General features: G+C 35.8%; 2 protein-coding genes and 1 non-coding gene across 7 annotated transcripts; 2 read left to right on the top strand and 1 right to left on the bottom strand.

Moving 5' to 3' along the window:
* The first annotated feature begins 8,289 nt into the window (after positions 1-8,289).
* On the top strand, positions 8,290-8,395 carry LOC136228202 (small nucleolar RNA R71). Its single transcript, XR_010688535.1, has one exon. It is a non-coding gene; the product is annotated as a small nucleolar RNA R71 (small nucleolar RNA).
* Positions 8,396-52,344: 43,949 nt separating this feature from the next.
* Positions 52,345-54,195, top strand: LOC136227193 (anaphase-promoting complex subunit 11; the record flags this gene model as incomplete). The annotated part of the gene is made up of 3 exons (XM_066015872.1): positions 52,345-52,367; positions 52,582-52,700; positions 53,974-54,195. Coding segments are annotated over 3 exons (258 nt in total), but the record flags the coding sequence as incomplete, so codon positions are not given.
* Positions 54,196-57,078: 2,883 nt separating this feature from the next.
* Positions 57,079-69,147, bottom strand: LOC136226340 (kinesin-like protein KIN-UC). 5 transcript variants are annotated; one of them, XM_066014784.1, is made up of 22 exons: positions 68,745-69,147; positions 67,956-68,056; positions 67,617-67,739; positions 67,199-67,384; positions 66,726-66,947; positions 66,477-66,633; positions 66,120-66,269; positions 65,915-66,003; positions 64,504-64,716; positions 64,207-64,329; positions 63,528-63,710; positions 63,072-63,251; positions 62,630-62,779; positions 60,914-61,033; positions 60,621-60,749; positions 60,445-60,553; positions 60,256-60,348; positions 59,008-59,133; positions 58,267-58,392; positions 57,856-57,999; positions 57,645-57,773; positions 57,079-57,390 (listed from the first exon to the last, which is right to left on the bottom strand). In XM_066014784.1, the coding sequence occupies exons 1-22, from the start codon at positions 68,968-68,970 to the stop codon at positions 57,245-57,247; spliced, it is 3,225 nt and encodes a 1,074-aa protein (XP_065870856.1). In that variant the 5' UTR covers positions 68,971-69,147; the 3' UTR covers positions 57,079-57,244. The 5 variants fall into 5 exon arrangements, with proteins under 5 accessions (XP_065870856.1, XP_065870854.1, XP_065870855.1 ...); XM_066014782.1 differs by having other exon boundaries at positions 64,207-64,341; positions 68,745-69,146; XM_066014783.1 differs by having other exon boundaries at positions 63,528-63,707; positions 64,207-64,341; positions 68,745-69,146.
* Positions 69,148-72,089: the final 2,942 nt, after the last annotated feature.

Genomic DNA, 72,089 nt, shown 5'->3' with positions numbered 1-72,089 from the left:
AGCTTTTGGTGCTTACTTGTCAAGGCCTTTGGCTTATTTCGGGTGCGACTTGATTTTGTTGGTATTTAATCTAGAGGAAAAAGGGTTAAATGTTAAATAGGGTGTTAACAACAAAAAGTTGGTTAATAGGCTCGAGGGGGTTTCCTAAAGGTTAATGAAAACGGGAAAAATAATTTAAGAAAAGGATTAGACTAAGTGGATTCGTTTTATCATCTATTGCCATTTTAACCAAAATAAGTGTACTAAACCCGGTATTAGGTGCAAACTCTATGATTCGAGTGAAGTCAAAGCTCTCAAAAAATTATGAAGGACATAGAGTTCTCCTACGAACTCTTTTAGGCTCAAAAATATCTCACAAAGATTCGGGTTAAATTTTGTACTATCGAGTCTTCGCTAAATTTTCAAACATCCCGTTTTTATTGCCTTTTTAAGTTTCATTATGGAGATGACATGTGGGTTAGGACTCAATGTTTTTGTTTAGTATCACCTAAGCTTTGCATAAATTCTAGAACTTCAAAATTAAGACTAAAATTTCTTACTAAAACCGATCCTTTGTGTCGACGTCTTTTTATTTAAGGACAAATAACGGAACATTTAATTGATTTCCAAGGGGGGTAGTGTGTCGGAAGAATTTTAGGGATCAATAAATTAGTTTAATTATTTTGTTGTTTATTTGATTTTGATTTTGATTTTTGTTTTTGTTAGTGCAAAACAAACTGAAGATGCGGGGTTGCACGGCCCTCCGCGTTATTAAAATGACGTCTATTCCCAGGACGTCGCAAAAGAAAAGAAAACAAAAACAAAAAGAAAGATAGAATTTAAATTGAAAGATAGAGGGTTATCTACCCTATCCCTCCTCACACTTAAAAACGCAATAAGTTCCAACATTGCGAAATAAATTTGAAGCACAAAGTGTAAAGAAAAAGAGTAAGGTAGAGAAGACTCCCTCAAACATCTTCCGATGGTGGTAGATATGACATGTTCCGCTCCCGATAGTAATGACGTGTGAAGTGTTCGAGGCATCAACTCTCGAACTCGGTTGGCATTTATTTAAAATATGAAATTTAAAATTTAAATTGGGTGTAAGATTATTAATGTAAATATTTTTATTGATTTATTAATTTTTATATATATATATATATATTTTTTTTTTATATATATATTTTTGTTTTTTTTATTAAGAAAAAAAAAACTAGAAATTTCAACTCGTTGCGGCCGGCGGGCGTGGCAATTTGAAAGGTACAAAGAAGAAGCAAAGGGCACAGCGGCGGTGCCCAGCGCTGCCTGCCAGCGCTGGGCAGCGCTGCGCGCGCCCCGCGTGCCGCAGCGCTTGCGCGCGGAGCGTGCTGCCGCACGCCCCGAGTGCCGCAGCGGCCAGCATCACCTTTTTAAAAAAAAAAAAATCAACACAGATATATTATATATAAAAAAATAAAAATAAAATAAAATAAAATAATTTTTTCATTTTTTCCATTTTTGCTTTATTTTTGCCAACGTCAATACTTACGATTCTCTTTCAGATCATCCCACCGAATTTACACGAACACCTAATAAAATGTAAGAAAAAAAATAATCAAGCACACAATAATAACTTAAATGTAAAAACTTAAAAGTAAATTAAAGACATAAAATTAAACTTTATTCGAGCTTGGGTTGCCTCCCAAGAAGCGCTACTTTATAGTCGGTGAGCTCAACTTAGGATTTCCTCTTAGGTGTATGCTTCCATTCGCGTTAGAAATGCAAATTCTTGAATAAACAATCCGTACCTACAAAACGGGTTGTTAGTTTCAAAGAAATTTAACGAAAACCAAAAGCTATATTTAAAGAAATTATTGAAGAGTTTAGTTTGCTCCCTTTTTGACTCTTTTGGCAGTTCAAAAAGAGTGAAATATTCCGAGTTAGAATAAACCTCAAACTCTTCTAGTTTTGGATTCTTTTCCATGGGTTCACACGCAACCGGTGCATCGATTAGGATCTCCGGCTCCTTGCAGTTGAGACAACCTTCGGTATTTGGAGAGTTTTCTTGAGAAGGCTCAATTAACTCGAGCTTTACATTTTGACCAACCAGATTGGCGTCTCTAATTGATTCGTCCGCGGTTGAATCGATACGAGACTTCAATCTAGCGATTTGATTTCCCAAATCCCTACAAAATGCCTCAGTGTTAGATAATCTCACATGAATATCTTTAAGCATAGAGAGTACCACATCGAGTTGCGAGGTTGATTGTTGGTGTGAACATCCGTCATCCTTGTGGTCGTCCCACAGATGACGACTATAAGGCATCACACAATGAAAAAGATCATTACTAACAACAAAATAAATTATTCACAAAAAGAGAATAATATTTACGAATGCTCAAAAGAAGTCGATATAAACAATTTATACAAAAAGAATGCTTAAACTAACAATAAAACGTTTTTGTCTAATATTGCAAGAAATTATAAATCCCCGGCAACGGCGCCAAAAACTTGATAGCGCGATGTCTAGTGGTGTAAATATGAAATGTATGTTATGATAAGTGCGCTAAGACTATGGATGTGGTCTTTCTAAGTGCTTTGTATCTACTAGACGTCACTACTTAGGGACAAGTGTATCCCATCGTATCAAGTAATAATCCGGTTAAGACCGGGTATCGAATCCGCGGGATTTATAACTGCAAGTATTAAACGACTCGGTTTTATACGTTATTTAAGCTGTGAATACTTTGAGGTTGATATGGGAACCAACTACAAACTACTCCTAACTACGGGTGAGGCAAATTTATATGACGAAACTCTTAAGAAGTGATACGGTTGGCGATAAGTTATAACTATGACAAATAACGACTCCTAATACATATACGGTTAATGTTTTGCTCTTGCAAAGATTGACCAACCCGTGAAGTACTTAGACTACGTGGTTCCTAGTCAAGGCATATCTAATGCTTGGGACCAGAAATTAGGGCCCGTAAGTTCCGTGGCTTGTCAATTCCTACGGTTTCCGGAGCGTCATTTCCGGTAAGGCAACACCTATATGAGTCCCTAAAGATAGCTCGAATGGCGTCGAAAATCGCGTTCCCCTACACAATAGTCAATTACGAGTATCAAAACAAGCAACAAACATCAACACATATATAGAAAAAGAGGTTATGAATCATAAATTATAAATATGGAAAGTGTAAATATGGATTACAAACAAGCCTAGTACATAGGATGAGATCAAGCTAATTAGCAAGTGTAAAGGGAAGAATCCACCCTCGGAACTAGCTAACCGGACTCAAAAGCCGTCTCTAAGGACTTGAATGGTGGAGCTCTCGAGCTTGGTGTGCGAAGATGGAGCGGGCCTTTGATGAAATGCCGGGAGCAACGGACAAGCTCTCGAGATGGAAGAGTTTAGTTACACAAAGCCTAAAAACAAATCTAAAACTACAACAATCAAAACAAGTATAGTTTGCTCTCTCTAAAGGTGTATTCAAAATGTATCAAGAGCTGCCTATTTATACATATCAAGCTAGTGCAAAATTGTAACTTTGCAAGGTACAAGTATGGAGCAACATTATTTGTACAGAAATCCCATAATATGCCCCGCGTATGGTGTGGTACGCCTCCCGTAGATGCCCATTCTGTCAGAAATCTTCTGCATGTGGACCAATTCTAGATTTGTCGTCTCAAATACGCCCTGCGTAGACTGGGATACGCATGGCGTGTTTGAGATTCTGACCTTTTATCGCTTGCTTTGGTCTCCGTACGCCATGTGTAGCTTGAGGCACGCCCCGCGTAGATGAGTCTCTGGACTTTTTGCACTGAAGAATTCCCTTACACGCCCCGCGTGTAAGGTGGTACGCCCTGCGTATAGGTCGTTGACTCGGGGGGACCATGCAGTCTGACTTTTCAGGATTAGGCAATCATTTCTGACATTTGATTATACGCCTCACGTAGGTTGGCATACGCCTCGCGTATGCTGACTCGATCCCACGTGGTGTCTGTGGATAGGGCAATCATTTCTGACTTGATGTTTCACGCCCCGCGTATGGGATGATACGCCCCGCGTATTGGCATGAATTTTGCTTCTTCCTTGTACCTGAAATACAATTCTTGAGAGCCGAGTTAGCTTGACGTTTTTATTTTCTAAATACATCAAAAACAAGGGAAATTATTATTATTTCGTTATTTTATTCAAAACACTCTATTTTTTGCAATTAAACTTATTTATTTCTTCTAAAATTAACCCGTAAATCACGCTAAAAGATAGGGGTAAAATACCCCTATCACTTGCCCATCAGCTTCTCAAATTTGGCATTGCAAAAGTGGGTTCCTTGATCACTAATGATCGCTCGTGGGACACCGAATCTGGCAAACAGCCTTTTCAGGAATTTTACAACCACACGGGCGTCATTGGTGGGACTAGCCATTGCTTCAACCCACTTGCTCACATAATCAATAGCTACTAAGATATATTTATGCCCAAAATATGTAGGGAATGGACCCATAAAATCTATGCCCCATATATCAAAAAATTCACAAACAACTATGTTGTTGAGGGGCATGGCATTTCTAGCTGAGATATTGCCTGTTCGTTGGCACTCATTGCAAGTGTGAACGAACAGATTGGCATCTTTAAAGAGTGTTGGCCAGAAAAAACCTGATTGAAGTACTTTTGCTGCAGTTCTGCTAGCGTTATGGTGTCCTCCAGCTTCTCGGTCATGACAATGACTTAGAACAGCTTGTCCCTCCTCTTGAGATATACATCTTCGAATAATTTGGTCGACGCACAACCTGAAAAGATAGGGGTCTTCCTAAAAATAATATTTAATTTCAGCATAGAACTTCCTCCTTTGATTAGTGGACAGCTTGTGAGGCTTAAGTGAACTGGCTAGATAATTGGCAATGTCAGCAAACCACGGAGCAAGCTGTGCAATACAGAGACGTTCGTCTGGAAAACTCTCCAAAATCTCAGGTTGTTCTTGGTTGCGTTGGTGAGGAATTCTTGACAAATGATCCGCTGCTACATTGTTCGTTCCCTTCTTATTCTTAATTTCGAGATCGAACTTTTGAAGTAAAAGCAACCACCGTATTAGCCTTGGTTTTGCATCCTTCTTGGCGAACAGGTAGCGCAGTGCAGCATGGTCTGTGTGAACAATGACTTTTGATAGCACCAAGTAAGGGCAAAATTTGTCGAAAGCATACACAACTGCGAGGAGCTCTTTTTCCGTCGTGGTGTAATTCTGCTGGGTCTCGGTTAATGTTTTGCTTGCATAATAGATAGGCCGAAATTTCTTCTCAACCCTCTGCCCCAGAACAGCTCCCACACATGTATCGCTTGCGTCACACATCATCTCAAAAAGCTGTTCCTAGTCGAGTCCTGCCAGTATAGGCGAGTTGATCAGCTTGCCTTTCAACAGTTCGAACGCCTTTAAACAGCTTGCATCAAAAGAAAATTCTGCATCCTTGTGAAGTAATGCTGACAAGGGCAGCGCAATCTTTGAAAAATCTTTGATAAACCTGCGGTAAAACCCTGCGTGCCCCAGAAAACTTCGCACATCTTTTACATTGGCCGGAACAGCCAGCTTTTCTATAACTTCCACCTTAGCTTTGTCCACTTCCATCCCCTTTTCTGAAATTTTATGCCCGAGAACAACTCCACCCGTAACCATGAAGTGGCATTTTTCCCAATTCAAGACCAAGTGGGTCTCCTTGCATCGCACAAGCACGGCTTCGAGGTTGTTTAAACAGCTCTCAAAAGAGTTTCCATAAACAGAGAAGTCGTCCATGAATATTTCTACAGTTCGCTCCACCATGTCATGAAATATAGACATCATGCATCTTTGAAATGTGGCTGGAGCGTTGCACAGTCCGAAGGGCATGCGCCTGTATGCATAGGTCCCGTATGGACATGTGAACATTGTCTTTTCCTGATCTTCACAGTGAATTGCAATCTGATTGTACCCCGAGTAACCGTCAAAGAAACAATAGAATGCATACCCCGCTAACCGTTCTAACATCTGGTCAATAAAGGGCAAAGGAAAGTGATCCTTCATTGTGGCTTCGTTGAGCTTTCTGTAATCCACACAAACTCGCCATCCCATTATTGTTCTCGTGGGAACCAACTTGTCTTTCTCGTTGAGTACTACGATTGTTCCTCCCTTCTTTGGTACAACGTGAACAGGGGTGGTCCACACACTATCAGAAATTGGGGAAATAATGCCAACATCCAGAAGCTTGATCACCTTTTTTCGCACAACCTCCTTCATATGGGGGTTCAGTCTACGCTGCGACTGGACAGACGGCTTGTGCTCCTTCTCCATCAAGATTCTGTGGACACAGACTGCCGGACTGATACCTTTTATATCATCAATTTTCCATGCGATTGCATCCTTGTTTCTTCGCAGAACTTCCATGAGTTGCGCTTTCTGATCAAGAGTTAACTTTGAGGATATAATAACTGGACTCCCGCTGGGTGGTTCCAGGAAGGCATACTCGAGGTGTGCAGGTAACGGTTTCAATTCTGGTTTAGATACTGGCATAGTTGGTATCTCCGGTGGTTCTTGATGAGTAGGAACAGGAGGATCGAGAGGAGGTGTAGGTAAGTTGGATTCAATGGAACAACCTGTTCCTTCACATAAGTTCACTTCTTCTCCCAATAGAGTCTCCAGAGTGTCCTGTTCCTGCAAAGTAGAAAGACTTTGAAACTCATCCAAGAAACAACATGTGTCATCATTATTGTTAGCTCGTCTCATTGCCTCGTTCATTTTGAAAATGACTTCCTCCCCATAATCCTCAAGAATAATTGTCCCTCTCCCACATCTATCAATGCTCTACCCGTGGCTAAAAATGGTCGACCTAGGATAATAGGAACATGCAGGTCTTCGTCTATGTCCATTATGATAAAATCAACAGGCAATATGAATTTTCCTACTTTGTTCCAACACATCCTCCACCACTCCCCTAGGGTAACAAACCGATCGATCGACCAACTGAATTGATATACGAGTAGGCTGGGGTTCTCCTAATCCAAGTTTAGCATATACAGAATAAGGCATTAGGTTTATGCTAGCTCCTAGGTCACATAGTGCATTTTCAATATTTAGCTTTCCAATTGAACAAGGAATAGAAAAACTCCCTGGATCTTTTAGCTTTTTCGGTAGCTGCTGCTTGTTTTGGAGTATTGAAGAACAATCTCTGTTGAGTTGGATCATGGATATGTTTTCCAGCTTTTTCTTGTTCGACAGAAGATCTTTCAAGAATTTTGCATATGACGGCATTTGTGCAAGTGCTCCGACGAACGGAATGTTGATGTGCAACTTCCTTAAGGTGTCTAACACCTTAGAATTCTGTTCTTCCAGCTTTTTGTTGATCAACCGTGTTGGGTATGGCACAGGCGGAACATATAGCGGAGGTGGCTTGTACATCTTTCCGCTTTCCTCCTGATTCTGCTCACTGGTGGATTTTCTCTTCCTGGTTTCTTCTTGAATAGGAACAGTCTGTTCCTTCTCTCCTTCATTTTCTTCGGATGTTTCTGCGCATTCAGCATTTTCATCAGTCGATATAATGGGTTGAGTTTGCTTACCAGATCTCAGGGTGATTTCTATGACATCGCCCTTTGGATTTGGCTCTGTGTTGCTTGGCATGATTCCCTTCCCTTTTGACGTAGATGCAGCTAACTGGTGGACTTGTGTTTCTAGATTTTTAATTGATGCTTGTGTCTGTTTCATCATCGTCTTCATATCTGGCTCTATATCTTCCTTTGGTGGAACAAGTTGTTTATAATGCTGCTGAGGTTGCCTCTGGTAATGTCCTCCTAGCTGTTGTTGATATCTCGGTTGTTCCTGCTGGTTGGGCTGGCCTGTCCATCCAAAATTCGGATGATTTCTTGTGGCAGGATTATACGTGTTAGAATATGGGTTAGGTGGATTCCTCTGATTATACCATGCATAATCACATTCTGACTGTGCACCCTTTCCCTGCTTAACCCCGGGACAGTTGATGCTAAAATGAAGGCCTCCACAAAAATCACAAATATCATTGAATGGTGGTTCGTTGTGGATCGAGGACACATTTATCTTGCCGAGCTGTCTAGTAAGCTGTTCTACCTGGCTTGTCAATTTTGACACAACATCTTCATTTCCCGCTCTTTTTCCCTCACTTCTGGCAGAGTGCCAGTTATAACTTATGCTCACTACTCTCTCAATAAGGTCGTACAAGGCTTGTGGCTCCAGATCTTCGGGGTTTCCATTGGCTATAGACTCGATCTGGATCTTACAAATGTTGGTTACCCTATTGTAAAAGTTCTGCATTTGCATCCACATAGGGATGCCATGATTGGGAACTCTCCTTAGTAATTCCTTGTACCTTTCCCATGCCTCGGCTAAGGATTCATCCTCTTTTTCACGAAATGGGAAACCTCGTTTCTGAGCTTGATGGCTTGCCTTGGTGGGAAATATTTCATTAAGAAGGCGCTGGCCATTTCTTCCCAAGTGGTAATCGTTCCTGGTTGCAAGTTTTTCAACCAATTTTTCGCTTTATCTCTTAGAGAAAAAGGAAACAGCTTTAGTCGGATTATGTCGTCAGCAACGCCTCTGTTTGATCTGAAAGTGTTGCACAACGTGATAAACTCAAGAATATGCCCATTTGGATCTTCCGACTGGTATCCATTGAACTGTACGGCTGCCTGCAACATTTGTATCATAGATGCTTTCACCTCGAACATGTTGTTCTCTTCGTTGGGCAAAACGATGCATGATGAATGTCCTTCAGTAGTTGGTCTCGAATAATCTCTGATTCGCATGACAGGAGGGTTATTATTTTCTCCCTCTTCTTCCTGGTTTGGTTGAACTAGTTGTTCGGGTGGTACCCTTCTAGCCATTCTTCTCTCTCTTTATCGTTCTCTTTGTCTTGCACATCGAGCTCCCGCTCTGTTTCGTCTACACGTTCTCTCCAATTCGAGATCGATAGGAAAAACAGGAGGTCCAGCTCTGCGCATAAACCAATAAAGATTCCTTCTGGCTGCACTATTTAGCAAACAGATTAAAAACACCTTGTTTCACAGATAAGTTCGTATAAACTTTGTTGCTTTCAATCCCCGGCAACGACGCCAAAAACTTGTTGTCTCCAGAATGGACTCTAGCAAGTGTACTAGATACAAGTAATAAAGTGATAAGTCAAGTATCGTATCCACAGGGATTGAGGACCAAAGTTTATGAGAAATACTTTGTAGAACAGGGTGTTCGTGGTGTGTGTATTCTGTAAATTGAGAGATGTTGGTCAAACAGTAACAGAGTCAATGATTTTAGTTGATGAAAAGAAGTACTTAATGATGGTAAAAGGCAGAATAGGTCAAGCACAGCGGAACAGGTTACTTTCAGTCTCTAAACACCCTATTTATTCATGAATGACGTAAAGTGAAGTCAAGGTCTCTGCTTTAATGCTCACTTAAGTCAACTCTCGTGTGTTCTTAAGATTCTAAGACGTACTACAACCTTAAGCGTCCCTAAAGTTGGTTCTTTCTTGCATTACGATCGAAACAGCATTTCTATTAAGAAAACCCTTGATACAACCTCCTGACATCTCTGTTTCGGGGTTGAATGCTTGACAAATAGTTCCGTGAAGATGAAAGCAGTTTCCTATCATGCATCTAACACTAACATACATGCCTTAAGCAATGGAGTTAAAGATTCATCAAGCACAACATAATATATCACCATTCATTCATAAATAAGATAATTGAAGGCTTACATAACCGACCCTAACTGGCTAAACCCATTCAAAATGACTACTCACTCATGGTATAGAGTGAACAGCCTGAGTTAGTTCCACAAACCTCCATAGATGGAGTCATCTTCCTTAGAGAGCTTCCTCCCTCTCAAAGAAAACCAAAAATTCTAGTTAAAAGATTATCCGAAGTCAAAAGGTGTACTTTCTCCTTCCTTCCACTACGTCTATTTAAAGGAAGAAATCTGAGCCGTACCACCAAAATATTACAAAAGATTGTTTTCTATAGCTAAGATACTAGGAAATGATTAATTCTAATTTGACCCTTGAACACTCAAGGGGGTGATCCATCTTTTCATCATGTTGCTTTCTGCCTTTCCTTCGCCTACTGCCACTGCCACGCCTGCCACTTGTCCAGTCGCTATCCGTCATCAGGTACGCAGCGGAAATCCGCTGGATCAAAAGTTGCTCTTCTCCTCATGGTTTGTTACAAAACAGGCTGTGTGGTAGCCCTTTGACTTAATCAATACAAATCTGCATAAAACACTTATAAGTTCTCTTTATTTAGGAATATTTCGCCTAAAACACTCACAAATTGTTATTAACATGCTATTTAATTGTAGTCATATTCATGCCTAACAATTTATGAGACCACCATTAAGATCGTTACAAGTCGTTTCAGATTTACAATGGATTTTCTCCAAACTTACCATGTTCTAGTTCTGCGCAGAAAATGATGTCTCTTTAACAACTCATCTCTCTCCATACATGATTATGGAAATGCTCCAGCTAGACCAGAATTCAAGAGAAGATTTGTGCACAAAACTTCTCAATGGTCCTCCGAGTCAAATGTCTAGTTTCTAGATATGGCGATTCATTAGACAAATCACAATCCAAGAGAAGAATTGAGACGAAACTTCTCAACGGACATCTTCTGAATTCAAACGTCTAGTTTGAAGAATTGCCTACATAAAGCAAGCTCCAACTCAAATTCAACTAAAACGAATATAAGCAAAAAGAGATATACGAGAATAAAAAAGTAATTTCAAAACACATCAAAACACCATACTTGTGTAATCGTTAGAGAGAGATTAGTTCATATAATTTTCTATCTGAAGTGCTTTGTAATCTTTCGATTGTTTTTAGTAGTGTTGTTACTTCGGTTTTAAGTAGCAAAGTGAGAAATATGGCAAGCGTTGAGTGAAGAAGGGTACTTCAATCAAGCTTAGATGTGTCTATAAAAGGTTTGTTCTCTACCTATGAAAAAGATCAATAGTGGATTAAGGCTCAAGATAAGGTATCTTAAGGACTGAACGTAGGCAAGAGTTCGAACCATTATAAATCTACTGAGTATTTTTTTCATTACTATTTCCTTTTACTTCTATTGATCTATATGCTCTGAATTTATATTTCGTCTCAGTACTCTGAACTTATTATCTATAATTTGCATAACATCACTTCAGAACCTCTAATAGGAGTCATCCTCTGAGAAGGAAATTCTCAGAAGCTGGAAGAGTTTTAATAGACTAAATTGCCGACCAGTTCAGTAGATTGTTATTGCTTTTGACTCTGAAGATATCCTCTGTTCTATATTGACTTATAACGAAAAAGTTTTTTTAAAGTCTTAAAATTACTCAATAGTTCTATTCACCCCTCCTTTAGAACTATTGTGCCTTATCAGGGACCAACACTATAGTCGGTGATTTATGCAATAACTCTTTCAAGACCCTAATGCAAGGAATAAGTACCACCAGAATCCCAGATATAAACATGGTGCCCTTCACCTTCATTCCAGGTAGTACCCCGGAGGAGGAAACTAGTTTTCCTATATCCTCAACAACAAAGTATGTTTCTTTAGGCCCAAACTAGAGCAATATCCTCTATATAGATCTCTTCAATAGCCAACAGGGTCATCCCAAGAATTACTCGATAACAAGGTATTTTTAAGCCAGGATATATGGCCTTATAATACTAACCAAGAGTGGGGTATGTGAGAGGTTTGGCCCCTCCCCCCGAGTAAGGAGTAGGGTCTCAATTTCGAGGCAGACCTTAATTCGAGAAAGTAGTGAAATACATACTAGAGAAATACGATGTCCTTACTCATCAGCCTCTATTGGAAAGGACATACTATCATTTTTCTCTACACATCCTCAACTAGCCTATAGATAATAATTTTCATATACATATCTATCAATGAGCTTCATATCTCTCCATTCATATAAGGAATTATAAGGTTAGAATAGAGATAACCGAAGCTTATGAATCTTTTTTTGCAGGATGTTCTCAACAACTCTAATAGGCTCGGCCTCGTATTGGTTTGAAAGTTTGGAAGCGGGTTCCATTCACAATTGGGAGTATATAAGGAACTTTTATGTACCAAGTTCCTAGCATCAATACCACCTGCCACGACGTACAGAATGCTTTAGACCTTCCAACAAAACTTAGGAAAAATTTTTAGAGCCTATATGGATAGGTTTAACAGGGTGTGCTTGAATATACACAAATTTGTTTTTAATACGGCCACATAAGCCGTGATTTCTAACACATAAATGATCATTTATGAATGGACATGATCTTGCACAGACCCCAAGAAATGTCACAATTGATGGAAAAGAAAAAAAAGCTTATTAGAATTGGATGAAATCAACCATGTCTCCAAGATAGATAAACATTTGAGGGTAGATAAAGAGTACGAGTCTTGAACCCATTTGGGAAGGCAAAGTAAGAAAGCAGAAAAGGAGCCACGATCCAACTAGACAATAGACCTGGCCATGGGTGGGGTTGGGCCGGGCTCGGGTTGGGCCAATCGGGCTTTTGTATAAAAGTCCTCAGCCCAAGCCCAGTCCAGCCCACTAGTAATTTAGGCGGGCTCGGGCCGGGCTCGGCTCGGGCTTAAAAATCAAATCCCAAGCCCAGCCCCTGTAAACCCATCTAAACATATATATATATATATAATTTTTTAATTATAAAAAATAAATTTTAATACTTAAAAATAAATATTTAATATATAAATATATAAATATAAAAAATTTATTAATTAATATTAGTAGGCGGGCCGGGCCGGGCCGGGCTGGGCCGACCCGTGCTATTTGTATTAATCCCAAGCCCGCCCAAAAAATAGGCGGGCTTTAGCGGGCCTGGGCCGGCCTGGACCTAACATCAATTATCATTATCCAAGCCCGGCCCAAGGGACACGGGCCTGGGCAGACCGGACGGGTACCCGGGCCCGTGGACAGATCTACTAGACAACCCTCAATGCTCTCAAAAAAGAGGTGTTGATGTGGATTAAAAAACATGAAAAAGAGAGATATTTGACATCCAATAAAGAAAAAGGGATAAAGATATGGAAGCGGTCTAAAAGCCTACTGATGGTTCCACTAAATCAACAACCATGATCATTGGTTCGATTTGGGGAAGAAAATGAAAATGTTGATTGAAAGGGGAAAGCAAGACTATTTTATAAAGAAAGATGAAAAGTTGAATAAGTCCAATAATGAAAAAGAGCATGAGTGTAAAAAATAAAGGGGTGATCCACATCATTGCTGGCGGACCAACCTTCGAGAATGCCTATTTTTTTTGGGGGAGAGAATTTCAAATGCCTACAGGCATAATATCTTGATCTATTTCTTCTCATCCATTAGTCTCATTGTTAGCCATACTTTTGAAATATGCGTATTTCAACTTGGCGCGAGTGGATTTTGTGCGGGCATACCAAAAAAATTAATTTCCAATTAATATTAGGGATAAAGTACCAAAATAGGTCTAAGGTTTTTGGGAAAGTATCAATTTAGGCTCAACGTTCAAAATAGCACTAATATAGGCTTAACGTTTACAATATAATATCAATTTAGGCTTAATGTTTACAATATAGCATCAATTTAGGCCTCACGTACAAAATAACACCAATATAGGCTTAACGTTTACAACAGAATACGGATTTAAGCTTAACGTTTACAAAATATATACAATTTAAGCTAAACATCATAATTAAATTAAGGGAAAAGTACAAAAATAAACCTTGTAGTTACGCCCATTTTCGAACAACACCCATGTGGTTTAAAAGTTTGCAAAGTGGTACCATGTACTTCATTCCGTTAGCAAACACATACCAAATTGACTAACGGTGTTAAAAGTCAAAGAAAAAAGAGTTAGTTTGGTCCTTATATTTATTTATTTTATAAATTGACCTGCTTATTTGATAAGTGTCCAATTCAATGTTCAAATGTCCACTTTAGTGCTAGGTTATTTAATTAATTTAGTGTTATTTCGGATATTATTGCTTGTTTTGGTATGATTTGCCTCCACAGGACTCAAATGATTAAAAGGAGCGGAATTGGACTTAACTTGAAACAAATTTGGACTAAAAGGGAATTTGGAGCTGAAACGAAAATAGAGTTAGTCTTGCCCAAGACTAAGGATTTCGGGAATCGCAGACTCCAGAATTGATCAGGACTCTCCCTTATTCTATCAAGAATGAACCTGGACAGTTGGGAATGACTAAGCATGCACGAAATTAGGAGATATGGAAGATTAGAAAAGATTTGTGATTGGGAAAAATATTATTTTGTTAGCTAATTTTTAGGGATATATTTTTCTCTACAAAACATTAGGTTTTAGATTAGATTATCTCTCTCTTCTTTCTTAAACCTTTTTTACACTTTGCAGAGAACGTATCGTTCTTGAGACTGGAAAAAAACTACAAACACTTATTTTGTTCTTTATGGCTATTCATAGCTAAACCCTTTATTTCGGTTAAGGGATAATTCAAAGGCAGGAATCTTCAAGTATTGTGAGATCGTTTCTCTTCTAGTATTTTCTCTTTATTCATATCATTTGTTTATTCACTGTGTTTAGGGATTTTATCTCAATTGTTAGTTTGCTTTTGAATGATACGACCGATTGTTCATTTGATTAAACTGGCATATAGCTGTCTGATTAAACTAGATAATCAACGAGTCATTATTTAGTTGAATCTGAGTTAGTAGCAATTGATGCTATAAAGTTGAAATCTAGATTGTATTTGGGGATAATCATATTGACAATTGAGAACTCTCCATGTGACATTAATACATCTATTTTCGACTTTATCACATCAAGTGAATGAGTAATTAAGTTTCTGAATCGATATCGCTGAGAATCGGTTGGCTTAGATTAGGTTCTTCTAATCCCTAACGCTGTTAACGGGTTGAATCTTAGCCGCTGAGGTAAGGTTATTCGTTAATTAGGAGTTAACTACAGTCTTACTTGGTTAATTCATTATTTAGGAAGAATATACCAAACTAGTCTGATATGCAATTTAGAAGAAATATCATTTCTGTCAATGATCAAGATTAACTAAATTCCTTGCCTGAGAATCCCTTAGCTGAAATTCTAATTAATCATTTTATTCAATTTCAACTCAACTTCATTACTTTTGTTAATTTAGCAATCATCTATTCCAATCCCCCCCTTTTTTACTTTTTATTTATTTGCTTGGTTATATTTACAATTAGATCAATATTAGTCCTTTGGGTACGACCTTTGCTTACCCTTGTGCAAGCCTGAGGGCTGTGAAGTTATATTTTATTTTTGGTGGATTCGACAACCGTCAAATTTTGGCGCCGTTGCCGGGGACAAATCTAACTTGATTTAAAGCCATTTATGACCAGGTCTGAAACTTCAAAACAACTGCTTTTTGAATCAGAAATTGAATTGCTAGCAAGAAGACTCCGTAAAGAAGCGAGGTTGCAGAAATTACAAAGTGCTGAAACTTCCAGTTCTAGTGAAGAAGAGGAAATTTCCAGCGAGGAAAGTGAACCATCTGAAGTAGAAACGATGGCGGAACGAACATTGAGGCAACTTCATGCACCTCAAGCTGATCAGCAACCCTTGTGCGTCACATATCCAAACCTGGATGCGGCATTCGAGCTTAAGTCAGGGCTGATCCATTACTTGCCTAAATTCCATGGGATGGAGAGTGAAAACCCGCACAATCATCTAAAAGAGTTTCATGCTATCTGTTCAGGTATGAGCCCACAAGGAATTACTGAGGAACAAGTGAAATTGAGAGCTTTTCCTTTTTCTTTGCAGGATGCAGCTAAGGACTGGTTTCTCAACCTACCCTCCGGATCGATCACAACATGGGTCGGCATGACTCAAGTATTCCTGGAGAAATATTTTCCAGCCTCACGTGCAGCGATGATCCGTAAAGAGATCAGCGGCATCAAGCAGAAGGATATTGAAACACTTCATGATTATTGGGAAAGGTTTACAAGACTATGTGCGAGCTGCCCCCAACACGGGATAACTGAACATTCTCTTGTTCAATATTTCTATGAAGGAATGTTAAGCATGGAAAGGAGGATGGTGGATGCTGCAAGTGGGGGGAGCCTCATTGACAAAACACCAGCTGCAGCTAAAGAGCTAATTAGGAGTATGGCAGCCACATCCCAACAGTTTGGGAAACAGCAAGAGCCTCCACGAAAAGCATATGAGGTAAGCACCTCATCCATTGAGGAGAAACTTAATGCACTGACATCTCTTGTTCAAAATCTGGTTGTAGGAACATTAGTTCAAGCTAAGGCGTGTGGGATTTGCACATTTATTGGTCATGCCACAGATGAATGTCCCACATTGCACGAAGGTACACCGGAACAGATCAATGCCGTCCTCGGATATTAGGGACATCCCCCAAGGAAGTATGATCCATACTCGAATACATATAATCCTGGATTGCGGGATCATCCGTACCTCAGCTACAAGCCGCAAAGTAATGTGGTTCAACCGAATATTCCCCAACAGTACCAAAGACCTCAACAATATAGTCCCGTTCATACGGATCCAAATTCAGGTATGACGTCTAGTTTTATTAATCAGTCTGTTGTGTCTAACTTGCTGAAATTTCAGGAAGAACAAGGCAAGGTCAATGCCAATGTTCAAGCAAACTTCCAAAACTTGGAAAAATAAATGAGTCAGATAGCAACCACTATGAGTGCAATACAGTCCCAGGGGAAGTTACCTTCGCAAACTAGGGCGAATCCGAGGCAAAATGTGATTGCAATCTCACTTCGCAGCAGAAAAGATTTAGTCTTGCCCAGCACTAAATCTGCTTCCGAACTAGAACAACCCGTGTCAGAGAAATCTGCAAGCAAAGAGGAGGTATTCGAAAATGAGATAGAAGGTTCAGCTGGTAAGTCATCTGGAGAAAAAGCCACAAATCAACACACACCTTTGGTAATTAGACCACCTTTCCCTGATCGTTTAGCCAAGTCAAAGAAAGAAAATGAGGAGAAAGACATCTTTGAGATGTTCCGCAAGGTTGAGGTAAATATTCCATTGCTTGATGTTATTAGACAAATCCCTCGATATGCTAAATTTCTCAAAGAATTGTGTGCTAACAAGATAAAACAAATTGGGTATGAAAAGATTACCATGACTGAGAATGTGTCTGATGTACTCCAAGGGAAAATGCCCCAAAAAAGTAAGGATAAAGGTATGTTTGCAATTTCTTGTCAAATTGGGAATACTAGTATTAAGAGGGCATTGTGTGATTTAGGAGCATCTATAAATATCATGCCTATGTCTATTTATTTGTCTTTAAATGCTGGACCTCTTGAGGAAACGGGAGTAGTGCTTCAACTTGCTAACCGATCTATTGTTTATCCAGAAGGTTTGTTGGAAGATGTTCTAGTTCAGGTTAATGGTTTAATTTTGCCAGCTGATTTTTATGTCATAGACATGGAAGATGAAGATCACCCTTCAGATTCATCAGAAATCCTGTTAGGTAGACCATTCCTAACAACAGCTCGGACAAAAATTGATGTTCACAAAGGAACACTGACTATGGAGTTTGATGGTAAAATTGTTCAATTTGATGTTTATGATACCAAGAAAATTCCTAATGAAGTGCATTCTGTTTGTGGTATAGATGTTGTCGAACTAATAACACAACAAGCTTTTGAAGTATGTAGGGAAGACAAGTTGCCGGTAGTGATAGAAGAAAGCTTAGATATGAACAGCAAAATAAAGGAGAAGGGCGTGGAGCTTAGAGAAGATGTGCAGGAAGTTATGCAAGAGATGACAGCTCTGAAATTGAAACTGAAGAATTCTAATGTTAAGACAATTTCACGCACCACTCAACGCCTTTCACCTTCCATTTTGCAGGCACCAAAACCAGAACACAGAGCCTTATGGGCGATTAAGTAGTGTGACATGAATATTGATGGTGCGGTGGAAACTCAGAGCTCGGAGAATGTGAATGTGCAAAAAGTAAACGGCCATCGACTTAAGCCGTTTTATGAGAATATCCCAATTGGAGTCCTCGAAGAAGTGCAATATCTTGACCAAGGAGACTATCCTTAGAGCTCAAGAACGTCTGGCCATAGACGCTAACTAGAGGCGCTATTGGGAGGCAGCCCAGTTTTAGTCTTGCCCAAGACTAATGTTCATAATTTCATTTTTATTTGATTTATTTGATTTGATTTTTTTATTTGCAATAACTAACTTAACTAACACCATCTTCTCCAAAGGCTTCAATTGTTTTAGTTTTGATTTTCAGGTGTGAAGGAAAGAAAAGAATGGAGGAATAAAGGCCCAAGAGAAAGAGTTATGGAGTTAATGGAAGCCCAAAAGTGTTTAGGATGAAAACTAGAGAAGTGAGGGGTAAAAAAGAAAGAAACCCACAATTTCACCGCCTCACTCCCTCATTCCTAATTGCGCTACCCACCGCCACCTTCCTTTTATTCGATCCGTCTACGGCACTATATTCCCACCACCGCCACTTCCAATTCCTCTTCCATTCTCCAATTCCAAAACCTGAGCATCACCATCTCAACCTCCACTTTCCTGGATTTTTGTTTGTTTTATTCCATTTCTTTTCTCTTTCCTTTTGATTCCTCACATCACCGCCACCCAACCCTCACCACTCAATACCCACTCTCTTTTCTATTTCTTTTCTATACACCCTCACAACATCACCAACTCTCACTTCCTTCAATCTTTAATTTTTTATTTATTTATTTATTTGATTTTTATTTTCTTTTCCTTTCCTTCAATTTCTCACTTCAATTTTTTCCCTTCAAATTCTAACACACAGCACCGCCATCTCTTTTCCCTTGATTTTTCACGATCCCGCCATCTTCTTCTAATCTCGATCATAAACTCCAGTTCTTCTAATTTCAACCCGCAACCAGTGATAGCCGAAACTTCTTCTGACACAGGGCAACTGTTAATCAAACAAGCAGTCACCCACGAATTTAGTTGTACCCACACGCTGCGGGTCAGGACCAATCTACAATTTGCAGACTCACTCCACCAAGTCAGGAACGTTAAATGAGATCGAGGAAATACGTGCAAATCAATAGGCTTACTTTGAACAAACATTTCCACAGAAAGATTGAGGCACGAGGCCCCCTCCTCCAAAAAGGGCAGTATGCTTTTCCACAACTCGTTTATATATTGTTTTTAGTTTGAATTTTATCTTTTTCGTTGTGGTGTTTGCTGCCCTTTGCCCCTAATTTTGCAAATTCCGCACTGAGACAGTGCGAGGAGAAAGTGGGGGAGGGGTTTTTGATATAGAAGTGTGTTTTGTTTGTTTGTTTTGATTTTGTCTAACTTTCATGGAGATATACTGTTTCATTGCCTCATTTTATGCCTGTTCTTTCCAGATTTTCTGTCTATTTTTGTCTGCAATAGTGTGGGGTGTCCACCCTTTGTTTTGTCCCTAGAAATAATAATGCTAGCTCTCAGTTTTGCACTCGGTTGAAACTAGGTTGCCAACTTAGTACTGAAACCCCTAAATCTTGTTTTGAGTAAAGCTGTCGACTTCAAAAGGCCAGGGTTGCACAATTGTCTTGAGCATGCATATGAACCACTTGATTAATTTCCCATTACATGACAGACGTTTTGAATGAAACAACACCAATTTACCCAATTTTTGGAAAGTTTTTGAGCCTAAATGCAAGAACAAAAACATTACACTTTGTTCTATTCTTTCTGAGAGTTATCCAATTCTAGTTTGAAATTCTAGAACTTGCCATGTTATGCATTTCGAGACCACATTGATTTATTCGAGTATTAAAAATGATAAGGGCAGTAGGTTTTTTTTTCTGTTAGCCATTTCAAAATAAACTTTGCACCCTTAGTCTTGTCCAGGACTAACAAAAAAATAACAGTACCAACCCTTAGTTAGCCACATTTGAGCCTTTCCCCATTCTTGACATACCCCTGTTCAAATCCCTTGGCCAGGGACGTTCTAGCCGTCAGAGTCTATACATTCTCTTACTTATTTCTGTGTTTAGTTGTTGCTTTAAGCAATCTCCATATTCGAATTAACCACAAGCTCATCAAAGTATGAGGATTTAGCATAAGCCTTTTGCTTATACGTGGTTGTGCTTCAAAAGGTGTCTAAATGGACATTAGCTTGGAAAGTAGTAGCTTTCTTATTCTAGTTTGAAATATTATCTTGTGAAGAAAAAAAAAGCCTCAAAGAAAAAAAAAGAAAAAAAAAACAAAAAAAAAAGAAAAAAAAAAGAAAAAAAATGTTTCGTTAACTTACTCATTTCAGTATGTCTATAGTTGTTTAAGTTTGTCTTAAACATTCATTCATTCTGAAGTTTAAGAATTGTGAGTCGTTTGTAAATAATCGTGTCTTGATTTCCATTTTGGCCATTTCCAGAGTAAATGTACATTTTTATTACTCTCGATTTCCCTTTCTTCCTCATTTCCTTTCCAAACCTTAACCCCAGCCTACGCTACACCCTGTTTTAAGTCCCTTTGATTTAGTGTCTTGAATTCATACTAAGTGGTGGAGATTTGATATATTAGCAAGCTTATGGTAATTTCATTCTAGGTTGTGACTTGAGTGATTTCTTGAAATTAATTATAGTCTAAACACTTGAGTGTAATGAGCGATTTCCGTGAGGGTGTTGTTGATTTTAATTCATACCTTATGTACATGGTCAAAAGCTTGTTTGCTGAGATTTTTCAAGTGGTTACATTGTATGTTTAAACATGAATAATGTCTTGGCTTTAAGAGTTGATGACTGATAATCTTTACATTATGAGGGGGGATCAGGAAAGGTTGGTAAACACGAAATCATAAGAGTAAAGAGTTGTTGACATGATCTGATATGCTTAGGGACAAGCATTGGGTAAGTGTGGGGTATTTTGATAAGTGTCCAATTCAACGTTCAAATGTCCACTTTAGTGCTAGGTTATTTAATTAATTTAGTGTTATTTCGGATATTATTGCTTGTTTTGGTATGATTTGCCTCCACAGGACTCAAATGATTAAAAGGAGCGGAATTGGACTTAACTTGAAACAAATTTGGACTAAAAGGGAATTTAGAGCTGATTCAAAGGAGCTGAAACGAAAATGGAGTTAGTCTTGCCCAAGACTAAGGATTTCGGGAATCGCAGACTCTAGAATTGATCAGGACTCTCCCTTATTCTATCAAGAATGAACCTGGACAGTTGGGAATGACTAAGCATGCACGAAATTAGGAGATATGGAAGATTAGAAAAGATTTGTGATTGGGAAAAATATTATTTTGTTAGCTAATTTTTAGGGATATATTTTTCTCTACAAAACATTAGGTTTTAGATTAGATTATCTCTCTCTTCTTTCTTAAACCTTTTTTACACTTTGCAGAGAACGTATCGTTCTTGAGACTGGAAAAAAACTACAAACACTTATTTTGTTCTTTATGGCTATTCATAGCTAAACCCTTTATTTCGGTTAAGGGATAATTCAAAGGCAGGAATCTTCAAGTATTGTGAGATCGTTTCTCTTCTAGTATTTTCTCTTTATTCATATCATTTGTTTATTCACTGTGTTTAGGATTTTATCTCAATTGTTAGTTTGCTTTTGAATGATACGGCCGATTGTTCATTTGATTAAACTGGCATATAGCTGTCTGATTAAACTAGATAATCAACGAGTCATTATTTAGTTGAATCTGAGTTAGTAGCAATTGATGCTATAAAGTTGAAATCTAGATTGTATTTGGGGATAATCATATTGACAATTGAGAACTCTCCATGTGACATTAATACATCTATTTTCGACTTTATCACATCAAGTGAATGAGTAATTAAGTTTCTGAATCGATATCGCTGAGAATCGGTTGGCTTAGATTAGGTTCTTCTAATCCCTAACGTTGTTAACGGGTTGAATCTTAGCCGCTGAGGTAAGGTTATTCGTTAATTAGGAGTTAACTACAGTCTTACTTGGTTAATTCATTATTTAGGAAGAATATACCAAACTAGTCTGATATGCAATTTAGAAGAAATATCATTTCTGTCAATGATCAAGATTAACTAAATTCCTTGCCTGAGAATCCCTTAGCTGAAATTCTAATTAATCATTTTATTCAATTCCAACTCAACTTCATTACTTTTGTTAATTTAGCAATCATCTATTCCAATCCCCCCCTTTTTTACTTTTTATTTATTTGCTTGGTTATATTTACAATTAGATCAGTATTAGTCCTTTGGGTACGACTTTTGCTTACCCTTGTGCAAGCCTGAGGGCTGTGAAGTTATATTTTATTTTTGGTGGATTCGACAACCGTCATTATTATCTAATTATCACAAACAAACCCCAAAATAAAAAATAAAAATCAAATATACCATCTTCTCCATCTCTCTTTAATTTTTTATTTTTTTTCTTCTTTCTCTCTCCTCTCTCTTAATTTCTCTCTCTAAAATTCAATGTGTTGATCAATAATCTATGATTTTCTGATTAAAAGAAAAACATCATTGTTCCCAAATCGCATTCTGCAGATCCATACATTTGTTGTTGCAGCATGTGTAGTTTTTCCCTTCTAAAATGCAGCACAATACGCTGTCTTTGTTGCAGTGATCAGCTGCTCTTGGGTTTGGTTCGTCTGTCAGGAAACGACTCAGCCTTTTCGACGGCAGTTCAAGCACCTGCTGCTGCTGCTCATCTTTTGTGGTTTCGGAATCGTTGGTAGGGATTTGGGGGTTTTGATGTTCCACTTTGGCGATGCCTCTCATGGTTAGGGTGATTGATGAACCTAATGTTATAGCAATGATAAGTACAACTTTGATTAGCTCCATTGTTATAATTATGGGTGCTGAAGTGAAGTTTTAGGAGATTTGACGATGAGAGAGAGAGAGAGAGAGTTGGGGAAGATGAAGAGTGGAGGAGTTGGGGTTCATACTCTTTAAAGAGGAGAGTTGACGCGCCAAATGAGGTAAAAGTTCTCTTTTGGAATTTGCTACGATTACCAAGAGTACGGTTTCATTCATGCGTTTACTTCTTAAGTTTCTTTTGGCTACTCACATTCTGGAAAAGACTATGTTAAACTTCCAAACCTTGAATTTCAATTCATCTGAAAATTTATCAGTCCATTCTTTAAGCAAGGAGATCGAGTAAGGTCCTGCTTTGAACCCATGTGAACTCAAACAGTACCATATGGATTAATTTCTATTGGAAGTGTTAAATAACCGAATGGGATTTGGGAATAATGGTATTTTTCTTTTAATCAGAAAATCATAGATTATTGATCAACACATTGAATTTTAGAGAGAGAAATTAAGAGGGAGGAGAGAGAAAGAAGAAAAAATAAGAAATTAAAGAGAGATGGAGAAGATGGTTATATTTGATTTTTATTTTTTATTTTGGGGTTTGTTTGTGATAATTAGATAATAAGGAGGTCAATTTATAAAAATAAAAAAATATAAGAACCAAACTAACTCTTTTTCTTTTGACTTTTAACACCGTTAGTCAATTTGGTATGTGTTTGCTAACGGAATGAAGTACATGGTACCACTTTGCAAACTTTTAAACCACATGGGTGTTGTTCGAAAATGGGCGTAACCACAAGGTTTATTTTTGTACTTTTCCCTTAAATTAATCATATTACATTATTTCCCTATTAACTTTATATGTTATCTTTTTATCTAGTTCTATATTCTTATTTATTATAATAAAATTAATTAGTATTTTTGCCATTAAGATCTTATATTTGTTATCAATGATTCAATGACTGTTAAATTTCATTGCTCATGTAATATATGAAAACTAAAAGTAATTGAATATCCACAATATTTCGAACACTGATGTGTTCGAAATATTGTGGATATTCAATTACTTTTAGTTTGCATATATTATATGAGCCATGGAATTTAGGAGTCATGGAATGGTTGATGAAAAACAAATATAAGACTTTAATGAGCAAGAATACTAATTAATTGTATTATAATAAATAAGAAAATAGAACTAAATAAAAAAGATAATATATAAAGTTAATAGGAAAATAATATAATATGGTTAATTTAATTGTGACGTTTAACTATATTTTGTAAGCGTTAAGTTTAAATTCGTATTATTTTGTAAACGTTAAGTCTATATTGGTGCTATTTTGTACGTATGGCCTAAATTGATGCTATATTGTAAACGTTGAGCCTAAATTGATATTATGTTGTAAACGTTAAGCCTATATTGATAATATTTTGAACGTTGAGCCTAAATTAGTACTTCCCCAAAAACCTTAGGCATATTTTAGTACCTTATCCCTTAATATTATGATTTTTCGGTGGTATATACGTCTTTTAACCTTAACTTTTATAAAATGAAGCAACAGGACATAGGATTCCAGGATTAAAAAATAAAGACCTTCTTGGTTCCTAGTTCCGTTGTAAAAGCTTAACTAACTATAATATGGTACTAAGAAAAAAAATGAAATCAACACCGAGATTTGAGATTTTTTTTTCTTTTTTTTTATTGATTTCTTAAAGAAAATTGGATTACAAATGTTTAATTGGAAAGGAAAAGCAGGGAATCACAACTGAAATTTGAGTTAATTTCATGAAGAAATTATATTCAACCCAATGTGACTTAAAATTATGAAAAATGAAATTAACTGCAATGAACAGTATTAAAAACAACAAACTTGTAGCAAAAAATAAATGGCGATCTCCGCATTTCTGAAGTTTTGAATAATGTTGAACATGGGGGATAATTGATGGAAAATGTTGGTTGGAAACTCTTGCTGGAATAATAGTAACTTGGTAGAATTGAATAACGTAGCAGTATGCCATAACGTTTAGTAGAAATATAAGGATTGAAACTTTGAAAAACAACTCAAATTTTGTAGTTCAAGAACTCGGGATAATTGTGAAAATGATGGGATGGAATTGGGTAAAGTTCGAATATGGACAGTGTTGTGCGGAATTAATGAAAGATAAAATAATAAAGCAATCGAAAAACACAGATTTACGTGGTTCACCAACGTTGTGTTGGCTAGTCCACGGGCAGAAGGAGAATAGTATTTATTAGGAGGCGAAAATCAGATTACAATAATCAGGTTACATAATGGGGTATTTATAATACCCAATCTAACCTAATCCCACTAGGAACCTATGATCCTAATCCCACTAGGAACCCATGATCCTAATCCCAATCCAACTAGGAACCCATGATCCCAATCCAACTAGGAACCCATGATCCTAATCCAACTAGGAATCCGAAACCCAATACTACTCCGAATAGGAAACATGATATACTGATTCAAGGCATTACGACAAATCTCCACCTTGACTTGAATCCTCCTGAAAACATAACAGATGCACCCATTACAGTGCCAGATGAACAGATTTCTCCCTCTGCCTCAGAGTCTCCCCCACCGGGCAACTAATAATCTCTGACGTTTAGCAAGTCCAAACAATGTTGAAACTTGCTCTGTGGAACAGGCTTGGTAAACATATCAGCCGGATTGTCAGCGGTGCCTACCTTCTTCACCTTGACCCTCTTCTCACTTCTCAGAAAATGATACCTCACATCTATATGCTTGGTCCTCTCATGATGAACCTGATCCTTGGCTAAACAGATTGCACTCAAGCTGTCACAATACACTGTAGCCTGATCATGATGTAGACCAAGATCACTAACCAGTCCTTTAAGCCAAATCCCATCCTTAGCAGCTTCAATTAGTGCCATATACTCTGCTTTTGTAGTAGACAAAGTTACTGTAGGCTGCAAAGTAGCTTTCCAACTGACAACTGAACCGCCAAGAGTGAAAACATAACTAGTCATAGATCTTCTATTGTCAACATCTCCAGCATAATCAGAGTCTGAAAAACCTATCACCAAACACTCTGTATCACCTCCATAAATGAGACCAACGTCAGATGTACCTTTTAGGTACCGAAAAATCCTCTTCACAGCTTGCCAATGCTCCTTGCCAGGTTCACCTATAAACCTGCTAACAACACTAACAGAGTGTGCAAGATCAGGTCTAGTGCAGACCATTGCATACATCAAGCTTCCTAATGCACTAGCATAGGGAACTCGAGACATGTACTCCTTCTCTTCAGCAGACTTAGGTGCAAAAGCAATAGACAGATGTGCACTTGCAGCAATAGGAGTATCTATGGGCTTTGCGGTAGACATGCCAAATCTTGACAAAATCTTCTGAATATAGCCCTTCTGTGATAGAAAAAGTTTCCTTTTGCTTCTGTCCCTATAAATCTCTATTCCCAGAATTTTCCGAGCTGCACCCAAATCCTTCATCTCGAACTCTGTGCTAAGAAGACCCTTCAACTTCTGAATGTCGTGCTTCTATCAACATGTCATCTACATATAACACCAGATAGATAAAGGACTCATCTTCTAGTTTATTGTAATAGACACAACAATTATATGGGCTTCTAATGTAGCCCAGATGCATCATGTAGCTGTCAAACCTCTTATACCACTGTCTGGGAGACTGCTTAAGTCCATACAAGGACTTCTTCAACTTGCAAACATAATTCTCCTTTCCAGGAATCTGGAAACCATCTAGTTGGGTCATGTAGATCTCTTCCTCCAAATCTCCATGCAGAAAGGCAGTCTTTAAATCAAGTTGCTCAAGCTCCAAATCCTGATGTGTAACTATAGCTAGCAACACTCTAATAGAGGTGTGTCTGACTACTGGTGAGAATATCTCATTATAATCCACTCCCTCTCTTTGATTAAAACCTTTAGCAACAACTCTAGCCTTATACTTGATTCCCTCTGCAGGTGATATCCCTTCCTTTATCTTGAGAACCCACTTGCAAGTAATAATCTTTTCTCCCTGGAGGTGGTATGACTAAATCCTATATTTGATTCTTATGAAGGGATTCCATCTCATATCCCATAGCAGCAAGCCATTTCTCAGAATCGGTGCCTGAAACAGCTTCTTGGTAAGTTGATGGTTCACGAGTGTCCACCTCTTCAGCAACCTGTAGTGCATAGGCCACCATGTCCTCATACCTCTTAGGTGGCCTAACTCTAACCCTCCTTGGTCGATCTTGAGCTAAGCTACGACGTGTAGCTTCAGATGGTTGAGAAACTGATGGTGTAGACTCTGGTATCTCTATTTCTGCTTCTAACTCTTGTTCCTTCAAGCCACTTTCACTCTGTATGACCTGAAACTCCACCTGTTTATCAATGCTATCAGTTTCTGTTGCAGTTGTAGGCTTCACAATGGGTCTAAGCACAGATTTTTCGTCAAAGACTACATTTCTGCTCAAAATGACCATTTTCTTTGATGGAGACCAGATCCTGAAGCCTTTAACTCCATCTCCATAGCCTACAAACACTCCCTTCTTGGCTCTTGGCTCTAGCTTACCCTCATTAACATGATAGTAAACTGTGCACCCAAAAGCTTTCAAATTTGAGTAATCAGCAACCTTTCTTGACCACATTTCTGTAGGCGTCTTGAGTTGTATGCCGGTGTGTGGTCCGCGGTTAATCAAATAACATGCTGTGTTCACCGCTTCAGCCCAAAATCTTCTTTCTAACCCAGCATTAGAGAGCATGCACCTCACCCTCTCTAGTAATGTCTGGTTCATTCGTTCAGCTACACCATTCTGTTGCGGTGTATTCCTGACTGTGTGATGCCGAGCAATCCCTTCATCCTTACAGAACTGATCAAACTCAGACGAACAGAATTCCAGACCATTATCAGTTCGCAGCCTCTTTATCTTCTTTCCTATTTGGTTTTCCACCAATGCTTTCCACTGCTTGAAATTCTTGAAAGCTTCACTTTTATGCTTCATCATGATGACCCAAGTCATCCTTGAATAATCATCAATCAGAGACATAAAATATTTGTGACCTCCTAAAGACTCAACTCGAGATGGACCCCAACAATTAGAGTGGATGTAATCAAGTGTGTCTTTTTTTATATGAATAGCTTTGGGAAACTTGCTGCGATGTAGTTTCCCAAAGACACAGTGTTCACAAAGCTCCAGACTCTTGACCTTATGACCATCAAGAAGATCATCCTTTTATAGAATCTGCATCCCTCTTTCGCCCATATGACCAAGTCTCATATGTCATATCTTTGTCATATCCTCCTGGTCAATCTCTGATGATACAGCATTAGCTGAACCTGTAACAGTGGAACCTTGCAAGAAATACAAAGCACCATGCTTCACACCTTTCAGAATCACATCAGAACCTTTATAGACATGAAGAACTCCATCTTTTCCTGACCAGCTGAGACCTCTGTTGTCTAACAGACTCAGAGATATTAGATTCTTCATCATCAATGGAACATGCCTGACTTCGTTCAACGTGTAGAACTTACCATCATATGTCCTCAACTTGATCGAGCCTATTCCAACTGCTTTGCAGACATGACTATTAGCCATTGAAATGGTACCTCCATCTACCTGCTTATAAGTTGAAAACCACTCTCTCCTTGGACAAATATGGTAAGATGCTCCAGAATCAAGAACCCACACATCAGAGTGATGAGTGTGTCCATCAGCAACTAGAGCAATATCATTTTCAGAGCTGCTGTCGCCATCTGCTACAGCAGCAGAACCTGGTTGATTTTCTGATTTCTTCTTCTTCTTTGGACAATCAGTTTTCTAATGTCCTTTCTCCTTACAGTAATTACAGGTGTCGTCTGGCTTGGGACCCTTTGAGAACGACTTCTTAGACTTCTTCTTTCCACCGTTTCCCTTTCCCTTACTGCCACTGGCAACTAGTCCAGAGGCCTGATTACCTGCACCTGTATTGCTCGCCTTATGGCGCAACTCCCTGCTATGAATAGATGACCTAACTTCTTCCAGAGTCACATAATCTTTACCAACAATAAATGATTGAACAAAATTCTCATATGAAAGCGGTAAAGATACCAACAGAATCAAAGCTTCAATTTTCACATCAATATTACGTAATTCTAGTAATAATGTATTCAATTGATCTAAATGATCTCTGAGTTGCATACCTTCCTGCATTCGCAGGCCAAACAGACGTTGTTTCAGAAGAAGTTTGTTCGTTAGAGATTTCATCATGTATAAGCTCTCTAACTTCATCCACAGACCGGCAGCAGTCTCTTCGTCTGAGACCTCAGTGATGATGTCATCTGCGAGGCACAACATAATTGTTGAATGTGCCTTTTCTTCCAGAATCGTCATCTCAGCAGTGACTTCTCCCGTTGCCTTCTTCAACGGCGTCCATAGACCTTGTTATTTTAACAAAGCCCGCATCTTGATCTGCCATAGACTGAAACTATTTCTCCCAGTAAACTTTTCGATTTTCACGTTCATCGCAGACATCTTTCTCTCTAGAAAACAAAACCCCGATCGGAATCCGAAAGCTCTGATACCAGTTTGTTGTGCAGAATTAATGAAAGATAAAATAATAGAGAAATCGAAAAACACAGATTTACGTGGTTCACCAACGTTGTGTTGGCTAATCCACGGGCAGAAGGAGAATAGTATTTATTAGGAGGCGAAAATCAGATTACAATAATCAGGTTACATAATGGTCTAACCTAATCCCACTAGGAATCCATGATCCTAATCTCAATCCAACTAGGAACCCATAATCCCAATCCAACTAGGAACCCATGATTCTAATCCAACTAGGAATCCGAAACCCAATACTACTTCGAATAGGAAACAAGATATACTGATTCAAGGCATTACAACAGACAGAGACGGTAACAAATCAGATTAGAAAAAAAATTGGAATATGGCATAGGCAAATTTAAAATAGCAAAAAAGGAGCTTGAAGGCTTGGGGAAAGAATGAAAATGGCGAAAGTAGTGAACTTGAAAAACAGAGGAATCGAGTTTATCAGGGTCAGGGGTTATATTGTGTACATGGTTTGAAAGTTTCAAGAAATGGGGGCTATGGATTGGTTAATTAAATGGATTTGGCAAGAAAATCTTTTAAACTTTTAAGGAAGACAACAATGGTGGATTGTTGCAACTAGTGTGAAAAATGAATTGATGGGTTTGAGAATGAAATCAAGAGCTTGGGGATTAGAATTGAAGCTTGAAAAATTAACTATGTTGGCTGAAAATAAGAAAATTAGATTCAAGAATTTAGAGAGAAGTTTTTGTATTGAGTTGGTTAAGGTTTGGAATGAAGGTTTAGTGCTCTATTTATAGCTGAATTTCAAGGATTCCACCATCCATGACTTCCTTGTTTTATTCTCCACTATTCGTACTCATTTTTTCTATAGATTTGAGGTCAAAATCGTGGATTGAAGATGAAGAATAGAGTTGTACAAATGCCAGACAAATAGCAACCAGTTTCGGAATATTGGTTTTTACTGATTTTTGCTATTTTTGAAAATTCATATCTCTTAATACGAATCCGTTTGAGCCACATGAATAGCCATTGGCTTCATTTTGATATGTGTTTAATGCCTTTGTTGATTCATGTGCGAGCGTGCTAGAGATTTTGTAGAAAAACTCCAAAATGTGTGTCAAATCTAACTTCTAATCAAATGATTGTGTGAAAAACTTAAAGGACATGAAAAAATCTTAAAGTTCGTAGTTAAATCTAGAAGACTGATCTTAATAAATTGAAAAATTGCCAAGAATTGTAAATGGACTTGAATTGAATTGAGTAAGTTTGAAATTGAGTAATTGAAATAACTAGAAAGCTAGAACTTACAATTAAAAGATGAACAAAATAGTAAATTAACTAAGATTGCAGATTTATCTAAAGTCCATTGAAGACTTATTGGAATTCTGTAGAGTTTTTGTGTGTTGAGTTGTGTGTTTTTTTTCCAAGAAATCTCCTTTTAATACCAACTTCCAAGAGCATATAACTGCTCCATCCCTACTACTCCTGATTTTAATCCACTTCCAACTGTTGGATGTTCCTTGATTTCACGTGTTTTCCATTTTTAGCAAGAAAGTTTCAACTTTCCGTAAGGAAGATTCTAGATTCGCTAAGGTTGCTCCATAACTGAAAAATAAGAAAGTTTCCAACTGCTCAGCAAGGAAGTTTCATAACTGCCCAGTAAGGAAGTTCTATAACTGCCCAGCAAGGAAGTTCCCAACTGTTTTCTCTCCCACTAACCCACATTCCACTCCACTAATTTTATGCCTACCACTTCCACGATTTTGCTGCTTTACTTTTTGATTTAAGTAGACAATTACACATTTCATCCAGAACTTTGATAAATTACCAAATCGGCCTGAAACTTCATATTTTGCTTAATTTTTGATGGAAAAATAATTAATAAAATAATTACAAATTCATGCTAGAATAATTGGTAAAATTATTCGGCTCGAATCTCGTCAATTACATAATTCAGGTCGAACTAAGTAATTAATTACAAAATTAGCCCAAATTAAAATATGGGTTAAACAATTGCCCCCACTCCCCACGTATTAGTTTATGAAATAAATTGATACATGGAGAAGATTTGTTATTAATTGCCATATAGTTCTTGCACCATATCTCCCACAACATCCATATTTATTACCGGACATCCAATCTGGTTCTGATGTATATTCATCTGCGGAACAAAAGAACCACCACAAGGACTGCTCCCACCTCCTCTAAATTTCACCGTGCCCTCCGAGTCATGAACTGTTTCTTCTTCACGGGCATAAACATGAGGAGCAACTTGCATATCAGTATAAACCTGTAAATGAACAGCTGGAACAACAGGCTGAATAGGCCTACCACCAGTTGGATTTTGGCTTACAATATTGAGGCATTTAGAACTATTATCATCTCTCAATGGTGGAATTTGGCATTTTTAGGCTAACCTCTAATTTCCTCTGGTACAACCATAACTTCCTTCCCCTTTGTAGGAGAAATAGTCGTATTTGGCTCAACTTGATCCTTCTTGGTTTCTGCCATAGCATCAATTTCCCAAGAAATCTCCTTTTAAATAGTATCGATATGCAAGAAGGAACATAAATGGAAGGAGACTTGGAATAGAGGCAGATTTTCCATCGATGTTGCCGTTGCCGCGATTGCTAGAAAATGGTTTGCCAATGAAATTGTAAATAGATATGCGAGGAGGAACATAAATAGAGGGAGACTTGGAACAGAGATTGGATAGTAGACAGAAATGGAAAATTTTGGGAAGGAAACCTGAAATCATTTCTGGAAAATAGAAGCAAATACTGAGAAAATGGGTTAACACTGCAGCTCTGTATCAGTGACAACCAAAGAGAAACATATTATTAAAATTTGACATAATCGGAATTTCTTTTTCAAATATGAAATATTTGTAATAATTTAAGTTATTTACATGTAACTAACCCATATAGTTTCTTATGTTTTGCATATTAATAGAACAATATGAAATTTAGGGTTCAAGTCTGTCGACTACATGTTTGTTTTATTGCCACAGAGAAGATACCACGGAAGAAGATTCCATAGAAACAAAATATGGCAATATTTTTTGGAAATAGTTGTCATTGATTTCTATGTCGTGTGTTAAGTTTATTGATATGGTTCGGTTTCTCCAAAATGTAGCGGCTACTACTTCAAATGTTGAGCAGTTTTGGGAGAAATGGAGAGATGGAAGAGTTAGAGAGAGAAAGGGAAAATTAGAGAGATGGAAGAGTTAGAGAGAGAATGAGAGAGATGAGAGTTAGAGAGAGAAACAATTTTTGAAAATGGAGTAAAAGAAAATAAGGATGGAGGTTGAAGAAGATGATATTATAAAGGGTATAAAAGTAATTTTATATTAATTGGATTAATTTTTTATTTTTAGAAAAATTAAATTGCTGAGGTGGCGCGTTGACTTCGGGTTGACCGGTCACAATTACCTGTTGTACACTTTAGTGTGAGGTCACCAAAAGGTTGTACACTTTAGTGTGCAAAATTGAAGGTTGTACACCAAAGTGTGAAAATGGGTAAAGGTTGTATACCACGTATGTAATTTACCCCATGAAAAAGGCTTAAAGTTCGTAGTTAAATCTAGAAGACTGATCTTAACTAAATTGAAAATTTTCCAAGAATTGTAAATAAACTTGAATTGAATTGAATAAGCTTAATTGAAACAACTAGAAAGCTAGAAATTACAATTGAAAGATGAACGAAATAGTAAATTAACTAAGATTGCAGACTATCTAAAGTCCATTGAAGAATTGTTGGAATTCTATCTGGTTTGTGTGTTGAGTTGTGTGTCTCTTCTTTTCGAAGTTTCCTTCTTATACCGCTTCTCTCTCTTGAACACCTAACTGCCACCTCCCACTATCTCTAAGCCATAACTGCCCCACATTTCCTATAAGTTATAGTTAGCAAGAAAGTTTTGATATACCTCAAGGAAGTTCTGTAAGCGTTTAAGGTTGATCTAATTACCAGCCCAGTAAGATCCTCAATCGATCCTTCCCCCACTACGCCACTTTTTCTGCCACTTTCTTTCTCTTTCATTTTGGCAGCGCATTTTCATATTTCAAGGGCAAATAACATATTTCCCCCCATTCTTACTGGATTTATCTAATTGATCCATTGTCTCTTGAATTAAAACAATTTAGGCCGAACTATTCACGTAATTAATTATGATATCGACCCTTAAACAAACTCTAAAGTAGCTCTTGCAACTCCCATCTTCCTTAACTTCTCCAATTCGGACCAAATTAGATGAATTAATTACTTAATTGGTCCTTACCAAAAAAAAAATTACTTAATTGGTCCAAATCTAATTACGGGTGAAACATGTAAACGCAGGATTCCATGTTGCATTATCCAAATTCGTTCATCGTGTGCTCCAAATAAATAGGAAGTGCTGGGATGCTAGAAAATAGGAAGTAGTTTTTAAGTTGAAAATAGCCATTTTCGACTATCCATAACTCCCTCAATATATGTTCGTTTAAGATCCACAAATATTTTCTGGCTTCATTTTGATCTGTAGATGCAGAATTGCACAAAGTTACAACAAGATTTCTTCAATTTCATCTCCGAAAAAATAGGCTTTTGATGCTGCCTAATGTTGAAATTTAGGAGCATATTTCATTTTTTTATCATATCACACTTATTTTCTCTTTAAACTTTATTTTATATTTTTATACCAAGTTTTTTATTTTACAAAAATGAATTATTTTTTTTGTCCCCAACACTCCTATACAAGCCAAGCTCGAATCCATTTGGTGAGAATTTTCACCCACATTATCATATAGTTATGATTTTTATTTTATTTTTAATTATATGATTTGCATCCAATCATAAACCGTCCGTTAAGTTTGTCTCCATCATGTTTTTTAATTTATTTGATTAATCGTTTTGATACGCATCCGATATCATTTAAGTGAATCTTCTCTCAATTAAAGTTTATTATACTAAAACTAAAACTTAAGATCTCTAACTTAGACAAACTCTTAACCATCCTAGTCAATCTTAATTGGTTGGTCTCCTAGTTTTCAATTCCTAATTTTAAATTCCAAAGGAATCTTTTACTAACCAACTATATATAATGAAGTAGTGGATACATTGGCTAGCTTTTGTGCCAAATGACAAAAGGAACTTGAGCTACACCATATTATTATAATTATACTTATCAGTTAGACGACAACTGAACCACTTGACTACATTTAGTTTATATATACTGCCTCCGACCTTCCTATCCTAACACTATGATTTTATCACCAATTGTTGCCAAATGAAACTTAAGGATGAAACAAGAAAGTTCATTGTATATGTGAGATATTAATTATACACGATAAACTAAAAATGCCACTTACATACAGCTTATATATGTTACTAAACAAATAAGGATAATTTGTTAATTAAATTTCAATACACAGCAGGGCATAGACAAGAGGGCCTAGACGGGGCTAGACCTCTATGATGATTTCCGCCTCGGCTATTGGAACTATTCCTGTTATGGATGGTTTCGGTCTTCCAATTTAGTACAAAAATCCAACTTGATTAATATATATGATAGGTGATAACTTTTTCTAAGTTTGCTCAAAACGACTCAATCTTATTTTTGTAGTTTAAATCTAATTTGATTTTGAGAAGTTTTACATTGGTACGTAAAAATTGGTTATGGATCACTCAGATGATAATACATATATATATATATATATACGGGAAAAAAAATTGAGCAAATTTTCTTTTTACTAATGCACGTGTAAAATTGGTCCCCCTATGGACCAATCTTGTATTCGCCGCAGAGTTTGTGTTGTACACACTTCAAGCTGAGATGCGTTGTACATGGTACAAAGGATTTTAAAAAGTAAAGTTTTGAATTTGATGATATGAATGCACATTTTTTTATAACATGGGAAGGCTACAAGTTCGAACAAAAAAGAAAAACAGTAAAAGAAAGAAAAGAAATTTAAGAACGAACTACTCTGTTGAGGGTAGATCCACGACAATATCTACGTATACCAAACTCATGGTAACTTAAAAAAATAAGAATCTGCGAAGTTCGTGAATCAGTCAGTAGCTTTATTATCTTCTTTGTAAGAATGTAGAAAATGCACGTCAATGCACGTCCTAATTGTCATGGAACCGATTGAACTAAAAGCTCGAGCTCATAGTTAAAGGTCCACTTCATATTAATAGCTGACACTAATGAGTTTTGAATTTGATGATATGCAGTAGCGAATATATGATTGTTCGGTTGGACGCTCGGAATTTTTTTTTTTGCTAAATCGAACTTGTTCAATTTTTTTCCGTATATATACGTTTTATAATCTTAGTGGTGTTAAGAACCAATTTTTAAGTACTAATGTAGAACTTCTCAAAATTAATCTATATTGTGTTGAAGATTCTTAACATGTAAAAAAAATTGTGTCTAATAGAAAAAATCGGATTTAGGGAGGGCTTAATAGGCCAAAAAATTTAGAAATTTAGATTTAAGAAAAAATTAGAATTTTGGATTTAGTAGAAGGCCTAACAGAAAAAAGAAAAAAAAAAAAGAAGAAGAAGGAATTTTGGATTTAGAGATAGCCTAACAAGACATGAGTCAATTTTCGGATACTAATTCAGCAGCCGATCTAAATTTCTTCAAAACAGTGGCCGAAATTACTCGTCGGTTTGGTGGTTCCGGCGACCGGAGGGTCCAGTCCCCTGTCTCCGCCCCTGATGATATGCATGCATATTGAAATGATGATAACTAAGCTAGATGTCAAAAGCAAAGGAATAAAAGTTGTAAAACAACTATCCTTAAACGTTTCCTCTTGGTGTATCCGTCTTTGTAGTGTATATATTAGTAACCTAATCTACCATTATTCCTCATCATCTTATCAATCTCTTTCTGGCCTTGTTTAATGGATTGGAGTTCAAGTAAAAAAACATCAAATATTATTGAATTTCTAAAACCGGAATGTGCGAAACCAAAGATGATTACGAAGAAGAAGAAGATGGAAAGGACTTTAGAAGATTGGCTCTTAGCTTCCCCTTCAAGGAACCCTAATTTCATTTTTGAAGGTCAACTTTTTGTTTTTAAATCTACTTGTTCTTCTTCTCTGCAGACTCACGATGATTCCTCCTCCGAAACGACGACCACGCATGGGTTCTCCTTGGAGAGACTTGTGATGATTGATAGAGAAGCTGATCAAGAATCCATCAGTTTTTCTTCAATTACCAGAACTAGATCAATAAGCCAATCTCAAAAATCTAAGAAAAGGGTCAGGTTTAGATTGCCTCAGGAGGCTGATATTTTCATCTTTTACTCGCCAACAATCGCTTAATTAATACAGAGACATTGAATTATTTTCTTGTTATGTATACCTCACCTTTTATTTTTTATTTTTTATTTATTTTGTTTTATTGAATATATGATTCCATTGCTCTTATAGGCAACATCGTAGATCGGTCGGTGCTAATTTAGGTTTTATTTTTTTTTTGGTAAGAAGGGAAGAAAAAAAAACAAACAAACTAATTTAGGTTTTATTAATACATCAAAATGTATTTTTAGATTTTTTTTATTTTTATTATTATTATTTTTATTATTTTTGATGAAAATGCCTACATCTTCATTAAATATGAAAAGAATAAGTACAACAAGAAACGGAAAAGGTAAAAAACCTTACAAAATTCACAATGGGACGAAAACGACTACAAAGAGCATAAAAAGCCATAAAAGGTACAAAACGCACAGAAAAATAATAAAACATATACTTCATTGAAATCTTAATCCGCAGAAAAGCAACTGCAATCAAATCTTCATCATTTAGGCCCTTCCGAACATTCGGATCTGAGTCCTTTCTTTTGTTGCAACCACGAAGATATATTGATCCACGTATAAAATAAATCGTTTCCGCTCTTCCTAAATCCGAAAAAGGTATAAATAGCAGAATAATGGAGAGTAGATACAATTCAAACGGATAAACAGATCTAATAAAATATATAAACACAAACTAAAAAGAAATAAAAAAAAACAGTGAATCTAACCCGACAAGAGGAGGAAGAAGGAACTTCCTTCTTCCTCCTCAAAGTAAATCCACAAAAGAGAAGAAGGCTTGAAGATTTTGATAGAAAATAGTAAAAAAATAGAAGAAATGAGAAAGTGCCGGCAGTTCCAGAGGTAGATTAATATATAAAAATTAAATAAAAAACAAAAAAACATAGTCTTTTAATATAAATATTTGTTTGTTTATTATGTAAGATTAGGGGTGTCAATGCCAAAGGGATACCAAATTTATAGGTAGATTATGTATTGGTTTAAAAGTCTCGAGCAAGCTTTTACTAAGTGATGTCGTACAATATAAGCAGTTTTTTATGACCTCCATGAGTAACTTGAAAACAGAAGTAACATTTGGTCAGAGAGAAGTTGACATCCAATGAACTTGCTTTGATACTTAAGTTAGCAAAGGTTGAAGCAAGGTTAAAAATAATAGGAATAATCATGACTATGATCTTTACAACCCTCTTGTGGATTATTTACATTGTGTATATATATAGTAGCTATATAATCCTAAGAGTGTGCCCTAATGACTCACTAGACACGTGTCAATCTTTGGTTGATTCTACAACCTTCAGACTGCAATGATCTCAGGTGGTGCATCCTGCCATATATATAGCAAGTGTAATGCCATATGTCTTTGTTTCATTGGGCTTAAGGCCTTCGAGCCGTTATGGAGTCAAGTAGTGCGCTTTGTCATGTACTTGTTGTACTTTGCATAACCGCCTCATATGAAAAGGCTCTCCTTCCTTCACCATACAGATATCGGGATAGACTGTGGATATCAGTCCACGTGGTCGGAAGGTACCATTCACATCTTTAAGGAATACTCATTACTTCAGATCAGACGGTTTTTGTGAGTCTTTTTGCGTCAAAGGGTGACATTGATCCACATGTAAGGGACGTTTTCTAAGAATACTCCTTAGGGTATCACCGAGTTATGACGAACTTTAACCAGCTTCATCATACACGCATGAAATAAGTAATATAAAAAAAACAAAAAAAATCTATATAACACAATTCACAAAAGTTTAAATATTTAAAAAAGAAAAAAAAAGAACTGAGGGTCAGAAAACACAAACTCACAAATTACAGATGACTTTGTTGCCGTCGTGGTTGATAGAGCTCTAAGAATGACAATTGTTAGTGTTGCTAATGTGGATGACAAAATAAAAAGGGAAAAAGTTGATTAATCTTTATGATTTGTATATTTTGAACTTTAAATTTCTAAAAAAAAGTTGTTAAGTGTTTTTTTTATGAACTTTATGAGCTATGACTAGTTTAGAGTTAAAGTCAAGCACTACTTATTCATTTTTTTCTATATTGATCATTATTATTTTGTTTTAGATTAAAATATAATGGAATCAGATCCTCTCCTGTCGATCAAAAACAGGAGAGGGCATGTTCCATTAATCTACACTCTCCCTTAAATTTCAAAGGCTGAGATTTACTTAAATACAATTAACTAGTTTTTATATTAAAAATTAAAAAACTAACACCATATTTTACTGGAAATTCACGTCACTCGCCCCTCTTCTTCTCCTCCTCTCTCTCTTTCTCAATCAATTTAGAAATAAAAACAAACGGATGAATTGAATAATCTTGCAAAGCTGTAAAAACCATACCGACAAACCCCCTTTTTGACAGTTTTTCTTTCAAAAATTGCACAGATACTCAGTCTAGAAATACCAATTTCATATAGATAGAACAAAAGAAACAAGCAAACCACCTATTTTTAAATATCAAAGTCAAACAACAGATTTCAAAACCACCATGGACTCTATGATAGTTATTGTCCATAGAAGAGTTGTGGAAGATTAATGCACCCATTCCCGATTCCCTAACTAAAATTTATGTCTATCTGCAAAAGTAAAGAGAAATTTCGAATGTTGATAGAAAACGAATCCCTGAATTTGTTCATCAATCGATAGAAACTGAGAAAGAAAGAGAGGAGAAGAAGAAGAGGGGTGAGTGGGATGAATTTTCGGTGAACTAGTTTTAACTTAAAACATTTTTAATTTTTAATGTAAAAACTAGTTAATTGTATTTAAGTAAATCTCAGCCTTTGAAATTTAAGGGAGGGTGTAGATTAATGGAACATGCCCTCTCCTGTTTTTGATCGACAGTAGAGGATCCGATTCCTAATATAATATAAGGAAAATTATAAAATTGGATCAAATAGTAGGCTCATTTACATATTTAGACCAATTATCCAAGTCATTACCTATCTAGACTATTTATTTGTAACTTTCCCAAAATGCTCTTCGTATATATATAACAACTTAGAATTTTTTTACTCTTTCTTCTTTCTCTCTTCGATTCTTTCTTAGTTTATGAACTTGGCACTTCATTTTTTTATTATTTTGTACGTTTTTTCTAGGATAATACTTTTAGTACATGAAGTAGTATTTACCTTCACAGACTTCGCAGTTTGTGAAAAATGCGAAGTGGTATATAACATTAAAATCATAACATTATCAAAATCATAACAACAAGATTGCAACAATAATCATAACATTATCGAAATTTATAACAAAATTGCAACAATAATTCAAACTCTAAAACCCAACAATAGAGGAAGTGTGCTTCCAAACCACAATTATTAGCAAAATGTTCTGGAAGCACACTTTCTCCCTATTGTGCTTCCAAAACATTTGAGAGAGTGTGTGCTTCTAGGATATTTGCTAAGAATTTCAGAAGCAAAAGCAACTAGAACATTTGGTCTTCGCCATCTTCATCACATCCCAATCACCCCCACTGTGATTGATGCCTTTGTATTCAAGATAAACGGATCACTATGATTGATGCCTTTGTTTCAACCTTCACAAAGTTAAATCATTTTAGGGAAATAATGAAAGAAACTCTTTGTAGAAAGCGAATATGCGAAGTCTACGAAGAGCAATATACTTGAAAAATGATGATTTTGCTTTGCAGAAAGCGAATCCGCGAGGTCTGCAAAGTGAAATACACCTGAAAAAGGATGTTCTCTTCACAGAAAGCGAATCTGTGAAGAGAAATACAAGCTAAAAATGGATGATTTTGTTTCGTAGGCTTCGCAAAATGTGAAGCAAGATCATTATGCAAAGTTATTTTCTGGAGAAAATACTACTTCAAATGATGTTTTTGCTTCGCAAGCTTCGTAAAATGTGAAGAAAACTCGTTCTATGAATCCATTTTTAGAAAGAGAGGAAGATGAAACAGAAGAAATATAATAGATAGTTACCTTATTTTCGCATTTTGCCATTAAAATCGACAATAAACATATTATAAACACAGAAGAACGTCGGGTAAATTTCATCAATGTTGTACAACCTTTGCCTTATTTCACACTTTGGTGTACAACCTTCATTTTGTCACACTAAAATATATAACCTTATGGGTAACCTCTCACTTTGGTGTATGGCCGGTTAAAATGACCGGTCAACCCAAAGTTAACATGCCATCTCATAATTTTTTTTATCTCATCTATTTATAAAAGGGACCCACACATAGTTTGATTACAAAAATACCCCACGTCCTAAATAAAAAATACTATCTTTCCATTTTTTCCTTTCTCTCTCTTCTTTCGTTTTTCCTTCTTCTTCTGCAAATTCATTCTCTCACTAACTCCTCTCTCTCTCCCTCTCTACCTCCTCCATTGAAGCATCTAGATCCCCAAATCTCTTGGATTGGTCTCACTATTAACATTAAAGAAAAACACTTCCCTATTTTATTTATTTTCTTTCTCTAGCCACCATGAGTGTCATTAGTCGCTCTTCCTTCCCAGTTGCAGCTTATCCAACATTCAGCCATATGATTCTTTCGTCATAGCTGTTCAATCCACTAGTTCACGTCTTGCCACTTCATCTTCTTCTCCCTTTGATTCGATTCCTCTTCATGTTCTTCTACTATGATTTGGGTTTTTATTTATTCAATTGAAATGGATTGATCTATTGTAAAAGTTAGTCATGACTCAGGAATCCAAACTGGAATTGATGAGCTGGCCTCGGAATAGGTTTGGAGAAAGGGATTTCATTGTTGAACTCAATAATCGACTGCTTCTAGTGTTAATTACTGGACAGTGGGCTTTTGACCTTACTCGGCTTGCAAATGATGATGATATGTTGCTGGACTAGGAAAAAGGGCTTGTGAAAGAAATGTAGAAATGTTGGTTGATCCAGATCTAGATAACCAATATGTAGAAGCAAAGGTGGAGCAGTAAATTACACATTTTTCTTAATAAAAAGAAATTAAAAGGTTCCAACAACTATCCACCACTTTCCTTAATAAATTTGACAAATTATGAAATTATAAAAAGAAAATAAGAGTGAGAGTTACAACAGTGTGGTTTGCATTTCTCATGTCTTATATTAATAAGCATCAAACAATTTCTCTCTGTTGTATTCTCGTGTAATGTTAGAATTTGATGCCCAACTTCTTATTCTTATCTTAAATGTTCGACTAGTGAGAGAGAGAGAGGGGGAGTTAGAGAGAGAAAATATTTACAGGAAATAAATGAAGGAAGGAGAGTATATTTTTAATTAGGAAGAAACTCATAAAGGGTTATTTTAGTAATTGCATTGTGGTGGGTCCATTTTTATTAATGAGTGGAATGAAAATTGATGAGGTGGCGTGTTGACCAGGTGTTGACCGGTCATTTTTACCTGCTATATACCATAGTGGGAGGTCACCCATAAGGTCATACATTTTAGTGTGACAAAATGAAGGTTGTACACCAAAGTGTGAAATGAGGCAAAGGTTGTACACCATTGATGAAATTTACCCAAGAACGTCGAATAATGATGTCTTCGATTTGCACAAGAAGAAAGAAACAAAGAGATGGAGAAGAAACATGAAGATGAAGAACCATGTCTTCACACAAAAAGATAGACAAAGAGAGGAAGAAGAGATATGATGATGAAAAAATGAAGGCGATTCGCACAATATAAAGAAAGGAGGAAGATGAAACGATAGACATGAAGGAGGAGATGAAACGATGAAACCGATACAAAAGAAGCGGGAAGATGAAAGGTTTGGGGTATTTTGGAAATGTCATAAATATATATGACGAGTTTATTTTACTTACTATTTGCTGCTGAAAAAAGCTGATTTTCAAAAGCATAGATTTTAAAAAGCTACTTTTCAAATGTAAAAGACAAAGATACGGCCACCAACCAAACACTTTAAAACTCTCAATTTTGAAGTGAAAATACAAACAGGATGTTCAAAAGCAGCAACCGAACACCCCCGTAGTCTAGATATGTAATGGTTTATGTAATTTGTCTAAATATATAAATGAGCCTCCAATTTTATAATTTTCCCTATAATATATAGTAATTAAAAATAATTGAATTTTACAAACGGTAGTAATTAGACACAAATAATATAAAGCAGGATTATACCCCTAAAACTATCGTGGTCAAACATGGCCTAAATTATTGTTGATTATTGGGGGAAAAATACTGGCTCTGTTTGGTAAAGAGCTTTTTGAAATAAAATTAGAGGTTTGAACCATTTTAAAGGTTTTGACTAGTCAAACCTCTAATAGTAGTGTTTAGTGAAAAGATGTTTAAAAGAGTTTATTGGGTCTAAAAACCCTAATTTTGAAAAAACTCGTTTTAGAAACTTTTTTAATTAGTTTATTGCTCCATCTTTTTTTAATAGACATCTTTACCTAATTAATACTCTTTTTTTTTTGAAAAAATACTCTTTAATCTCAAATAAATGATTTACCACTGACGATGGAGTTCTTCCTTTGTCTCCATCAACTTTAGCCATATTTTTAGAGAGCAGAACTGGGTGGCGGATCGTCTGGCGGCTGTAGACCATGAGGGGATGTGGGGTGTCACTATATTCTCTTCTCCTGCTGAGTACCTTTCTTCGCTCCTGTTGGATGATGTGGTGGGGGTTAGCTTCTATAGGCTAATCCTGGATTAGGTTTTTCTTGGTTTTTCTGTTTTTTTCTTTCCTGTTTCTAAAAAAAATAAATAAATGATTTACCATGTGATTATTTGTTATTTTATAAAAACAATTATTAATAATAGCTAATGTAATGGGTAATTGGCAAATGGGGTCACTATCATTTTTAAAATGGTTTTTTACATGAATATCATAATTAATTACAAAATTACAACTAGATCATATCATCAAACTTAATTATTAATATGTCATTTTTTTCTATATATACTAAATAAAATATATTTTTACATCTAATTTAAAAAGTTTAAACCCCAATTCATAAATTCTAAATTTTTAAAAATAATGATTCTAATAGTTTGACATATTTCAAAATTATGACCAGACATAGTTGTAAATAATTTATTGAGCAGTGAATTTCCGTGTAAATTTCGCTTTTTAAAAGAGGTCGGAATTATTGCCAACGGTCAGTTTTTACGCAGTCTAAGTAGCAGTTGCTTCTTCCTCGGCAACCCAGCCAAGAGCCGACGCCGTCAAGTTTCTCTATCACCAGCATTAGCCGACGCCGCATGCCTGGTAGTGTTGCCGCCTCTTTACGTGTTCGCCTCACCACCAGCTTTCTTTTGCTGTTTGCGTTTTGAGATAGGTAATTCCTCTCTGCTTCTCTAGGTCATCTATTTATTGGTTTATCAAGGGTGTTTGCCCACATTGTAGTTTTAGTTTATACAATTGATCATGATTCTTTGAGAATTGATGTCTAATACATGTTCGATAAGCGGTTTAGTTTATCATAATTTTCATGATCATGCTTGCGTTTGATTCTTGGTTCTTCTCCTGAGACGATGCTGCTTCTAATGTTATTGCAAATAATTAATAGTTTCAATGTTATATTTTTTTTTTTGTTGATGAGGTGTTATGTTTGAATTTAACTGTCCTAGTATTCTGCGGAGAAAAAACTTCTAGTTGAAACTGCTATGATTTCTTTTCTTTTATTAGGAGAACCGAAGAGTGGCAAAGGGATGCAGTGGTAAGGGGTAGGGGAAGACCTAAGCAAACTTGGAGGAGGGTGGGTGATCGAGAGTGATATGAGTTTAGTGGGAATTGAGGAAAATATGGTAGTGGATAGGACGGAGTGGAGGGAGCGAATTTGTGTCGCTGAGACGACTTGATTTCACGGTTTTATATGATGGTTCATGTTAGCCGACCCCGAATCATTTCGGGACTAAGGCTTTGTTGTTGTTGTTGTTGTATTATGATTATCTTAGTTTTGTCTTCCTTTGCATCCTCAAAGATTAGACAGCCTATAATTCTCTTGAACAAGAAAAAATATTAGATTGATTGATTTGATTGCATATAAGGAGGTTACTGTTGAAGCCTGAAAGTTAATCTAGGAAGCACCGATATTTCTAGGAGGTTAACGTATGAGTTTGGCACACTCCGGACACTTTGACACTCTGACACGCATCCAATACTCCAAAAGCCCCTCTCTTTTTTTTCTTTTTTTTTCTTTTAATATGGTGACACTTTAGAGACATTTGGTGACCGTGCTTATTTAGATTGTGTACAAGTATTGTTATTAGGAGGATAAGTATAAAGTTATACAATTTTTAGATGGGTAGAGGTAGTTCAATAATAAAAAGATAGGAAGAGTTAGGGTAATCTAAGACTTTACGTGAGGTCTGAAAGTTCCAAATCTAAGATCATAACATCATATATCTAGATCTACCTATTCAGCATATGCTAGGTTAATTTTTACCTTTGGTGTAAGCTTTCTTAAATGATACTACTTATATGTATAATGTATAAAGACCTGGGATCAAGTCTCTAACTCTTCCTTCTTAAGTTTACCATGTCCAAACTTTTTATGGTAGTTCAAGGTCAAGCTTGGAAACATCACCTATGTCATCTCATTCTCACGTTTGTCCTTCAACTGTTTTGAGTTGCTCTTTTTCTCTTTGGTAGTTCTTTTCCTTAGGAAACACTCCAGGTCTTTTTGCTTTGCTCCATTTTATGCATGTTCTTGAACTGAGCTAGCTCAGTTTGAAACCCTAAAGAATGTTAGAATTTTATTTCTTATACTTGAGGTTGTGTTGTATCAACTTACATGACACTCATATATAGTAATAATAGTACTAGGAACATGAAAAAATATATAAATGAAGAATATAGAATAGAAGAGAAGAGCAAGCTTTTAGAAATTGTGTTTCTACTCTTGATGATATGTTATATGAACTTACATAACACCTAAATATATATATAGTATGAGGAACATGAAACTCGTAAATCTAATTAAGAAGATAACTTAAGTACACATAAATAACTATGCAACTCTTAAAAACATAACTCACATAACTCTTTATGTAACTCTAAATAACCCTAAATTCATAACTACTTGGTGACTCTAATTCAAGTAATAACTTATCTAACTTTCACAAGTTTATTAGTTCTAACATTGCCTCTTAAACTTGTAGTCTAGCGTTTAACAACTCCAAGAAGAGATCTCAATCTGCAGAAGTCTTCAAAGTTTAGAGCCTTCGTAAAAATATTTGCAACCTCTTTAGAGGTCACATGTTTGGGTTTGCAATGCATTCTCTGATGAAATGATACTTGATATCTATGTGCTTGCTCCTGTCATGAAAAATTGTATTCGATGTGTCTGTCATGTTATTTGGTTGAGAAGATCACTACAGTCTTTGAAATTTGAGCAAGGTGGACCAACTGCCCATAAAGAAAACAAAGCCTTTTGTTTATGCTTGGAGTTCCAAGAATCAACTGGTTGTTACTCTCTCAACTTGTGAAGAAGAGTATGTTGAAGTTGCTACATGTGTCTGACTGTCACCACAGGAGCAAGCACATATATCAAGTATCATTTCATCAGAGAATGCATTGCAAAGAAAGAAGTTTGGCTCAAGCATGTGACCTCTAAAGATCAGGTTGCAGATATTTTTATGAAGGCCCTTAGACCTCTTCTTGGAGTTGTTAAAGGCTAGAGTACAAATTTAAGACACGGTGTTAGAATTAATAAACTTGTGAGAGTTAGATAAGTTGTTACTTGAATTAGAATCACCAAGTATTTATGAGTTTGAAGTTATTTAGAGTTACATAAAGAGTTATGTTCTTAAGAGTTACATAGTTATTTATGTGTACTTAAGTTACCTTCTTAGTTAGATTTAGGAGTTCATGTTCCTAATACTATATATGGTGCTATATAAGTTGATATAACATATCATTCAGAGTAGAAATACAATTTCTAAAAGCTTCTCCACTTTCACTTTTATTTTATACAATTCTTCCTTCTCTCCAAAAAGAAGAGGGCCAAACTTCAAGTTGTATCGTAGGTAGGGATCAATCCTTTTAAGGGTACTTAGCTCTCCCACTTTCATATAGACCCTTCTGTCTAATCTTGAAGGATGCTTTTCTTGCAGAATCATTAAGCTAGGTTCATCTTTTCTCTAGTTATGGTATGACCGAGAAAGCTAACTGAAGATAACAATTTGGAAGGGTCAAATACATGTTATTGTTACAGAGATAAGGTTATCAAGGAACCAAAGGTCCAATAATAGCTTTTATTATAATTTTTTTTTTTTTTTTTTGGACAAAAGTTAATACCACGAGATTATGGTACTCTTGATTCTTGATGTGAATTGTACATATGGGAACATCTTAATCATAACTATATCATATTGGAACTTTGTTGTCATTCGTAAGTTGACAGCACTAAAATTAAAATCAATTACAACTTGGTACTTGATTTAGCATATGATAAAACTGGGACTTGGGATACTATGGCTGTATATCCATTTAGATAAATACATTTGTTAGGATATTATGGCTATATAAATTTTGAAATACATTTATCAGGTATGTAAAATTTACTTTATTAGGTTCAGTTTAGATTTGATAGCTATGTTTATGTGAGCGAGTACACATGTTGAACCCCAAAATAAGAGTGCCAAACATCGGGTTGATTGAGAATCATAGGGATTATAAATGACTGCATAACAATTCGAAATGGTCAAACATTTTGTGACTATTTTTTGCCTGTTACAGTCTATTAGATATAATGTTAGAGAGATATATAAAATTAATACCAAAATATTATGGTCTCTTGGTTCTTGGTTGGTGGTTTTAATTAATGCATAATGTGACATATACGTATACGGAACTCTCAAGTTCCCATTGCGATGAGATACTCACATTTAATCAAGGGTAAATAATTATAACGTCCCTGAGTTTTTACTTAATACACTAATTAGTCCCTCTATTTTTAGAAATAATTATATAGTCCCTCAGTTTTTAGTTTCATCAACTTCTTAATCCTTATGTTTGAGCAATGATCAAACTATACCAAATAAATTTCAGAATACCAAAATTACCCCTTATTCTATATTTTAATAATAAAACATCTATTTTTTCTATTTTATGTTTTTTTCTCCTTTTTTTTCCTATATAATCTCTACAATATTTTTTTCCTACATAATCTCTACAATATTGAGTAATTAATTTATTAAATTTTATATAATTATAGAAATTTAATTTAGTAGCCTAAATTTTATTGACTAAAAAAATGAATGAAAAATATTTCAAAAATTATCAAAATAAGAGCAAAACTATATAAATTGTAAAAAGTAATCTTTATTGATCTCTAATAAATTTTATAAATGAAGAAAAAAATATGATTTTTTAAAAAATTTATTAATATTTAATGCTAGTTTAAAGATATTATATTAAAAAAATAACAATTTAAGAGAATAAAAATACAATTTTAATGATTATTATATACAATTATATAAATTTCGGTATATATATATACTTCATAAACTTTATTAAAACTATTTCGATTAAATTTGAAATTAAATAATAAGTTTTTTTATGTAAATAACTAGGGACAATTTGGACTTTTATCTATAAAAATACATGGAAGGACTAAACAGTTGATTAAAATAAAACTTAAGGACCTTATAATAATATGATGGACCTACTAATATGTTAAGCAAAAACATAAGGACTTTATAATTATTTACCCTTTAATCAATATAAACATGGTTTGAAGATGCAGTTTGCTGTATTTATTGAGTTAACTGGCAGTACTTTAATCAAAATCAATAATTGCTTGGTATTTAATTTAGGATATGTAAAATCTGTCATTTATGATATTATGGCTATATCTCCATTTCTATAATACATTTGTTAGGATATTATGGCGTATATCCATTTTGAAGTACATTTGTTGGGTTTGTAAGAGTCCTGTTGGGTATCATGGTCATATAGTCTGAAATTGGGTCGCCTGCAGAGAGCCAGTCCTACAAATTTCATGATCAATGTTCAGCCCATGGAGTGAGGTGTGTTAAGCATCCCACTTGGGCTAGTGATAGTTTCAAAGAGCTATTTATATGTAGGAGGCAATCCTCCACCTCGAGGTACCTTTTAGGGTGAAGCTAGGCCAAATTTATACGCTAATATATTCAGATCATCATTTATTATCTAATTATAACAACAATAACAAAGCGTTAGTCCCAAAATGACTCTGGGTTGGCTAACATGAACCGTCATACGAAACTGTAAAATCAAGTCGTGACATAAATTCTCTCTCTCCACTGTCATATTTTCCTCAATCCCCAATAAACTTATATCACTCTCGATCACCCTCTTCCAAGTTTGCTTAAGTCTTCCCCTACCCCTCACCATTGCATCCCTTTGCCACTCTTCAATCCTTCTGATTGGCGCATCAAACGCTCTTCATCTTACATGACCAAACCACCTTAGTCAATTTTCCCTTTTATTCTCAATAGATGTAACCCCTACTTTCATCCTAATTATTTCATTCCTCACCCGATCCTTTCTCGTATGGCCACACATCCATCAGAATATACGCATCTCCGCCACCGACTTCTTATGAATGTGACAGTGTTTCACTGTCTAATTGCTAGAATTTTCCCTTCAATCTATTAGGCATTGCCGAGATCACAAAGGAAACCCGTAGCACTCTTCCACTTCAACCAACCAGGTTTAATCCTATAAGCGACAACACTCCCATCCAGGGTGATTGTCCCTGCCTCCCTATTTCTGTCGCCGCTAAATTTACACTCCAAATATTCCGCCTTACTTCTGCTCAACTTAAAGCCTCTATATTCCAAAGTTTGTCTCCATAATTCAAATTTACTCTCCACGTCTTCTTTCGTTCATCAACCAACACAATATCATCTGCAAACAACATACACCATGGTATACCGTCTTGAAGTGAACTCGTTATTCGTCCATAACGACGACAAAAAGGAATCGGCTAAGTGTGGAACCTTGATGCACTCCAACACTGGTGCGCACGCTCATGCACACTCCCGTCCTGATGTCAATATATTTCCGCGAAATGTCTTTCCTTATTAATGCCCACTAAAGTACTTCCCTTAGTACCTTATCATGTCTTCCTCAAGTCAATGAAAACCATATGTAAATCTTTCTTCTTATTTCGATAATGTTCCATTAATTGTCTCATTAGATGAATGGCCTCCATAATTGATCTTCTCGGCATAAAGCCAAATTGGTTTTCCGAGATCTTCACACTTCTCTTTAGCCTTTGTTTGATCACTCGCTCCCAAAGTTTCATAGTGTGACTCATTAGTTTGATTCCTTGATAGTTGGCACAATCTTAGACATCGTCTTTGTTCTTATACAAAGGGATTAGGATACTTTTCCTCCATTCCGATGGCATCTTATTGCTTCTCCAAATCTTGTTGAAGAAAGTCGTCAACCATTCGATTCCTCTCTCTCCCAAACATCTCCAAATCTCAATAGGTATGCCATCGTCCTACTGCTTTCTTCAATCCCATCTTTTTTTAATGCCATTTTGACTTCACCCTTTTGAATTCTCCGCATGCAGTCACGATTTACCATATCGTGAGGGATACTTATATCTCCAACAACTTGTCCGTGATCTCCATTAAATAAGTTATCAAAATAGGATCTCCATCGTTCCTTGATATCCTTATCTCCAACCAGGACCTTTTGGTCCACATCCTTCACACATTTAACTTTTCCGAGGTCTCACGTCTTCCTATCTCAAATACGGGCAATTCTATATGTCTTTTTCCCCTTCCTTCATATCCAATCTTGCATAGAGATCCCGATTCACCTTTGCTCTGACATTTCGTATGACCTTCTTTGCTTCCTTTTTAGCCTCTTTATTGTTTGGCCCACTTCTTCGGTCCACCAAGATGTGTCCTCACCCGGTGGCATGCTACCTTTAAGATTCCCCTAGAACTTCCTTCGCTACTTTCTTTATAATATGCTCCATTTTAGTCCACAATGAGTCTATATCTAAATCCATGTTACAAGACCAATTATCTTTTGTGGCCATCTTATCCACAAATTTTTGTTGGTTCTTTCTTCCCTTGCAGTTACCACCTCTTAATCTTCTCCACTTGTAGTATTCGTTTTCTTATACATCTCCTACTTCGAAAATCAAGCACCGCTACTCTATGTTGGGTTATCGTACTCTCACCAAGGATCACCTTACAATCAATATAACTCTTTCTCCAAGCACTCCATAAATAATATATATGTGTCTATCTATTATTTAGGGAAAAGTAAAAAAAAAAAATGTTTGTTCCATAAATAATATATATGTGCCTATCTATTATTCAGGGAAAAGTAAAAAAATTGTTTGTGGTTTGCCCAATTTGCAAACAAAAGCTTCTTGCTTAAAAGTTTTTAAATAGAGGTATGTATGTTTTGCTTACAAAATATGGTATTTTAAATTACACCATTAAGTTCTGATTACAATCAATGATATTTTTATCTTTAAAAAATTATATTTATTTACATATCGACAAAACAGAGCTCAGCTCACTAAATTGAAACCATAAATAATATGATGAGCATAGCTGCAATTCAATTTGGGATCTGTGTTTTGTCAATATGTAAATATAAATTTTTTTAAAGATAAAAATGTTCTTGATTGTCATCAGAACTTTAAAATAATTTGTTTTGCAAAAAAAAAATACATTATAGGCCTCTATTTGCAAACTTTTAAACCATAGTATCGTGTTTACAAACAGCGAAAAACCATATATATATATATATTTAATTTTTTTTTTACTTTCCCCTTTGTTTATATCTTGTTCATGCCATCAGTAATGGGTAAGATGCATTGGTAGTCCCTTAACTTTCTATAAGTTTTGAAAATGCCACGAAATTTCAATTCGTGTTTCAAAACCCTCAACTTCGAGTAACTTCCAAGAAAATATTTTTAACTAGAATCCAAGAATCAACCTATCTGTGATTCAAAACAAGATCTTTTACTGTAACCCTTTCTCTATCAGGTTTTCTCAGATTTTATTGGGTTTTTCCTGTTTGGTTGTTTAGAAAGTTTACTTCTATATTCTTTACATCGGATTCTTGCAATTAGCTTATGCTCTATTAATTGCTGAGAGTTTTTTCTTTGTTTGTATTGAAGTATGTATACAATCTCTGAGTACGTTTATGCTTGTACCCTACCTAAGAAGTACCTGGATTAAATTAGTTTATGTTTATTTTGCAGGGAAGACAATGAAAGTCAAACTCCTGCGTATCCTTAGCATGCCATTTTTCCTCTTTTCACTATTGGCTTACTTTTTTATGCATTCATCTTAATTGCTGAAAGTTATGCACTTTATTAGTTTCTCTGGCAATTGGGTATTCTATTCTCAAATTTGATTGAACTCCAATAAACTTGAGTAACCTGAAATTGCTGGGTCATTGGCTTATAATATGTCCGAGATTTTCTGTATGATAAGCATTTGTCACTAGATCTGTTTCCAATTTTTTTGTAGAAAATTAACAACTTCAAGGTAAGTTAAAACCCAATATAAGGCTTACTATATTAGCACTCACATCTAGGCAATTGTTGATTTGTTATACATCTTTTAGATGTTCAAATTTGAGGTTATTGCAGTATAATGATATCACTTCTAATGCATTAGACTCCCAGAGATCTACCGTCCAATATTAGTTTTGAATTTTATTTCAAAGCTTTGTCTTCTCAATTATTACATATTTTCCCTTCTGTTGTAGTGTTGGCAATTTTTTGTTGATTTCATTTTTTTAATATAAATTTGCATTCATTCATTTCCTATTTCATACTTGGCTTTCTAAGGAAATTGTTTTCTCTTGACTTGTCTCCTCCCTGATTCCTGAATGACTTGAAACCAGAGTATGTTCTCTCCATCTTTTTTAATACTTTTCTGTTTCAAATGCTTTGCACATAGAATTAGAAATCTAACCGAACTTAGGCATATGATATAGCTTTCAGTGTATGATGCATTTATCTGCTCTAAGTTCCGGAACTGTTTTATCTGCTCTTCACTAATAATATCTGGATGCATTTTCCTTACTTTTTAGTAAACCGTAACTCTTGTATGTAATAGGTGGCATGCTGTTGGTTCATGGACATGGGGTGCTCAAGATGAAACTTGTGGGATCTGTAGGATGGCCTTTGATGGCTGTTGTCCTGATTGTAAGCTCCCAGGAGATGACTGCCCATTAAGTAAGTTGCTCATTTTGGTCTTGTTATTTACCATTTAGGAGTTCCTTGTTTCATGTGCTTTCTTGTGCTTGAACTTATAATAATGCTTTTTGTAAGGCTTAATGCATCAGGATCCCTGAATTTATAGAGTATCTCGGAACTTGTTTAGAGTGACATGATTAACCTTCTAAGTCAAGGTGGCAGAGTAAGAGAGGATTTATACAAACGGAAATGCATATCACTTAAGCAAATTTAGGGGGTCAACAGATCATTGTAAGAAAATTCAAGAGTGCAACAGGTCGCTTCAAACAAATTCAGGTGGCCAATAGGTTTCTCTAAGCAAGTTTAGGGAGCAATAGATATAGATCACTGTAAGCAAATCCAATGGTGCAATATGTCACTTCAAACAAATTAAGGTGGCCTAGGTCACTTTAAGCAAGTTTAGGGGGGCTAATGGCTAATTAGACACTTTGTAACTTTAGGGGCTAATCAATTTTTTTGGCCAAGTTCTGGGGCACTGATGTACCAAGCTTTTTTATAGACATAATTCAAAAAATAACTCTTGTGCTTTCACTAATTTGAAAAGATGGGTGTCTGTCGTTTTTCCTTTTGTTGCAAAAAGAGACCAAGGTTCTACCAGTTTGACCATTTATGACCTCATAATAAGAAATTCCAAGAATTAAATTTGTTGAGTACCACATTTACCATGGAACCATGTTTTCAACTTTTCAAAATCACTATTTTTCGGAGCTTTTTCTCTCCTAACCGAACAATACCTAAATGATCTCAAAACTAAAAAGTTGAAGAATTAAAGTTGCTTAGAAGCAGTCCTCTTTTTGCCAAAAAAAAAAAAAAACCGATAGGCATTGCAAATCGGCGGAACCACATAGCTTATTTTTAGAATTATCCTTTTTTAATGTATAATATAACCTTGATATTTGTTAGACTTAAACAGCATCCCAGGAAATTTGATGAGTAACATGTAGAATCCATATAAGTCTAAACATTTCTACTAAAACTATCTATGGCTTCAGTGGTGGTACTTGGATATGAAATTTTGCTTCCCAGGGGATCTTAGGCAGAGTTAAATAGTGGAATACGTTTGCTGTCTACATATGCAAAATGAAGGCTTCTCTTTTATGAGCAAGATATTATATTTGCATTCTTAATCTATCATTAAGGAATTTTTGGATTAGGTGGTCCAGTTTTGAATTAGTTGGTGTGAAATTATTGCTTGTTTGGTGGATGATTAGCAGAGTAATATTAATGATTAGTTGTTTGAAAATGTTTGTAGTATGGGGAGCATGCAACCATGCCTTCCATCTCCACTGCATCTTGAAATGGGTGAATTCACAGACTTCTCAAGCACATTGTCCTATGTGCCGCAGAGAATGGCAGTTCAAGGAATGAATAGTAAACTTGTAACCTCATTTCCTTTGTTTGCACTAACACTTCCCATATTGTATGATGGATTGGATTCTTCTTGCATACCATAAGTAGATGCTTCCTTCATATCTTTCCTCTTTATTTTCTTCACTAAAGTGTGCCCCTAGTTTTTTACTAAACTTCATTATTTTGTTTTCAGTAAAGTAATTGAACTTTGGTAAAAGTTACTGAAATAGTGTGACATGACAACCACATTAAATAGAATTCTTTTATATATCGCGTGACAGTCATGTGTATGTCATGTGACAGTTTTAAGAAGATGAATGAATGACTATTCAGATGATTTTTTTTTATGTTGTCATATGGTTGTCATTTCCAATGTGGTTGTGATATCACTATTCCGATGATTTTTTTTTTTAGAAATTTTAGAATGATTTCATTGAAATAAAAATAAAAGTTAAATGTTTTAGTGAAAGAAAATAAAGTTGAGTGATTTTTTTAAAACTAATTCCAAATTTTAGTGAACATCTACCCAAGTAATGTAAGCTGCTTTTTCTGCTACTGCCAAAGTGTCAAGGCCCAACATCTATGTTTGGCCATTAAAATCAATTATATACGGTGTTGGGGAGGTAGGGGTATAAATGGAGTTGGACGGGAAATGGTTTTTCTATTTTTAAATATTTTGAAGATTTCTCGTTTTTTTTTTTTTTTTATGTAAATCGAAAAGAAATTTGTCTCCAACCTCCTCAACTTTTTAAAGAAAAATAAAATATCAAATTAAAATAGTGACGAGGCATGTGGATCAAAGCTAGCAAGCCCACTTTTAGCCCAATAGCCTCACACAATCAAAGCCCAAGGCACGTTTGTAATTAAACCCCTTGATCACGGTTTCCAGCTCGCAGTAGGAAGAAGCCCACTTGAGCCACTGGAGTCAACCTCAAAACCTGGGTCTTTTGCTCACAGAGTTTGATTTTGATGAAGAGGGCCCTCTGCAAAGCTCCTCAACATGATCAAGAGTTTCCAAACAGCTCAAGCAGTTTAAATGGCGGCTCAAAAGAAAATTATTGAGCAACAGTAAAACCTCTAGGAGGAAAATGAGAAGATTTGGAAATTCATAACGGTAGTGCACAATCCTCATAAACTTCTTAAGCACTAGCCAAGGCGATCCCAATTGTGTTCCACGAAGTCACTCCCCCCACGACACGCACCATCCAATATCCATCGGTGATCTCGTGGCCCGTCATTCAGGCTCCCCAAGCCATGCGATCAGTGGTCATCATGGAGCCGGTTTCCCTCGCTCTGTAGGATGTTGATGAGCTTGTAGAATCTAAGATCCAAAGGTTCCTCAACAAGAGAGCTCTAGGCGGAGTAATGGGGAAACATCACCTCAAAAAAACCCACTGCACATCGAATAATAGACCCCACTTTTCCAGAGACTGGAAAAACCCTTAGGCCTTCTACTCCGTCATGGAGGATCCCAACGACCACTTTGCTTCATTTATGAGTACCATAAACCTCTATTCTAAGGATGAGGACATTATGCAAGGTTTTTCCAATATCATGTTTGGAAGCGCGTAGGAATGGATTCTTTTTACCTGTTCAAGGAATTTTTCTATCCCGCTTCGTCGCTACGGCCAAGGTCAGGAGGATCAGCTCGGATTTAAACTATTTGCAACAAAGTCCAATCGAGCTCCTTAAAAATTACCTATCCTGTTTTCACCACTCGACCTCCCGAGTCAAGTGCCTCAATCTGGAGGTAGCCCACAGCGCTTTAGCAAAAAGAACATCTTGCGAGCAATTTAAAGCAGAAATTCTTCCACAAGCTCCCCCTTTCTTTCGAAGAGTTGGTGGCCATAGTGCAGACTTTTATGAGTCATGACGATAATGAAAAATCGATGGGCTATGAGGATTCTGAAAAATACAAGTGCAAAGGCGACGGTAAGAGGGAAGAAAATGTCAGGTAATCAACCGACTCGAAGGACACTGTCAGATCGAGAAGGGATGACGAACTTTTCCCTTACTGCCCAAGGTGAGTGGAAGAGCAAGTTGGCTCTTGAAGCATAGTCAAGGCATCCACTTAACTAGCCGAGAAGTGCACTACTCAGACAAAGCAGCACAACTGCCTCTCCACAAGCCCATGCATCCAAGCAATGCGTCCTCCTCAAACAGATCACCCAATCCCCGGATGGAAAAGAGAAATATTGCAAATATCACAAGTCCTCTGGGCACTCGACAAATAACTGCAATCAATTGTAAAAGGAGATTCACAGGCTCCTCGAGCACGGAGCCCCGCCAAGTGTTGCATGTCAAGCGGACAAGCACCAAAGGCCTCGCGAGCCCCCATAGAGGCAGGAGGATGCCATGAGACCATGTTATCAGGGGGAAATTTAGGTCATCAAGGAAGGATCATCGACATATTTCGAGAGAAGCTCCTCTAAGCCATCCAACCCCGTATCCGCACCCGTCCACTCCGAAGCTCTAGTGGTCACATTGGCCATTATGGGCTTCAATGTGCACAGAATATTGGTGAACACAGGCAACTCAGTCAACCTATTAACATGGAAAGCTCTCAATGCAATAAAGTGCAGCAAAAATAAGCTCCAATGAGGTACCTTCCCGCTGGTGGATATCACGCCCCGTGAAAGGACGAAAATGCCCTTTCATGGGTTTTGGGGGAGGGAAAAGCTATTTTTTTTACCAATCCGACATGCGGGCGTGTGGATATCACGCCTCACCGCGTGGTCGGACGTGATAGCCACACGCCTCACGGCAAGGGAGGGCGTGTGAGCATCACGTCCGACCATGTGGTGGGGCGTGTGGCTATCACGCCCGACCACGCGGTGAGGCGTGATATCCACACGCCCGCATGTCGGATTGGTAAAAAAAATAGCTTTTCCCTCCCCCAAAACCCATGAAAGGGCATTTTCGTCCTTTCACGGGGCTAGGGATGGGAATTTGGGGCTGGGTTTAACAACACCCTTATTTTATCATGAGTTCACCTTTTTAATTTAGCAGAAACTTTTTCTTTGCTTGTGTATTGATTTTATATCTATTCACTGTGTTATTTAATGAGTGCATCTCTACACAATATACAGACATAACTAGAGCTCTTTTTCTTGATAATGTTGCTAAGGATTCTATAAATATCCACAAAACTGTTTCAAATTATCTTACACCCATTATAGTTGTATTGCACCTCGGAACTTCGGGTTCAATTTCAGTGTCTTCTTTGCAAGATTCCGGATATCTTCTCGACTGGATTCATTTGATATTCTAATAAGTTCGTTAATGCCTCCGGTAACAATGAAATCCTCAGCATTGTCATCTGTAAGAGGAATTATGAATAGTATCAGTTAAAAGAGGATAAAATGCATACATAGTTCTGAACTGAGCCAAGTTTAGAGATCTGAAAATGCTTTTTTCCAAAGTATCATGCTTCTTTCTACTAAGGTCGAGATTCATTTCTTCTGCATCATGTTTTTTAACAAGCACACGAATGATGGTTCCGAATTATTTCAATAGGTTTTCCAAAATCATGGTTGTCTTAATTTCAAATCGTAAAAATACTGAGCAGATTACCGTTTTGAGCCAAATGACAAATAGCTAGCTCAACGTGTCGTCTGGTAGAAGATGAAGCAGTATTAGAGTTAGCAATCAACCATTCAAGTGCACCATCTTCCATCAGAAGCGAACGGCCTTTTCTAAGTCCTGCAGCAACAATACTGTCATTTCGATAGATAAGCAGAGATGAAAAATGATGATTATGTTGTAGGGAATAGTCAATAGAAACCTTGAAGTGTGCCTCGAGACTCGCATTTTGCAAAATTGGCCATCCCTCTTGCAACTTGTGCAACGACATCATTACTCTTGGACCTTGCTATTTCCAAGAGTGCCTTTATGCCTCCATCTTCATTCAGCATTATATGTAATCTTTCTGTAGCATTACAAAAATATGAACAGATATATACAGGAGTCCCTTAAATTTGATACATGCGCTCTAGTTCTAGCAAAGATGAGTATGGTCAAATATTTCAAGTTTTCTTTGAAAAATCAGTGCCTTTTTTCATATGTGACAAGGCTAAATTTATAAATGTCACATGCGAGCCAGTTTCTGGGAACCCGACAAGAATATAAAGCCATGAGCATTAACATTGAGATGTCTAAAGAATGTGATGTAAATACAATAGTATCTCTAGCTTACCATTTCCACATAAATTGGCTAGTGCACCAGCAACCATTCTAAGTGTTTGTGGATCATCTGTTTTGGATGCTAGCTTTGCGAGCAGTTCTGCACCACCTTTGCTCATTATTAACCCTTGATTCAATTCTGTAAAAATCATGTATAAGGACAGTTAAAGTCATATGTATTAACATTTCAGAATGTTTAATTTTTATATTCTTTCTATAAATGATTTCTTTTATTAAAAATTAAAGATCAAAGGGCATGAGTTTCTGAATTTATATCCAAAGTAAAAAGAAAATAGAGGTTTCACTTGCAAGGGAAACACAGTAATATTTTATTGGAAAATGAAAAACAAGAAAGGAAATATGTTTAGGTATAGTGTTAGTCCAGATATATGTATTTTCAATTTTATACTTTTTATATGGTTGGCAAAGTTTTAAAAGGCGGTCACCTGAACATCGTATTACACTAGCTAGCCCCTATGGAATTACTAGGAGAGATAGACATGATGTTGGTTGCAATTCCCAATTCAAAGCTTAAATCAAAGTTGTGGGCTAAAAAAAGTTGTATTGCTTATATTTATTTATAATGAACTTGAGTTCTTACTAAAAATTCAAAACTTGTATATTATGAACAGATATCAAATAGAAGAAACCATTATTTTAAAACAAGATAGGACTTGGAGGAAAGGACCAGGTTTCATGACCTTGTAGCAAAGAGAAAGACATGCTCAGAAAAAAAGATAATAGTCAAGATTACCGTTCATTGCCAAATTAGCAATGGCTCCAGAAGCCACTCGTAGTATGGTTGCATTTTCTGATGATTTCAACAGCATAAGCAATGCATCTAAGCCTCCTTCCTCCACAATCTTTTCTTGATTAACATCTGAAATTACATAAGTTGTTAAATGTTTAGATGCACCTATGACAAAAAAAGTATTTCTAGTGGAATATGAAGATACAAGAGCCATTGATGACAGGTCACATAGCAAAATCTTGAAGATAGAATTTTGGGATCAAGCCTACATTATCTGTAATTTATGTGGGAGTTGCATCAAGACAGTTAAGAATGGCTGAGAGGTACGAGTCGTCCCCTTAACAGGCCTTACTCTTGAGTCCACCGGACCAAATCTGTTTAATCATCCCTAGTAACTTAATTTGTGATGTCTTCTCCATTTTTTTACTTTTTGCTTTGGTCAGAGTCTTAATCTAGCAACAAACTTTGGAAGCATCTACCAGACTACAATGTCTAATCCTAAAATTTGTAGACAGTATTCCTACATCGCTAGGATATCCAAATACATGCAGATAACATATATGTAGTCATGACATTGGACACTAGCCAAAACCTAATAGTCAGTTTAAACTTCAGAATGGAAATAGTTGCTACCGCGCATAATTAGCATAATCATAGGAATTCATTAAATTTCCTAGTTTAGCTACTAAACTCTTGTATAAATACAGGCATTTCTCTAATATAACACACAACATTCTTCTAATTCTCTCTAGTATTCTTACAAGAACAACCAACTGTTTTTCTTTACTCTTAGTCGGATGTCTCGCAGACAAGCTTTCATGTGACTCAGAAAGTATGATGTGTGCGGTATCCGTATTGAAAGAACTTTCTTTTTCCTAATCCTTTATGCGGGTCAAAATCTGAGCATACTAATTACCAATTTCTAGAAAAGGAAATTTGAAAAAATAATGTCCTCATTTATATAAGGAGATACCATCAAAAGCACCAAGAAACTGCTGTCATATGCAGTACAAAGATAAAATCTACAGTGAGGAAAGGCAACCATAGAAGTTTCAAGTTATATCAGAAGAATGCAGGGAGAGGAGCAAAGAGAGGAGGGTCAGGGTTAGAGATTAATAACAAAATTTAAGCATAGCTTCTTTAAAAAAAAAAAAAAAATATCAGCTAAATAAAACAATGATTTTGGTAGTACCAAATGATAGACAGCCCCTAAACATTAGTATCAGAGTTAGTGAAAAAAAGTTAGCACACCTTCAGCAGCAAGATTGGCAATCACTTTTACTGCATGGATTTGGACACCAGAGTCTTCAGATGTTATCAACTGTAGTATCTTCTGCAGTCCAACTGAATTTGCAAAACCCAACAACTTGTACATCAGGATGTCTCAAGAAGTCAAATCCGAATAAATATAATCACATACATATGGCAAATGAATTTTACCTTCTTCACAAATCTTAGCAATTGTAACTCTCTGACTAGTCAGTGCTTCCCTTGAGGGATTTGATTTGTATGATTTGCCACTGTTTTGCTTTGAGTAACATTTCTTATCCTGAAAGCATTACAATGTCAACGATAGGGAAAACAGGTGATGAAAAAAAAAATTTGGTAAAACCAACCTCAAAGTCATTGTCATTTTCAACTGCACTCTTCTTTAGTTTGTTCAGCTCATGTTCAATACTCTTTCGCTGCATCTCTTCAACTAAAAGTCTTCGCTGAAGGTCAGAAAGTTCTCCCTTCAATATTTCCTTCATATCAAGTTTGTATATATCAAGTGTCAGTAAATTCAATAAACAAACAGAACACGCACCATAGGTGCAAATTGCAACTCCAATACAAGCATCATGAAAAGTTTTTGAAAATTGTTAATAGAAAAATATTGTAAATGCCTAATAAACTGATCCGTTCACACCTTCTCCTGCAACAAATTGTCATTTTCTGACTTGAAGGATTGGAGTTCAGTTTGAATACTTTCATGCAGCTGATACATAGCTTGTAACCCGTCTCTTAGTTCTTCATTCTCATCCAGATCCTATATTATATGCCAAACACTGAATTTAGCTGGATTGCAGGTTTGTTAGCACATAATGGACACATTTTAGAAAATCATCAGCACCATGAATAAAGGAGACAACGGAAGCTACAAAATTTGTTGAAGCTACAAATATAACATTGAAATGTGATATATAATCCCATTTTAAATACAAACATAAAGTTCTATCTTTGGGATTGCTACAACTTGCAAGCAGGACAAACTGAATAAATAATATGGACAGCAATTCAGAAATGAGATTACATAGATTATGAATCCAAATAGACATGTCGGTGTGCTTCCAATAAAGCAAGAGAGTGTTGATAAGTTTCCTTGAACTATGTCTCAAGCTGCGTCTGAACCAACAACTGTTGACTTCCTTGAGGCTTAGTTGATAAGATCATAAGAGTACAGAAGAATACACTAGGGGAAACAACTAATAAGCCATAAATCAAACTTCGATTGAGAAAACCACAAAAACCTCAATGTTCAAATATTGCATAAGCCTTCTTTTCAGAAACAACAACAACAACCAGGCCTTAATCCCAACTAATTGGAGGCAACTAAATGAATTCTTCCTTTCCATTCATTTATGATCCTTGTAAAATCCTCTAAAAATCTGATAATTTTCAAGGTCATTGTCCAATAACCTTTATCCAAGTTAATCTCGGCCTTCCTCTACCCTTCTTAGTATGTAGAGTTCTATCATCTCACATTTACACACGGGAGGATCCATAAATCATCATTAAACATGTCCAAACAACCTCAAATATCCTCTTATTTTATCTTTAGCAACCTAACTTTTCTCACTTATTCCTCATCTTCTCCATCTGAGCGTGTCTACTCATTCATATCAATATCCTCATCGTTGCTACTCTTATTTATCAAGCCTGAAGTCGCATAACTAGAAATGAATTCACAAATCCCAAAATGGGGCAGAACCATATATATTGTCTTCTTAGTTTTTACTACCCAACACTCACTTCCACAAAGCTTTGTCGGTCAAATAGTTTTTCTAGAAAAATAGCATTTTAGTTTTATAAGCATATTTCTATCACATAACAACCATGTTGCACCTCTTTGTTTTTTTCATCCTGCTTTAGCTCCATGACTAACACCCTCTTCTATATTGGAGCCAAGCAAATAAACTGGAAAGAAACTGTACAGTGGGGAAAAGTCATTATTCACAATATTGGGAGAAAAGAACAAGGATAAGGCCTGCTATAATATAGGCCAAACTTATCCTTACACTTCGGAAACGCCAAATTCAAACCTCAAGAGATGCCATGATATCTAAAATGTTCTGTAATGGTCAGGAAAAATTAATGGAACAGCTTTTATTTACCAAATTGTGATGCCTAAATTAAGATCAAGCAATGAAGAAAGCAGTACTGTAAAGCAAAAAGAAAAAGTAAATAAGCGCGACATCCTATATGCAATACTCATTCAATGTGAGAAGTAGGTCAAGTTAAAAGCATGACCATTATACCTACAAGAATGCATCATAGCTCTTATAAACCGTTGGAGTTGAGCTAATATCAGTGAGTGTTAAGTTTTAACTAAGTAAACCTGAATTGAGTCTAGTCCATCACTTACACGCTTCTTTCCTTGATCTAGCTGTTCTTGTACTACTTCATAACGAGCATGCTCGTCTGCTAAATTCTTATGTAGCTCTGCTATTTTCTTCTCATATAGCTGTGTAGTTTCAGCAAGTGCTCTCTGATATATTGAATCCACCTCATGTTGCTAATAGAAAGAGAAAATGCAGTTAGGGTTTATTCTCATTTGATAAAATTTCATAGCAAAATGAAATGTATAAAGTTTTTTTTTTTTTTTTTTTGAAGAGAAATGTATAAAGTTAATTGCAAATAGTTTCAATAAAAGTAGATGAAAAATCTGACAATAAATTAATATATTATACCTTCATTAATTTTTATTTTAATATTTACTACTAAATAAATAATCCCAAAAGGGAACACCCCAAAAAAGACAAATCAGTTATAATTGGATTGTTGATAAAAAGGACCAAGAATCTTACCTGCACTGAATTTTGACTGTCACTTGCAAGCATCTTATTCATATTTAATTGTTCCTCAACTCTTGCAGTATGTGCACGCTCATCTTCTAGCTGCTTATTTAACTCCCCTATTTTCTGATCATACATCTGAATGGTGTCCTTAAGTGCTTTCTGAAGTGTAGAACATTCCTCCTCATGTTGCTGATGAAAGAGAAAAAGCGTTAGGCTTAGATCTTAAAAAAAAAACACAAAGCAAGATGAAATTTCTCCATAGTTGAAAATGATTATGTATATGTTTCAGGAAGATGAAAATCTCAAAGAGAACTTCCAAGCGTGTATGATATGTAATTGTGATTTTCAGTGTAAAATACATAGCAAAACTGCATTTGAGCCACAACTGTGAAAGTGGCTACAAAATCTACATAGTAAAACTCACACTGGAGATTAAGTCTAAAGCATAGTATGCCAATTACCAACCTTAATTGATTCTTGGCCATTTCTAAAGAGCTCTTTCATCAAATTTAATTGTTCCTCTGTGCTTTCGCAACGTCTATGGTCATCTTCTAGCTGTTTGCTTAATTGAGAAATTTTTATTTCATACATCTGTGTAGTATCAGCCAGTACTTTCTGATAGGTTGAATTTTCCAGTAGCTGTTGCTGCTAACAACCAAAAGAACAACATAAGTACATGTTAAGTGGGTTCAATGTTTTTGCAGAAAAATAAAGCAGATTAGGCCCTAACTAGCTTTGCCTACTCATGAATTTTTTCTCAAATTTACATTGTTATACACAAGTATTAAATGTTCAAAAAGATATAGGAAAGAGGATCCTAGAGGATGTTTGATTGTAAAAATACCACAGAAACCACATGATCCTTTTAACTCAGTCCTTGACTATAGCCATAGCTACCAGAGAGACCATTAATCTACAAGCATGATAGTAGGTCCAAGTCAGGTTCTTAAGTTCCTATGAGGGGATGTATTGTTAACTATTGGTGGTAGTATGGTATCAATATCGTAAGCCTTTATTTTTACTGAAAATATGAATAACAAAAACAAATTAGACAAAAAAAATCCTATCAGTTTGTACATATTCCATTCAAGTAAACAAATACATAGAGCTAATAAGATCTTAACTCTATCATAAGGAGGAATACCTGGCTATCATTGAATCTCACTTCCAACAGTTCAAGTTTTTCGGAAATCATATCATTTTGGCCTTTTTGATGACCCAATTCATCCAACAGATCTTTTATCTCCAACTCCAAACGAACTTTTTCCTTGTCAAGAAACTGAAATCAGTAGAAAATATATCTAGATTAAAATTTTCAACTAAAATGAACATTTGGATAGAGCATAAGCACTATTGATACCAGATAACGTAATGCACAGCACATTTTGATGATGCACATGTTATAGATAATGCATGATAGCTAAACAAGATAGTTAACTACCTCAGACCTTGCAACTAGATTCTTTTTCATTTCAGCAAAAGAAGCTTGACATTCTTTAAGCTGTTCCTCCAAGTCACACTTTTCATCCTCTCTCAACTTTCTTTCCCTTTCTACTTCTTCAGTAAGATGGTCCACTTGGGTCTCAAGCTTCCAACACAGACTTTCATAGTCAAATTCTTCTTTAAGCTTTACCATGTTTACAATTTTCATCGCCTGCACACAAAAAGATGTACGATAAGGCTCATATGTACACAGACTCAAGTGAATTCTTTTTCACTATATATAACTTAAAGCTACAAAATAAGAATTGGATTTGATGTTTCTTTTAAAAGCAGTGCAGCACAACTGGAGAATTAACATAAAGCGGAAAAAGAAAAGCATCATTCAACAAAAGCCTCTTTTTAGGAAATAAATATATAGTTAAATGAAGGAGAAAATAAAAAGAAACATAATAATGAGACATTTTAGAATTGGCCAATAAATTTTGAATCCCTTAAATCTTTAGACAAGCAAGGTAATATTGACAGGCTTAATAGAAGAAAAGAAATTGTATAGAACAGAGACTGAAACCAACTCCAAGATGAGTTTCTAACAAAAATAAGCAAAGCTCAAAATGGATTATCATGGAAGATACTAGTGCTTAAGAAGCTTCTCTGTAATTCTTTTTCCTCCTATTTTTTTAACTTTTGGATACTTCATTCAAGTGCTTTTGCAGGCTAGCTTTTATACATCATTCTCAAGTCTATCTCTGCATTACATACAAAAGACAGGCCATCCACGCTATTGCAAATTCAAGAGGAAAATACCCTGTGCCATAGTCCCAATTTTTTCCAGATGAACATGATAAGTGCACGCACTTGCCAGCTCTCAAGTTTGCCCTTTCCATTTGAGTTTATGCACTACACAGCATCTTCTTCCATACATCCTAAACGAACACAAAAGACTACTAATCCTCTACCATTTTAACCACATCATTACAAATAGAAGAAACATTGAATTTAGTTGAAACTCATAAAGCAAAAATCCTAACATAAAATATTCACAAATCCATCAGTCAGTTTTGCCTGAATCATGAACTAGTTGGTTCTTAGACTAAAAGGATAATATAAATGCAAACATGTTGAATGTATATGGCATTCCTCCAACATTAAAACATCCAAATTCATGTAATTGCATAATTATTTAGGATTCAAAGATCAAAGCAATCAGCCATAGCAGAAAGTGGGGAGAAATTTCCGATGATACATCAAACGAAATTGCTAAAAATATGCAGTCATTTAGGATTCAAACATCAAAACAATCATCCATAACAGAAAGTGGGGAGCAATTTCCAATGATACATCAAACGAAATTGCTAAATCTATCAAAGGACAATCCCGACGCAATTAACTGTAAACTCTTTATGACTCACCCGTTGCCCAAACATAATTGTGCTAGATGTCTCTGCATGATGCCGCAATGACGATGCAATTGTTATGATGAGTGAAGTCCGTGCAGAGCCTATTAAATATGAAGTAGATGGAATTTAAATGAGAAAACTTAACAAGGAAAATCAAGGATAATGGTGAAACAATATAGACAGGTGGAATGAAAAATAATGGATTAGAAAGATTGACCTCCAAATGAATCACGCAGCAATCTGGTCAGCTTAGAATCCCTTGTGGGTATATGTGAACTGTTTTCAGCCAATGCATTTATACATTTGCCAAGGGAAGTGAGAGAAAGATTAATAGACTTTGCCTCTTCAAGCAGTTGACCTTCACTGCCTGCACTACAAGAATATAACTACTTAATTTCTTAAGAAAATTTTTGTAGAAGCATGCCACTAGTGATTACAATTTTCAAGATGTAACATATTCTGCCGAAAATATTATTAACCAAACTAAAAGAAAAAATTGGATGAAATACCAATTTATAAGTAAGGATATCAATGTCTATGTACTATCAAGCAGAATCAGTTCAAAAAATAGAACCTGATTTATCTACTCTTTCAGATCCAGCAAGATCGACGATTAGCAACTTGCTTTTTCTAACTCTAGGTATGCCATTGCTACCAAGTGCATCAGTTTTTCTATCTTGAGGAGGTATATCATCTTCGACTTTCTGATGGATGGATCTTCGTAGATAAACCTATGAAAGCAAGGAGGTCCAAATACTTTAGTTTTAATTTATCAAACTTGGAGTAATTACCAGAAAAGGTTAAAATCCTAGAAGTATAATACCAATAGAATTGCATGACTACGTGAAGATTCCGTGTTCTGGTTTGTATTGGCTGTATGGCGATGTGTGTCTCCAATTTGCAGTAATTCAGAAAAACAATCAAGATCTCGAACTTGGACTCTTGTAGCACCAGGCAATGACACTTCTCCAGTCCTTGGGTCCTCATTTAAAGGGATATTAATCTTTTCTGGAGCAAGCAAATCTTGTATGGATTCCATATACAACTGGAGCAATAAGATTAAGTGAGTGATTAACCATTTAAAAAGTATCATAATAGCTCGTCTATACGTTCCTAACATGGTCATAAAGTTTGTTTTTTGGTGTTTTCTTAAGCATCAGCCTACACACCATGGTCAATCGTCATATTGAAAGTGGGTAAACAGAGAAGTTTCCAGGAAAAAAAAAGGACTTTGATGCTGTGTTATTTTCACACAAGCATCAAGCATTTCTTAATGCAATAGAAAAAAATTAGTACCTGCAAATAGGAGACTTCAACTACATCAGTGTCAAGGCTTGTATTAGCAATAATGTCTTCTACAGCTCTGACCATGATACCACGCTCAGATACATCATTTTTGCCCAACCTACCTACTGTATATGTTTTTCCAGTACCTGTTTGACCGTAAGCCATAATTGTCCCGTTATATCCACTCAATACACTCTGCCAAAGGGTATCCACAATAACAGTATATCATCAGCATGCCATCCCAGGATGTGTAAATTTGAATTTAATTTCTAAATTAGGACCACATACGTGGTAGAGGTAAACTAAATGTTTGCTTGCATAATGCATTTGTAATCTTTCTACATGTATGCCTTATTGTTTACTTTTTAAAAAAAAACCCGTTGAATTGGCAATACAATTCTGGGACTGGCATACATTGATCCCTTACCTCGACAACAGGCTTTGCTACTGTTTCATAAACACGCTTTTGAGAGGCAGTTTCAGCAAAAATTTCATCAAATCTGTAAGATTCGGAACTCCAGTTGTTTTTCCTCAATTTCAACCTTCTAAGCTGCATGAAAAGAAGAATCACTTGATTAACCAAACCACTCTAGATTACAAAAGAAGAAAAAAAACATAATATATGATAATGAGGGAAATTTACAAGGAAAACGCAAAAGAGAACACTTTCAACTGCTCCAATATATCAATCATGAAAAGATACAACTTTTACCGCATACTGTACTGTAATCTGTAGAAGAAGCAATAAGAAAAAAAGGTAGGTTACCTCTGGCTGTAACTCTACACAATCAGCAAAATCAGCATCCAAAACGAGATCTGCAGCATCTTTTGGTCTGACTCTAACAGAAACTCTCACTCTTCCAGGATCTGGGACCAAAAATGTTAGATTCAAAATCAAGGCATCGCATAAAGATATACCAATAAAAATTTGACAGGTTGCGTCCATGGAATGTAGCAGGATAATATTTAGCTCTACCATCAAGAAAAGAACGTGTTTCATTTAAATTGAGAGAATGAAAACCTCCTTTAGGACACAATTAAAAAATGCACATAAATCACAGGCCAAACCACTTCATATATAAGTGACAAGCAGCATTTTCCTGTAAGCTGGGATAAGTGTTAGAACCTCCACAGTTCAAAATCCCTCACATTGCAAAGAAGTGACTAAAAAGTCTCAAAGGGAAACAAAAATAACAAAATGATTGCAATGATCCTCTATGTACGAATACCACAATACTACAATTCAAACAACAGTATTAACCTCATAGATAATTAAATAAGTTATAAATAAATAAATTTTGCATACTTCTAATGATAATGATCATAAAACTAGTATTTTTTCCCCAGAATTCAAAGAAATTGCGTTCTACTCCAAATTTAAATTAAAAGTTTCACATTCTAAAAAAACAAATAAACAGTGTAGCCCACTCTAATATTGCTGAAACAGTGATTCTGCACAAGTCCCTATAAAGAGAACTCAAGAGCATGCTCCTTCCACAAGGAGAGGGAGAGAAGAAAAAGGAAAGAAAATCATGAGAGAGAGAGAGAGGAAGACCATTATCGTCGTCATGGATGAGAGAAGCATTCGAACGAGTAGCAGAGGAACGGCGCGTAGGGAGAGGCTTGGAGCGAAGAGAGCGTTGATTTGGCTGAGTATTACTAATACTAACATCACTATTCACACTTCTGGAGGTAGAATTGAAACTGGAAGAAGAAGAAGATTGATGGTGATAATGATGAGTTTTGTAAGAAGCCGGCGAAGCAGTTCTGAGTGAAGCCATGAGATTGTGGGATTAGGTTGAAAAGAAGCCAAACAAGAATAGAGAAAAAGAGAAATGAATATATAAGGAATGAATTAGAAAATGAAAATGGAAACAAAGATTCATATTTGGAGAATGAGGACGGCACGATGAGAGAGAGAGAGAGAGAGAGAAATGGATTCCCGCGTTTGGGTTGGACAAAATCAAAAAAGAAACTTTTATGAGGATGGAGCTGTCACTCACAGTCGGTAATTCTAGAGACGGCTAAGTTGTTTAATGGGGTCGGTATGTTTTTTTGTTTAAACTAGTATTTGAGTATTTCAACTTTTCGCAAGAGTGTTTTTTTTTAAATTTTGTGCAATACGTTTATTTTAAAGAAAAAAAAAATTCACCACCAGACCCGAATGTGATTCGAACCCATGACCTTCCAATATATAGGTAAGCTCTCAACCACTAGGCTAAGAGCTTCACCACTTCGGAAGAGTGTTTAGGATTTCATCAAACCACAGTAAATATATAACGTTTAGTTTTAGTATTAGTATTTTCTATGGAAACAGCAACTTTTCACAAAAAGCTCATTTTTTAAGCTTTTCAATTTTTATAGCTTTACATGAATAGATGTCTGTAGTTATTTAGTATTCATAAAATTATTATTCTTATTTCCATAAAATATATTTTTTCTTTAATATTATTTTTATTTCTATAACATAATTACTGAAAAAACGTCCAAACGGATTCTACATCAAGTACTGGACTAACTAGGTCCTGCCAGCTCCAAAATACATTTTAATATGATTGGTGAAGGATTTTAGTTCCGTCGAAATCCCCAACTAGCATCTCAATCCAGTCGGTAATGTCTTTTAAAATTTTGGCTCTCCATATATAACTTTATCATGCAACAGTCTCTAATTAAACTCGTGGTTAAATTTTATAACTACTAGTATTATATTCACTAAATTTCAAAATATTTCATAAAAATTTACTTATTTTTACTGTTGTTAATATTATGGAACTTTATTCTTAGAACATAATATCATTTCCATTCCGAGCTATCTGTTATTTGAATGGTTGAGATTGAGTGATTTTACGTTAAAAAGCATAAAGTTAAGTGACTCTTATATTATGTTTTTTTTGTAGCACTTTATATTACGTTTTTGAAGTTTAATAAGTCATAATGTAGTGGGATTAAAATGCACTAACCATAAATGTAATTTACCTATCTGTTTTGAACTTTTTGTTAAATTTTGTAAGAAAATAGAAAATGAATAATCATTGACTACTCATTGAGTTGTAACTCCAAATTAGTAATAACTTGCTAATTATTGGATACTTTTACAGATGTTGATTGGATTTTTCACTAAAACAATTCCTTTTACAATTAATTTGCAAGAATACAAGGTCTAATGTTATCAAGGTTATAGAAACAGGATCAGACCGGTTGGGCAATCCGGTTCGACCGGACCAGGTTTTTGGATCCGTTTGTTTTACCCAATGTTATCAGAACCGGACCGGACATCAAACCGGATTGATGACTGGGTCACGGGTCACTTGGTCGGACCGGATGGCTCGGATTGATCGAACCGGATGACGTAATAAATAAATAAATAATATTTATATATATTAAATATATAAAATTAATTTAAAAATATTTTTATACATTATATATATCCAAAATAAATTATAAACAACTTTTGGTTTGTTATTTTTTTGTTAATTTGAGTCTTAAATATATAACAAATAAATTAAATTCAGAATAAATTGAAATATATCAATGTATTCTATGTCATAAGATCTTTTTAAAAGTATATTATAAACTCAAAACGGACAAATGATGAATGAGAAATTGATGCTCAAAGTGAACCACTTGAAATGGTTTGGAAGAAGATAAAATGAAATTAAACACTTACATCCCACATAGGAAAGAAATGAGAAACTTAACTAGTTTATAAGTAAATTGACTTTATAAGCATTTAACCAATTACTAAGGAAAAGGCTCTCTCACGCGCAGGGGTGCAATTAATCCTTTTAATTTTTATTTTTTCCAGCCCTTACTAATAGCCCGCCCTAAACAAAAGGGAAAATTACACAGAAACTCATCTTTTAAAAACTATTTACAACTATGTCAAGTCATAATTTTGGATTATATCAAACTACTAAAATCAGTACTTTTAATATATTTTAAGGATTAGAATTTACAAATTAGAAGTCTAGAATATACTTTTAGGGTTTATAATTTATGAATTGGAGTCTAGATTTCTTAAATTATGGTGTAAAATCATAATATATATAGAGAATAATGACATATTAAGACTTAAGTTTGGTGATATGACTTAGTTGTAATTTTGTGCTTAATTATGATATTCATGTATTTGACCCTAAACAAAATCCCAAAAAACTTAATTTAATTCCAGCCCACCCAAATTCCACACAGCCGCCCTAAAATAAATCCCAAAATAATTCCGGTCCGAGCTTGACAACATTGGTTTTTGCTGCTTGTTGTTTGCTGTTATGGTTTGTTGTTTATTGTTTATTGTTGCTGTTTGCTTTTACTATTTGCTGTTACGATTTGCTGTTTGCTGTTGGAAAAGACTGCTTTTCCAAAAAGCATAAATTCTCTGCTTTTGTAAAAGGATGTTTTTCATGTGTAAAAGTCAAACAATAGGTCACTAACCAAACACCTCAAACTCTCCATTTTGAAGTGAAAAGACAAACATGAGCATGAAAATGAGCAACTTTACAAAAGCATCGAGCGAGCTACTTCTTTCCCTCGCAAATCTTTCTTCTCTCGCTTTCACCAGTCTGCTTCCTCCTTGCTTTCAAGTACCTAGTAGTACCGGTCAAGTACCTATTAGTATCGGGCGAGCTACTTCTTTCCCTCCGTATCAAACTGTCTTCTCGGTCATGAATCTTGTCATCTACACTTCACATTTGCGCCATTTTATCAGTAACAAATCACAAACATATATTGGGATAAGGAAAAAAATAAAAATAAATATATGTCTTTTATACAAATTGGACAAAAAAAATCAAAAAATTCATCGAATTTATAAATATTAATCTCCAATTCTATTATTAAATTATAAAAAACATGAAATCTTTTTTTTTTAGAACGAATTGATATGCAATTGGGACATAATAAG

Source organism: Euphorbia lathyris, chromosome 4, assembly GCF_963576675.1.
Source record: "Euphorbia lathyris chromosome 4, ddEupLath1.1, whole genome shotgun sequence".
Taxonomy (NCBI): domain Eukaryota; kingdom Viridiplantae; phylum Streptophyta; class Magnoliopsida; order Malpighiales; family Euphorbiaceae; genus Euphorbia; species Euphorbia lathyris.
The sequence above is the reverse complement of the archived record's forward strand: the minus strand, read 5'-3'. Positions and strand labels throughout refer to the sequence as shown.

Bases quoted from the DNA above. Each gene is read 5' to 3' on its own strand.
- LOC136226340 (XM_066014782.1), bottom strand. From the start codon at position 68,970: ATGGCTTCACTCAGAACTGCTTCGCCGGCTTCTTACAAAACTCATCAT. The intron at 64,717-65,914 runs GTGAGTCATAAA...TTTTGTGTGCAG, and splicing joins CAATTATGTTTGGGCAACGG to GCGATGAAAATTGTAAACAT. The intron at 64,342-64,503 runs GTAGTTAACTAT...TACTGATTTCAG, and splicing joins ATCTAGTTGCAAGGTCTGAG to TTTCTTGACAAGGAAAAAGT.